Source organism: Triticum urartu, chromosome 7A (assembly GCF_056163025.1).
Source record: "Triticum urartu cultivar PI428250 chromosome 7A, HENAU_Tu73, whole genome shotgun sequence".
NCBI classification, from domain to species: Eukaryota; Viridiplantae; Streptophyta; class Magnoliopsida; order Poales; family Poaceae; genus Triticum; species Triticum urartu.
In genome coordinates, this window is record NC_141879.1 from 141,229,462 (window position 1) to 141,301,550 (window position 72,089).

Sequence of the window (72,089 nt, forward strand, 5' to 3'; positions counted from 1 at the left end):
TCTTAGCCCTTGCCGCAAGTACTCGAGATGGGGCGACGGGGTCACATCTTTCGTGAGTCTCTGCTTGTTACCGCGCGTTACTAATCCACTACGATTTGGATATTTGATCCGAGGGGCCTCTAGCCTGATAGCACTAACCATCACGTGGGCATAGTATGGGCGTTCTGCGTCGTATGCATCAGCCGAAGCTTAATCGACATCAGCGACTGAGCGGCGCGCGCCGGGTTGGACTGCGTGAGCTCCTTCCTTGTTGAAGGAGGTAGCTAGGTCTACTCACCGGCCGCGTACGCAACGTGCAGTTCCCGGGGAGATGGCCCATTGATACGTCTCCAACGTATCTATAGTTTTTGATTGCTCCATGCTATATTATCTACTGTTTTAGGCAATATTGGGCTTCATTTTCCACTTTTATATTATTTTTGGGACTAACCTATTAACCGGAGGCCCAGCCCAGATTTGCTGTTTTATGCCTATTTCAGTGTTTCGAGGAAAAAGAAATATCAAACGGAGTCGAAATGGAATGAAATCAACTGGAGAAGTTATTTTTGCAAGGAAACCTACCGGATAGACTTGGACCCTACGTCAGAAGATGAAGGAGGAGCTCACGAGGGTAGGGGCGCGCCCCCCTGCTCGTGGCCCCCCCTTCGGTCCACCGACGTACCTCTTTCACCCATATATACCCACGTAACCTAAAACTTCCAGAACGGAGATTAGATCGGGAGTTCCGCCGCCAGAAGCCTCCGGAGCCACCGAAAACCAATCTAGACCTGTTACGGCACCCTGCCGGAGGGGGCAATCCTTCTCCGGTGGCCATCTTCATCATCCCGGTGCTCTCCATGACGAGGAGGGAGTAGTTTTCCCTCGGGGCTGAGGGTATGTACCAGTAGCTATGTGTTTGATCTCTCTCTCTCTCTCATGTTCTTGAGATGGTACGATCTTGATGTATCGCGAGTTTTGCTATTATATTTGGATCCTATGATGTTTCCTCCCCCCTCTACTCTCTTGTAATGAATTGAGTTTCCCCTTTGAAGTAATCTTATCGGATTGAGTCTTTAAAGATTTGAGAACACTTGATGTATGTCTTGCCGTGGATATCTGTGGTGACAATGGGATGTCACGTGATTCACTTGATGTATGTTTTGGTGATCAACTTGCGGGTTCCGCCCATGAACCCATGCATAGGGGTTGGCACACGTTTTCATCGTGATTCTCTGGTAGAACTTTGGGGCACTCTTTGAGGTCCTATGTGTTGGTTGAATAGATGAATTTGAGATTGTGTGATGCATATCGTATAATCATACCCACGGATACTTGAGGTGACATTGGAGTATCTAGGTGACATTAGGGTTTTGGTTGATTTGTGTCTTAAGGTGTTATTCTAGTACGAACTCTAGGGCTGTTTGTGACACTTATAGGAATAGCCCAACGGATTGATTGGAAAGAATAACTTTGAGGTGGTTTCGTACCCTACCATAATCTCTTCGTTCGTTCTCCGCTATTAGTGACTTTGGAGTGACTCTTTGTTGCATGTTGAGGGATAGTTATGTGATCCAATTATGTTAGTATTGTTGAGGGAACTTACACTAGCGAAAGTATGAACCCTAGGCCTTGTTTCCTAGCATTGCAATACCGTTTACGCTCACTTTTATCATTAGTTACCTTGCTGTTTTTATATTTTCAGATTACAAATACCTTTGATGCCATGTTTTTATCCGAAGCAGTATCCATCCTTTTAATTTAAATAATAGAAAAGAAAAAATAAAAGGGGACCCCCCCCCTCAGCCTAGCTGGGCCTCTAGCCAGCCAGTCGGCCCACCCCGCACTTCCCCTTGCCAATATGGCCCTATCCCCCGAAACCCTAAACCGCAAACCACTCCCCCCCCCACACACATTTCTCTCGCTCCTCCCCCTCCCCCCCCCCCCCGATCAGATCTAGATCGGGGGCAGTTGCCTCAGCCCCATGGATCGAGTGATGTGACCCCGTCCTTCCCGAGTCTTTTTCCTTACTCCACCTCTTAAATCTCGGGACGAGATTTCTTGTAGTGGAGGAGATTTGTAACACCCCGAGAATCATGCTACAGTAATCTCCCTCTAAGGGTGGCCATGTCATCATGATTACTATGCAAATTGCCACTTGTCCAAATCAAAGTCAAATTCAAATTTAAATCGCTAGTGACATTTTTATTTCTTCGAACCGTGAAACTAAAATGTTCACCTTATCCTATAAATTTCCCTGATCACTCTCATGTTGAAACCAACCTCTTCAGAATGCCCATGGGAATTAATTCAGTGCTCCAGCAGTATTTAAATTGACCCTTTTCAATTTTTAAAAATGCTTGAACAATTCCTTTGGCCCTGAAACTTTTTAGGCAACTCCCCAACGTTGTGCCTGCATTTTTTGCTAAGTTTCACTTTCAACAAAAAAATCATTTGATGCCATGTTTTTATCCGAAGTAGTAGCCATCCTTTTAATTTAAATAATAGAAAAGAAAAATTAAAAGGGGAGCCCCCCCCCCGGCCTAGCTGGGCTTCTAGCCAGCCAGTCGGCCACCCCGCACTTAGCCTTGCCAATATGGCCCTATCCCCCGAAACCCTAAATCGCAACCCACTGCCCCCCTCCCCCACATTTCTCTCGCTCCTCCCCCTCCCTCCCCTCCCGATTAGATCTAGATCGGGGGCAGTTGCCTCAGCCCCGTGGAACGCCGCCCCCTGTCTCCTCCCCGACGCCTCCCCCCCCCCACTCGACTGGACCGGGGAGTGGCCCGACCCCGCATGACTCTGCGCCTCCGACGCCGGCGCCCATCCCCGACGCCGCCTCGTGGTCGCCGTGCTCCGCCACCTCGTCGACGCCGGCGCCCTCGACATCGTCGGACCGCCCCCGCACTCCCCGAGCCCACTGCCGCCCCCTACGCTCCGCTGTGAGCCCTACCATGTTCCCCCCTTCCCCCTCGTCTTCGTCGTCATAGGTGGCCGCGCGCGCCATTGGCCAGCATGGCCGCGCCCGGCCTCGCCAGGTCGCGACCGCCTCGGCCGTGCGCGTTGCCCCATGCCCGACCCCACCTCCATGCGCGCCGCCCCAGCACGCCGCAGGCGCCGCCCGCCTGCTGCCGCTGCTGCCCCTCGCTGCTCGCTCCAGCCGCCCTCCCTCCGCCTTGCTACTACTGCTACGGACGGCGCCCGACGGCGCCCCGCGAGTCGCGGCTGCCCCTGCGCCACGGCCGCCCCTCCCCGCTCCTCCACCTGCTCACCCCCTACGTCGCCTCCCCTTGTCGCGGCCGGCCGGCGAGCTGCGCCGCCGACCAGGCGCCCCGCGAGTCGAGGCTGCCCCTGCGCCACGGCCGCCCCTCCCCGCTCCTCCACCTGCTCACCCCCTACGTCGCCTCCCCTTGTCGCGGCCGGCCGGCGAGCCGCGCCGCCGACCAGGCGCCCCGCGCACACACGCCCATGCCCCATTCGGGCGAGCGCCCCCGCCCACGCCCGTTACCACGCGCCCACCCCGGTCGGCCTCCTGGGCCACTGCCGGGTGGGGCCTGATGCCCCTGGGCCACTGACGTAGGGGCCCCACACCCCTAAAACAAAAAAAAGGAAATTAAAATGAATTAATAAAATTATTAATTAGTTAATTAGTAAATTAATTAAGTTAATTAATCATGTTTAAATTAGTCTGATTAATTCATTAATTTAATTAAACAGTAATTAATTAGCTAAACCCTAATTAAACTATACAGTGTATGACATGCGAGACCCACACGTAGTTGACCTAGTCAACTGCACAGTTGACTGCTGACATTAGCATGATGTCATGCTGATGTAATCATTTACTATTCTGGATAATGTTGAAATAAATAATTAAATTCTAGAAATTAATAAAAACTTTAGAAAATCATATTTAAATAAACAGTAGGTCGGATCGAAAAACTTTATACATGAAAGTTGCTCAGAACGACGAGACGAACCCGAATACACTACCCACATACCTGTCAGATGCCTCTAACTATCTGAACATGGAACTTTCCCCCTCTGGTCATCTGTCTGACACAGGTCCGGAACCAGGAAAACATTCCCGGTTGTTTTCCCCCTTCACCTTTATCGTGTAGCCATACGTTAGGTCACACCCGGCACATCTTATTGCCATGTTATGCTTTGTGGTGCTATGTTGCTTTATATTTACTATTTCTTCCCCCTCTTCTCTCCGGTAGACCCCGAGACCGATGTTGCCCCTATGATCGACTACGTCACCGACGACCCCTCCTTCTCGTCTGAGTAACCAGGCAAGCAAACCCCCCTTGAGCATTCTAATATCGCCCATTTCTTTCCCTCTCATGCTTGCATTAGAACTGCTACAGCTTTTTGTATGATCTGATATGTCTCTGTCGTATCTACTTTTCCAAACACTTTTGCCCTTGTTTTGGACTCTAACTTGTATGATTTGAATGGAACTAACCCGGACTGACGATGTTTTCAGCAGAATTGCCATGATGTTGTTTTATGTGCAGAAAACAAAAGTTCTCGGAATGACCTGAAACTCCACGGAATATCTTACAATAAATAATAAAACATCCTCGCCAAAGATGAAGACCAGGGGGCCCACACCCTTGCCATGAGGGTGGGGGCGCCCTCCCCCCCTAGGGCGCGCCCCCCTACCTCGTGGGCCCCTGGAGACCTCCCGACTCCAACTCCAACTCTATATAACTGCTTTCGGGGAGAGAAAAATAGGAGAGAAGAAATCATCGCGTTTTATGATACGAAGCCGCCACCAAGCCCTAAAACCTCTCGGGAGGGCTGATCTGGAGTCCGTTCGGGGCTCCGGAGAGGGGCATTCGTCGCCATCGTCATCATCAACCATCCTCCATCACCAATTTCATGATGCTCACCGCCGTGTGTGAGTAATTCCATCATAGGCTTGTTGGACGGTGATGGGTTGGATGAGATTTATCATGTAATCGAGTTAGTTTTGTTAGGGTTTGATCCCTAGTATCCACTATGTTCTGAGATTGATGTTGTTGTGACTTTGCTATGCTTAATGCTTGTCACTAGGGCCCGAGTGCCATGATTCCAGATCTGAACCTATTATGTTTTCGTCAATATATGAGAGTTCTAGATCATATCTTGCAAGTCTATAGTCACCTATTATGTGTTATGATCCATTAACCCCGAAGTGACAATAATCGGGATACTTACCGGTGATGACCGTAGTTTGAGGACTTCATGTATTCACTATGTGCTAATGCTTTGTTCCGTTCTCTATTAAAAGGAGGCCTTAATATCCCTTAGTTTCCATTAGGACCCCGCCGCCACGGGAGGGTAGGACAAAAGATGTCATGCAAGTTCTTTTCCATAAGCACGTATGACTATATTCGGAATACATGCCTACATTACATTGATGAATTGGAGCTAGTTCTGTGTCACTCTATGTTATGACTGTTACATGATGAACCGCATCCGGCATAATTATCCATATTGATCCAATGCCTATGAGCTTTCCATATACTCGTTTACGCTTATTTACTTTCCCGTTGCTATTGTTACAATCACTATACAATACCAAAAACATTACTTTGCTTTCATTACTCTTTTGTTACCGTTACCATCACTATCATATTACTTTGCTACTAAACACTTTGCTGTAGATACTAAGTTTCCAGGTGTGGTTGAATTGACAACTCAGCTGCTAATATTTGAGAATATTCTTTGGCTCCCCTTGTGTCGAATCAATAAATTTGGGTTGAATACTCTACCCTCGAAAGCTATTGCGATCCCCTATACTTGTGGGTTATCATGATCCTACTCTGATGCATAGCCTGTTGTTACCTGCTTTCATATCTTACCTGCTTCTCCTAAATTGCTTAGTATAGGTTGGTTAGAGATCCATCAGTGACCCCCACCGTGTCCCAAGTTGCCCCGCTTTCTGTTCGATGACTCGATCAACGTGATCAACGTCTAGGCCCCGACACCGCACATCACCCCCCTAGTTGTATGGCTCTGCAGAGTTACCATCGAGTGTCGAGGGTGGAACCTCTTACATCACTCCTGATGAGATCTCTATAGTGTAGCTATACGGTCGAGGTCATCGAGGGTGATTTCCTCCTCAACCACTTCTGTTACGGCTCCATCGTGCAACCCCTCAAGTGTGAACCTCGAGGGTGGATCCTCTTACGTTCACCTTGATGATAACATCGAGTGGAATTCACCGGGGGTGATTCCTCGGGTTTTCCCCTTGGTGTTAGACACACAGTTACTACGGTTACAATGACTTTATACTAAACCATATTACTAAAGATGGGTCGGCCCTGAGGGGTGCCCGCGCGAGCTTATTAACGAGTGATGTGGAGTCGGGTAGACCTGGACGGTGCCCGCGAGATACTTACGAGGCGTGGCCGGGCATTATTATCCCTTGCCGCAAGTACTCGAGACGGGGCGACGGGGTCACATCTTTCGTGAGTCTCTGCTTGTTGCCGCGCGTTACTAATCCACTATGATTTGGATATTTGATCCGAGGGGCCTCTGGCCTGCTAGCACTAACCATCACGTGGGCATAGTATGGGCGTTCTGCGTCGTATGCATCAGCCGAAGCTTAATCGATGTCAGCGACTGAGCGGCATGCGCCAGGTTGGACTGCGTAAGCTCCTGCCTTGTTGAAGGAGGTACCTAGGTCTGCTCACCAGCCGCGTATGCAACGTGCAGGAGTTCCCGGGGAGATGGCCCATGACCCCTGGGGCATAGGCTTAGTCCGGTGTGCTGACCTCTCTATTAAGCCTAGGTCGGGTTGCGGCGTATTGTTTGGCCGAGGCCGGGCATGACCCGGGAAAGTGTGTCCGGACGGAGTTAATCGAGAGTGATGGGTAAGTTGGTGCACCCCTGCAGGGAAGAAAACATCTACCGATAGCCTGTCCTACGGTAACGGACACTTGGAGTTGTATCCCGATCGATACAACTAGAACTGGGTACTTGTAATGAGAAATGGATTGTGATGAGAAATGGATAGTATGGCTCTAGGATTGCTTTCTCGCTAGGAGTCGAGAAAGGATCTCTGGCCGAGGTTGATAACACTACTACTACTTTACATTATGTTGATCTGTACTCTTCTATATTCTGCAAGATGCTTGAAGATGCTAGTCTTTGATAGGCTAGGCTTTTCCCTTCTCTTCTGGCATTCTGTAGTTTAGTCCACAGATACAGCCCATTTCCTTTGATACAGATGCATACTTAGTTTAGATCTGATGTAAGTCTTGCGAGTACTTTGGATGAGTACTCACGGTTGCTTTGCTACCTATTTTTCCCCCATACCCGATTGTTGCGACCAGTTGACGGATCCCAGGAGCCAGACGACACCACTGATGATTACTACTACCCCGAGGGTGCCTACTACAACGTGACGGCCGCTGACTACTTGGAATAGTTAGGAGGCTCCCAGGAAGGAGGCCTTGCCTTTTCGATCGTTGTTGCTTTTGTGCTAGCCTTCTTAAGGCAAACTTGTTTAACTTATGTCTGTACTCAGATATTGATGCTTCCGTTGACTCTTGTGTATTCGAGCCCTTGAGGCCCCTGGCTTGTAATATAAAGCTTGTATTATTTTAATTTGTGTCTAGAGTTGTGTTGTGATATCTTCCCGTGAGTCCTTGATCTTGATTGTACACATTTGCGTGTATGATTAGTGTACGATTGAATCGAGGGTGTCACAACACCTAGCCGAACAAAGCGGAACGTAGGAGGCAAGCGCAGGAGCCGGGCAACCCAACTATTGACTGAAGACACAATTCGAAATTGATGCATATAAAGCAATATCCGAGAACATTTTACCAAGGACTCCTCGGAGAACCTTGGCTTTTGGTGGGTTCGGCTCAAGTCGCAGCGCCCCGTTGATATTGTCGATGCTTAAAAAGTGTCCGGCAGTGTACTGTGGGTTTAATGCTCAAACCCAACACCGAGGTGCAGGTCGGCAGGAAAAATGCCGAACTATGGGTGGAAAATGATTTCCCAAGCTGGATTATTACGCAGGATACCTCGGTCAAGAGGATGTCCCGCCTCATAAAAGGAAAATGCACAAATAGATCAAAAGTGTCATAAGCTTAAAAAACAAAAAACTTATGCGGAAACTTTACGTCCGAACTAAACCAAGTTTTTTTGTGCCAATCCGAAAATTGGTCTTAAAATTAGTTTGTGCTTCTGTCGTACTTTAACATGACACATCCGATCTCAAGACTTCGAGTGGGTCAGCCTTCGGCTTCAACCTCCTATCCTTAAGGCGGGGTGCTTCTTAGGCCAGTTTAGCGAACTAAGCTCGAGCGGCTTTAGAGAGAAACCAGACTATCTGGCTATTGACCACATACTCGAGTCGAGGAAGGAGTGATAGAAAAAGACTTTGCAATGAACAAGAGGAAAACACATTTATTATAAAATGGCTCATATAAATTTTAAGAGCCCCCAGTTAACATGGGTAAAGGGAGTTTCTTTTAACAAACAACTCACGCGAGCATGGTCGAACCGAACTCAAATAAAAAATTTAAAAACTTTGAGCATGAAAGCGACTTAGCTGATTAATGTGTTCGGGGTTGATGACACGGGTCGAAGTCCCAGCCCCCAAGCCAATCCCGAGGTGTCCGAGCGAAGAGCTCGGCTTGATGAAGTAGCGACATAGCACGACCAATGTGGCGAGGTGGAACCCCCAGGTCGACCGAGGCGACGGGGCAGGCCGGCAGTATGACGCCGAAGTCCCCAGTGTGGCATAATGAAGTGATGACGAAGCCCCCGGTCCAGCCGAGGTGCCGTAGTTCATCGGTACGCCAAGGTGACAGGGCGGCCTAGTCTGAACCAATCGCCTGCACACATAAAATAGTGCAAGACAGAAATAATAACAATAATATGCTTTAAAAAATTCTTCTACTTAATTAATTTAAGTGAAGTAAATAATTAAAGAAATATGGCCTGAATGCCGAGGTGACGGAGTAGGTCGGTAAGGTGATGTTGCAGCTACCATGCCAGCCGATGTGTCGAAGCTGGTCGGCCGATGACACCGAAGTCATCGGAGCATGTTGATGAAGAAATAGCGGAGCCCCCGGTCCAGCCGAGGTGTCGAAGCCTCTGTGTTAGCCGATGAGTCGAAGTAGGTCGGTGTGATGGACATCGGCTTGAAGAAGCAACAGTGCGTCCATGCCGATGCAGGTCATAACTCGTGACATGGTCAATGCCGGCTTGATGAAGTGACCGTGCAGCGATGCCGGTGTGCCCGCTCCGTGTAATCCGTGGGGCAGCGAAGTTGGTGATGATTTATCCTTCGCGGTGCCGAACTCTTGTTCAGCTCACCGAGATGATGATCCGAAGAAGTTGAGCTTGGCTCAACAAAGTGACGACGTGTCTAGCGCAGGTCGGCGGCCGTGGTGCAATGTTTCGGACTGGTTTGACACCAGCGTGCTAGTGAAGAGTACCTTAGAGAAAGCTTAAAATTTTATGGGCCCGTGTTAAGAACAACGTACAATACCCTAGAAGAAAATTCCTTTAAAAAGATTGTCCAATATCACGTTCATAAAGAAACATGAATTCGGGTCGGATCCGTATTCGCGCAGAAAACAGATCAGAAAATTGGTCCACCCATCGGAAGGTTCCCGGAGTTTGAACCGTCGGATCGAGCTGAAATTTTGAGGGGTGGTAGATATGGGCATTACACAGCAGATGAACGGTTAGATCTTCCAACGGACCTCCGAGCTGGGCTCTAGAGACCACGCCCTAAACTCGTCCAGATTTGACAGGGCTCCGGTATATTGTAGATTGCCGGAGATTCCTCCATTGGAACACAAAGAAATTTTTCATGGTTGTTGTAGACTTAATTCCGCACAATTACACCGAAGCAATCATTAAAACGACACTCGAGGAGGCGGTGGTGGTGGATACAAGTTCGCTGTCCAAAAAAATAGCACGGTCGGTCAAGGGCAATGTTGACCTTGAGCCCCCGGGCTCCATGGATGATTCCTCCATGATCTTGGGAGAGATCGAATTTGATGTTGATGAAGGTCATCGTCCGAACATGATGATCTGACGCGGAGTACAGTTCTCGGTCGAGCCAAGGTGACCAGTCGAGCCGGTGACAAAGATGTCGATGTCGTAGTTAGTCTGCAGACGAGCCATTGATCCTTCGTTGATCTCACAGCGGAACTCTCAATGAAAGCACCATTGTCGGTGTCAAAACTGGCAGATCTCGAGGTAGGGGGTCTCGAGCTGTGGATTCTCGGATCAATGGTAACAGGAACGAAAGAGATGATGTTTTACCCAGATTTGGGCCCTCTTGATGGAGGTAAAACCCTACGTCCTGCTCTTGTTTATATTGATGGAGTATCAAGTACAAAGTTGATCTACCTCGAGATCATATGTTGTGGTCTAAAACCTAAGGGTATGATGAATAATGTCACAATGATCTATCGACTAACCTGACCTCGACTTATATAATGTACCGGAGGCCTAGGATAATAAGAGTCATAGTCGAATACATTGGTGGAGAGGAGTCCTTGTCTTGATCATCAAGTCTTGCAGAATATTCCCTGTATGCAGCATGGGCTGCCTGAAGTGGCCCATGAGTAAACCGCCATGGGGGTCCTCGGCCCGATCCACCTGGTCGGGAGACGACGTGGTGACTACCCCCTAGTCCAGGACACCGTCAGCAGTTGTAATACGCCCGGGTCTATGGAGTGTTGTTGATCTAGCACCGCTCCAAGCAGGTTGGCGCTGTAAGAATCCACCATGCCTGTGATCTCCTCATGTCCCCTTGCAATCGAAGCACCATTCGTCACTGTGCAAATCATATTCTTTCGCTGTCTGTGGCATGCACTCTGATGAAAAAGCCTTGTGTTCACATCTCCGTCCTTGGGGTATAGGATACGTGATCTTTGACGTGCAATTGATTGCTCCAATGAGCTCAGCCCAAGTAGCTTGTGCTTCAGCTTCTTACGTAGCTCTCTCTCCTGGTCTGTTAGGCCCCGACTTTCAATTGTCTTATCCAAGCGAAAAATGACCTCAAGTGCAATTGCAATCTATAGCTTGACATTGCCGATCCACCAATCCCTCCATTTTTTAGACTTTTAGCCATGGCCCTTAGTTTGTTGTCCAGAACTGTGAATGGGTTTCCGTTGCTCAGAACAGATCCCCAAGCCTCCACCACCGTTTGCATGAATCCATATGCCCTGGTCTATAAGGCTTCAAAGTTGAACCACTTTTCCATGCATAATTCGGCGTTCGTATCCAACAAAATGGGCAGTGGTCTGATATGGCAGAGCCGACCGCTGTGAGGTAGCACCTGGGGTATATGTCCTCCCAAGATGATGTGCAGAATATGTGATCCACCTTCTCCAATGTTGCCCTTGCCCTCCCATTAGAACAAGTGTACCTCCAACCGTTGAGATATAGCTCCTTCAGTTCCAAGATATTGAGCTTTACACGGAAGCGAGTCAACATTCTAAATAAGAAGCTAGCTCTACTTCATGTTATATGATCAACTCACCCAACACAATTTTCCAGAAATGTGCCATGCAACTAAATAGATGAATCACACAATGGATAAAGCAATGGAAGCAACATTAGCTCATCTTGTCCTGCATTCTAGGGTTTGTTTGGATTGAGGCCCACCTCGCCCTACCCAAATTTTGGCATGACCAAGCAAAGGACATGAGAAAAACATTGGCTACTATACATTGTTTAGTTTGTAGGCAAATGGTTTGTGGCCAAATGGTAGGCTACAATTTGGTTTGTGGCCAAATGGTAGGCTACAATTTGGTTTGTAGCCAAATGACTCGCCAAACATTTGGCAATTCATGTTGGATAATGTTTGTTTTGCCTTCAAATTCAAAATGTAGTCCGTGACCAACCAATTAAACACTATGTAGTGTACTCAATTATAATTTTGTGAATGGACTAAAATTAACTACAATACACACTAGGACTCAATAATAAGATTCAAAGTGGAATGATGTTTCAGATTGACACAGTTCACACAAATTATTATATACTATGCCCATTCATGAGCTGAAATTAAACTGAAGTCCACATTCTAATTAATCATTTGCCTCAACATGCTCATAGAGCCAAGAGAAGAACAAGTATAGATAGAACCATCTACCTCAACATGTCCGTCGGGAAGAATGTATAATGTATAATTATATAAGCTATCAAGATGGATGACTATGGACATAAAGGGAGAACAATGATACTCCTAATGAGCAATGATATACAACAATACATAGGTTGGTAAAAACACGATGGTGAATTAAAAATCTTTTTGGTGAATTAGTAAAAAAAGGACAGAGAACTTCAAGGAATCAGATGCATGTGAACTTCAAAACATAGACTAAGGGGGGCACGAGTGAGAAATTACAACACAGGAAAGGGGATTGGTGTAGGGTTGAGGAGGCTTCAGATGTTGAGTTTTTTTTTGCGGGGGTAAAAATGGTGTATTACTCAACAACAAAGAACTTTATCCCTACACAAACTAGGGATATTGTCTGGTCTGGATTGGATCCAAACAACAGCGTGCTCACCCGTCCGACCAAAGTTAGCAAGAACATGGCTAGTTTATTTTGCTCCCTAGAAATATGAGTAAACACACACTCTCTTTCACCCATGAGGCTCTTCACCTCCATCACGACCATGGGGTACATCGGTATGTCCAGTGCATTGGAGTTTATCAGTTGTACCGCTTGTAGGCTATCACATTCAACAATAATTGGCAAGGTGGTCCACTGATGAGCGAGAGCCCTTCCATGCATCCACCCAACTCGGCATGAAGAGCATTAGGGCAGGACCATAGCGACCTGCACGCCGAAAAAATGATGATTCCGTGTGCTTGGTCACTGCTTGGCCACTGGGCTGCCATGGACGTTAGTTCGTGTGCTGCAGGTGGCGGCGGCGGTGGGCCGTGGCCGCTGCTTGGTGTGTTGCGGGTGGCGGCGGTGGAGGGTCATGGCCACGTGCGTGGTAGCAGCAGCGACGGCCGCGGGGTCGGAGGAGGCAGCCATGGCGGCCCGGTGGCGGTGACGGTGGCAGAAAGGAGATCGAGCTGTCAGTGAGGCAGCGGGAACCTTCCGGATGACGGTTGAGCCTTCACGCGGCTGCTTTTGGATTTGCTCACAAGTGATGAAAAAATTGCATCACTTGGTGCCCTATTTTACATAAAATACTCGAGTATTTTTTTTGCATCTACATTATCTATTGGAGCATCATTTTTATCCCTTGGTGATGTAAAAATCTTATATTTTTGTATCTATAATATCTAACGAAGATGCTCTATGATTATTAGCTTCTTATTTGGCGCAACTCAGTCAACAACGACAAGCCGACAAGGAATGTCTAGAAGCATTGGCCGCTGCCGGAGTGGTGTAGATCGATGCTGAAACACCGTCATCCCACCTCCCGCAAACTCTCATCTAGGTTTTCCTTGCCTCTCGCCAGCATTACCGCCGGTCCGTCTCGTCTCCTATGGTCCTTGGTGTTGGGGAACGCAGTAATTTCAAAAAAAATCCTACGCACACGCAAGATCTATCATGGTGATGCATAGCAATGAGAGGGGAAGAGTGATGTCCATGTACCCTCGTAGACCGTAAACGGAAGCGTTATGACAACGCGGTTGATGTAGCCGTACGTCTTTACGATCCGACCGATCCTAGTACCGAAAGTATGGCACCTCCGTGATCTGCACACGTTCGGCTCGGTGATGTCCCACGAACTCTCGATCCAGTTCAGTGTCGGGGGAGAGCTTCGTCAGCACGACGGCGTGATGACGGTGATGATGAAGCTACCGGCGCAGGGCTTCGCCTAAGCACTACGATGATATGACCGAGGTGGATTATGGTGGAGGGGGCACCGCACACGGCTAAGGGATCAATGATCAACTTGTGTGTCCTTAGGGTTCCCCTGCCCCCGTATATAAAGGAGCAAGGGGAGGCCGGCCGACCCTTGGTGGCGCACGAAGGAGGGGAGGAGTCCTCCCCCTAGTAGTGTTGGAAATATGCCCTAGAGGCAATAATAAAATGGTTATTATTATATTTCTTTGTTCATGATAATTGTCTATTGTTCATGCTATAATTGTGTTATCCGGAAATCGTAATACATGTGTGAATACATAGACCACAACACGTCCCTAGTGAGCCTCTAGTTGACTAGATCGTTGATCAAAAGATAGCCATGATTCCTGACTATGGACATTGGATGTCATTGATAATGGGATCACATCATTAGGAGAATGATGTGATGGACAAGACCCAATCCTAAGCATAGCTCAAATATCGTGTAGTTCGTTTGCTGTAGCTTTTCCGAATGTCAAGTATCATTTCCTTAGACCATGAGATTGTGCAACTCCCGGATACCGTAGGAGTGCCTTGGGTGCGCCAAACGTCACAACGTAACTGGGTGACTATAAAGGTACACTACAGGTATCTCCGAAAGTGTCTGTTGGGTTGGCACGAATCGAGACTGGGATTTGTCACTCCGTATGACGGAGAGGTATCTCTGGGCCCACACAGTAATGCATCATCATAATGAGCTCAGTGTGACCAAGTGGTTGATCACGGGATCATGCATTACGGCACAAGTAAAGTGACTTGCCGGTAACGACATTGAACGAGGTATTGGGATACCGACGATCGAGTCTCGGGCAAGTAGCGTACCGATTGACAAAGGGAATTGTATACGGATTGATTGAATCCTCGACATCGTGGTTCATCCGATGAGATCATCATGGAGCATGTGGGAGCCAACATGGGTATCCAGATCCCGGTGTTGGTTATTGACCGGAGAGGCATCTCGGTCATGTCTGCATGTCTCCCAAACCCGTAGGGTCTACACACTTAAGGTTCGGTGACGCTAGGGTTGTAGAGATATTAGTATGCAGTAACCCGAAAGTTGTTCGGAGTCCCGGATGAGATCTCGGACGTCACGAGGAGTTCCGGAATGGTCCGGAGGTAAAGATTTATATATAGGAAGTCCAGTTTCAGCCATCGGGAAGGTTTTGGGGGTCGCCGGTATTGTACCGGGACCATCGGAAGGGTCCCGGGGGTCCACCGGGTGGGGCCACCTATCCCGGAGGGCCCCATGGGCTGAATAGGGAGGGGAACCAGCCCCTGGTGGGCTGGTGCGCCCCCCCCTTGGGCCTCCCCTGCGCCTAGGGTTGGGAAACCCTAGGGGTGGGGGAGCCTCCCACTTGGCTTGGGGGGGAAGCCACCCCTTGGCCGCCGCCCCCTTGGAGATTCATCTCCTAGGGCCGGCACCCCCCAAGGCCCCTATATAAAGAGGGGGGAGGGCAGCCGCACCCTTTCTCTTGGCGCCTTGCTCTCCCTCCGTAACACCTCTCCTCCCCGCTTGCGCTTGGCGAAGCCCTGCCGGGATCCTGCTGCATCCACCACCACGCCGTCGTGCTGCTGGATCTTCATCAACCTCTCCTTCCCCCTTGCTAGATCAAGAAGGAGGAGACGTCTTCTCAACCGTACGTGTGTTGAACGCGGAGGTGTCGTCCGTTCGGCGCTAGGTCATCGGTGATTTGGATTACGACGAGTACGACTCCATCAACCCCGTTCTCCTGAACGCTTCCGCGCGCGATCTACAAGGGTATGTAGATGCACTCCTTTCCCACTCGTTGCTAGATGACTCCATAGATTGATCTTGGTGATGCATAGAAAATTTTAAAATTCTGCTACGTTCCCCAACAGTGGCATCATGAGCTAGTTCTATGCGTAGTTTCTATGCACGAGTAGAACACAAAGCAGTTGTGGGCGTCGATATTGTCAATTATCTTACCGTTACTAGTCTTATCTTTATTCGGCGGCATTGTGGGATGAAGCGGCCCGGACCGACCTTACACGTACGCTTATGTGAGACTGGTTCCACCGACTGACATGCACTAGTTGCATAAGGTGGCTGGCGGGTGTCTGTCTCTCCCACTTTAGTTGGATCGGATTCGATGAACAGGGTCCTTATGAAGGGTAAATAGAAATTGGCAATTCACGTTGTGGTTTTGGCGTAGGTAAGAAACATTCTTGCTAGAAACCTATAGCGGCCACGTAAAAACTTGCAACAACAATTAGAGGACGTCTAACTTGTTTTTGCAGCAAGTGTTTTGTGATGTGATATGGCCAAAGGTTGTGATGAATGATATATGTGATGTATGAGATGATCATCTTCTTGTAATAGGAATCACGACTTGCATGTCAATGAGTATGACAACCGGCAGGAGCCATAGGAGTTGTCTTTATTTATTTATGACCTGCGTGTCAACATAAACGTCATGTAATTACTTTAATTTATTGCTAAAGCGTTAGCCATAGTAGTAGAAGTAATAGATGACGAGACAACTTCAAGAAGACACGATGATGGAGATCATGATGATGGAGATCATGGTGTCATGCCGGTGACAACGATGATCATGGAGCCCCGAAGATGGAGATCAAAAGGAGCAAATGATATTGGCCATATCATGTCACTATTTGATTGCATGTGATGTTTATCATGTTTTACATCTTATTTGCTTAGAACGACGGTAGCTTAAATAAGATGATCCCTCGTAATAATTTCAAGAAAGTGTTCCCCCTAACTGTGCACCGTTGCGAAGGTTCGTTGTTTCGAAGCACCACGTGATGATCGGGTGTGATAGATTCTAACGTTCGAATACAACGGGTGTAAGCCAGATTTACACACGCAATACACTTAGGTTGACTTGACGAGCCTAGCATGTACAGACATGGCCTCGGAACACAGAAGACCGAAAGGTCGAGCATGAGTCGTATAGAAGATACGATCAACATGAAGATGTTCACCGATGTTGACTAGTCTGTCTCACGTGATGATCGGACACGGCCTAGTTGACTCGGATCATGTTTCACTTAGATGACTAGAGGGATGTCTATCTGAGTGGGAGTTCATTGAATAATTTGATTAGATGAACTTAATTATCATGAACTTAGTCTAAAATCTTTACAATATGTCTTGTAGATCAAATGGCCCACGTTGTCCTCAACTTCAACGCGTTCCTAGAGAAAACCAAGCTGAAAGATGATGGCAGCAACTATACGAACTGGGTGCGGAACCTGAGGATCATCCTCATAGCTGCCAAGAAAGATTATGTCCTAGAAGCACCGCTAGGTGACGCACCCATCCCAGAGAACCAAGACGTTATGAACGCTTGGCAGTCACGTGCTGATGATTACTCCCTCGTTCAATGCGGCATGCTTTACAGCTTAGAACCGGGGCTCCAAAAGCGTTTTGGGAGACACGGAGCATATGAGATGTTCGAAGAGCTGAAAATGGTTTTCCAAGCTCATGCCCGGGTCGAGAGATATGAAGTCTCCGACAAGTTCTTCAGCTGTAAGATGGAGGAAAATAATTCTGTCAATGAGCACATACTCAAAATGTCTGGGTTGCATAACCGCTTGACTCAGCTGGGAGTTAATCTCCTGGATGACGCGGTCATTAACAGAATCCTTCAGTCGCTTCCACCGAGCTACAAGAGCTTTGTGATGAACTTCAATATGCAGGGGATGGAAAAGACCATTCCTGAGGTATATCCAATGTTGAAATCAGCAGAGGTGGAAATCAAAAAGGAACATCAAGTGTTGATGGTGAATAAAACCACTAAGTTCAAGAAAGGCAAGGGTAAGAAGAACTTCAAGAAGGACGGCAAGGGAGTTGCCGCGCCCGGTAAGCAAGCTGCCGGGAAGAAGCCAAAGAATGGACCCAAGCCCGAGACTGAGTGTTTTTATTGCAAGGGAAGTGGTCACTGGAAGTGGAACTGCCCCAAATACTTAGCGGACAAGAAGGCCGGCAACACTAAAGGTATATGTGATATACATGTAATTGATGTGTACCTTACCAGTACTCGTAGTAGCTCCTGGGTATTTGATACCGGTGCGGTTGCTCACATTTGTAACTCAAAGCGGGAGCTGCGGAATAAGCGGAGACTGGCAAAGGACGAGGTGACGATGCGCGTCGGGAATGGTTCCAAGGTCGATGTGATCACCGTCGGCACGCTGCCTCTACATTTACCTACGGGATTAGTTTTAAACCTCAATAATTGTTATTTAGTGCAGCTTTGAGCATGAACATTGTATCAGGATCTCGTTTAATTCGAGATGGCTACTCATTTAAATCCGAGAATAATGGTTGTTCTATTCATATGAGAGATATGTTTTATGGTCATGCTCCGTTGGTGAATGGTTTATTCTTAATGAATCTCGAGCGTAATGTTACACATATTCATAGTGTGAATACCAAAAGATGTAAGGTTGATAATGATAGTCCCACATACTTGTGGCACTGCCGCCTTGGTCACATAGGTGTGGGAGGGGAAGTAGCCCCTGGTGGGCTGGTGCGCCCCCCCCTTGGGCCTCCCCTGCGCCTAGGGTTGGGAAACCCTAGGGGTGGGGGCGCCCCCCACTTGGCTTGGGGGGGAAGCCACCCCTTGGCCGCCGCCCCCTTGGAGATTCATCTCCTAGGGCCGCCCCCCCCAAGGCCCCTATATAAAGAGGGGGGGAGGGCAGCCGCACCCTTGCTCTTGGCGCCTCCCTCTCCCTCCGTAACACCTCTCCTCCCCGCTTGCGCTTGGCGAAGCCCTGCCGGGATCCTGCTACATCCACCACCACGCCGTCGTGCTGCTGGATCTTCATCAACCTCTCCTTCCCCCTTGCTGGATCAAGAAGGAGGAGATGTCTTCTCAACCGTACGTGTGTTGAACACGGAGGTGCCGTCCGTTCGGCACTAGGTCATCGGTGATTTGGATCACGACGAGTACGACTCCATCAACCCCGTTCTCTTGAACGCTTCCGCGCGCGATCTACAAGGGTATGTAGATGCACTCCTTTCCCCCTCATTGCTAGATGACTCCATAGATTGATCTTGGTGATGCGTAGAAAATTTTAAAATTCTGCTACGTTCCCCAACAAGTAGGAGTAGGACTCCCCCTTTCCTAGTCCAACTAGGAGGAGGAAGGGGGAAGGAGGGAGAGGGAGAGAGGGAGGGAAAGAGGGGGCGCCGCCTCCCCTCCTTGTCCAATTCGGACTCCCAATGGGGGTGCGTGGCCATCCCTAAGGCCCCCTCCTCTCTCTCTCTCACAAGGCCCATGTTGGCACATTAGATCCCCCGGGGGTTCCGATAACCCCCCGGCACTCCGATAATTATCCGGTGACCCCCGGAACTCATCCGGTGTCCGAATATAGTCATCCAATATATCAATCTTTATGTCTCGGCCATTTTGAGACTCCTCGTCATGTACGTGATCATATCCGGGACTCCAAACTACCTTGGGTACATCAAAACACATAAACTCATAATACCGATCATCACCGAACGTTAAGCGTGCGGACCCTATGGGTTCGAGAACTATGTAGACATGATCGAGACACGTCTCCGATCAATAACCAATAGCGGAACCTGGATGTTCATATTGGCTCCCACATATTCTACAAAGATCTTTATTGGTCAAACCGCATAACGATATATGTTGTTCCCTTTGTCATCGGTATGTTACTTGCCCGAGATTCGATCGTCGGTATCTCAATACGTAGTTCAATCTCGTTACCGACAAGTCTCTTTACTCGTTCCATAATGTATCATCCCGTAACTAACTCATTAATCACATTGCTTGCAAGGCTTATAGTGATGTGCATTACCGAGAGGGCCCAGAGATACCTCTCTGATACTCGGAGTGACAAATCCTAATCTCGATCTATGCCAACTCAACAAACACCATCGGAGACACCTGTAGAGCATCTTTATAGTCACCCAGTTACGTTGTGACGTTTGATAGCACACTAAGTGTTCCTCCGGTATTCGGGAGTTGCATGATCTCATAGTCATAGGAACATGTATAAGTTATGGAGGAAGCAATAGCAACAAACTAAACGATCATCATGCTAAATTAACGGATGGGTCAAGTCAATCACATCATTCTCTAATGATGTGATCCCGTTAATCAAATGACAACTCTTGTCTATGGTCAGGAAACATAACCATCATTGATTCAATGAGCTAGTCAAGTAGAGGCATACTAGTGACACTCTGTTTGTCTATGTATTCACACATGTACTAAGTTTTTGGTTAATACAATTCTAGCATGAAAAATAAACATTTATCATGATATAAGGAAATATAGATAACAAGTTTATTATTGCCTCTAGGGCATATTTCCTTCAGTCTCCCACTTGCACTAGAGTCAATAATCTAGATTACATTGTAATGATTCTAACAGCCATGGAGTCTTAGTGTTGATCATGTTTTGCTCGTGAGAGAGGCTTAGTCAACGGGTCTGCAACATTCAGATCCGTATGTAGCTTGCAAATCTCTGTGTCTCCCTCCTTGACTTGATCGTGGATGGAATTGAAGCGTCTCTTGATGTGTTTGGTTCTCTTGTGAAATCTGGATTCCTTTGCCAAGGCAATTGCACCAGTATTGTCACAAAAGATTTTCATTGGACCCGATGCACTAGGTATGACACCTAGATCGAATATGAACTCTTTCATATAGACTCCTTCATTTGCTGCTTCCGAAGCAGCTATGTACTCCGCTTCACACGTAGATCCCGCCACGACGCTCTTCTTGGAACTGCACCAACTGACAGCTCCACCATTTAATAAAAACATGTGTCCAGTTTGTGACTTAGAGTCATCTGGATCAGTGTCAAAGCTTGCATCGACGTAACCGTTTACGACGAGCTCTTTGTCACCTCCATATACGAGAAACATATCCTTAGTCCTTTTCAGGCATTTCAGGATGTTCTTGACCACTGTCAAGTGATCCACTCCTAGATTACTTTGGACCTCCCTGCTAAACTAATAGCAAGGCACACATCAGGTGTGGTACACATCATTGCATACATGATAGAACCTATGGCTGAAGCATAGGGAATGACTTTCATTTTCTCTCTATCTTCTGTAGTGGTCGGGCATTGAGTCTGACTCAACTTCACACCTTGTAACACAGGCAAGAACCCTTTCTTTGCCTGGTCCATTTTGAACTTCTTCAAAACTTTATCAAGGTATGTGCTTTGTGAAAGTCCAGTTAAGTGTCTTGATCTATCTCTATAGATCTTGATGCCCAATATATAAGCAGCTTCACAGAGGTCTTTCATTGAAAAATTCTTACTCAAGTATCCTTTTATGCTATTCAGAAATTTAGTACCATTTCCGATTAACAATATGTCATCTACATATAATATCAGAAATGCTACAGAGCTCCCACTCACTTTCTTGTAAATACATGCTTCTCCAAAAGTCTGTATAAAACCATATGCTTTGATCACACTATCAAAGCGTATATTCCAACTCCGAGAGGCCTGCACCAATCCATAAATGGATCGCTGGAGCTTGCACACTTTGTTAGCACCTTTTGGATTGACAAAACCTTCTGGTTGCATCATATACAACTCTTCTTTAAGATATCCATTAAGGAATGCAGTTTTGACATCCATTTGCCAAATTTCATAATCATAAAATGCGGCAATTGCTAACACGATTTGGACGGACTTAAGCATCGCTACGGGTGAGAAGGTCTCATCGTAGTCAACTCCTTGAACTTGTCAAAAACCTTTTGCAACAAGTCGAGCTTTGTAGACAGTAACATTACCGTCAGCGTCAGCCTTCTTCTTGAAGATCCATTTATTCTCTATGGCCTACCGATCATCGGGCAAGTCAACCAAAGTCCACACTTTGTTCTCATACATGGATCCCATCTCAGATTTCATGGCCTCAATCCATTTTTCGGAATCTGGGCTCATCATCACTTCCTCATAGTTCATAGGTTCGTCATGGTCAAGTAACATGACCTCCAGAACAGGATTACCGTACCACTCTGGTGCGGATCTTACTCTGGTTGACCTACAAGGTTCGGTAGTAACTTGATCTAAAGTTTCATGATCATCATCATTAGCTTCCTCACTTACTGGTGTAGGAATCACTGGAACTGATTTCAGTGATGAACTACTTTCCAATAAGGGAGTAGGTACAATTACCTCATCAAGTTCTACTTTCCTCCCACTCACTTCTTTCGAGAGAAACTCCTTCTCTAGAAAGGATCCATTCTTAGCAATGAATATCTTGCCTTCGGATCTGTGATAGAAGGTGTACCCAACAGTCTCCTTTGGGTATCCTATGAAGACACATTTCTCCAATTTGGGTTCGAGCTTATCAGGCTGAAGCTTTTTCACATAAGCATCGCAGCCCCAAACTTTCAGAAACGACAACTTTGGTTTCTTGCCAAACCACAGTTCATAAGGCATCGTCTTAACGGATTTCGATGGTGCCCTATTTAACGTGAATGCGGCTGTCTCTAAAGCATAATCCCAAAATGATAGCGGTATAAATCTGTAAGAGACATCATAGATCGCACCATATCTAGTAAAGTGTGATTACGACATTCGACACACCATTACGCTGTGGTGTTCCGGGTGGAGTGAATTGCGAAACTATTCCGCATTGTTTCAAATAAAGACCAAACTCGTAACTCAAATATTCTCCTCCACGATCAGATCGTAGAAACTTTATTTTCTTGTTACGATGATTTTCCACTTCACTCTAAAATTCTTTGAACTTTTCAGATGTTTCAGACTTATGTTTCATTAAGTAGATATACCATATCTGCTCAAATCATCTGTGAAGGTTAGAAAATAACGATATCCGTCGCGAGCCTCAATGTTCATTGGACCACATACATTAGTATGTATGATTTCCAATAACTCTGTTGCTCGCTCCATTGTTCTGGAGAACGGAGTTTTAGTCATCTTGCCCATGAGGCATGGTTCGCAAGTACCAAGTGATTCCAGCAGTCCATCAGAATGGAGTTTCTTCATGCGCTTTACACCAATATGAGCCAAACGGCAGTGCCACAAATAAGTTGCATTATCATTATCAACTCTGCATCTTTTGGCTTCAATATTATGAATATGTGTATCACTACTATAAAGATTTAGTAAAAATAGACCACTCATCAAGGGTGCATGACCATAAAAGATATTACTCATATAAATAGAACAACCATTATTCTCTGATTTAAATGAATAACCGTCTCGCATCAAACAAGATCCAGATATAATGTTCATGCTCAACACTGGCACCAAATAACAATTATTTTGGTCTAAAACTAATCCCAAAGGTAGATGTAGAGGTAGCGTGCCGACGACGATCACATCGACTTTGGAACCATTTCCCACACGCATCGTCACCTCGTCCTTAGCCAATCTTTGCTTAATCCGTAGCCCATGTTTCGAGTTGCAAATGTTAGTAACTGAACCAGTATCAAATACCCAGGCACTACTGCGAGCATTAGTAAGGTACACATCAATAACATGTATATCAAATATACCTTTCAATTTGCCATCCTTCTTGTCCGCCAAATGCTTGGGGCAGTTCCGCTTCCAGTGACCAGTCCCTTTGCAGTAGAAGCACTCAGTTTCAGGCTTAGGTCCAGACTTGGGTTTCTTCACTTGAGCAGCAACTGGCTTGTTGTTCTTCTTGAAGTTTCCCTTCTTCCATTTACCCTTTTTCTTGAAACTAGTGGTCTTGTTGACCATCAACACTTGATGCTCCTTCTTGATTTCTACCTCCGCAACCTTTAGCATTGCGAAGAGCTCAGGAATAGTCTTATCCATCCCTTGCATATTATAGTTCATCACGAAGCTCTTGTAGCTTGGTGGCAATGATTGAAGAACTCTGTCAATGACACTATCATCAGGAAGATTAACTCCCAGCTGAGTCAAGTGGTTGTGGTACCCAGACATTCTGAGTATATGTTCACTGACAGAACCATTCTCCTCCATTTTGCAGCTGTAGAACTTATTGGAGACTTCATATCTCTCAATCCGAGCATTTGCTTGAAATATTAACTTCAACTTCTGGAACATATCATATGCTCCATGACGTTCAAAACGGCGTTGAAGTCCCGGTTCTAAGCCGTAAAGCATGGCACACTGAACTATCGAGTAGTCATCAGCTTTGCTCTGCCAGGTGTTCACAACATCTGGCGTTGCTCCTGCAACGGGTTTGTCACCTAGCGGTGCTTCCTGGACGTAATTCTTCTGTGCATCAATGAGGATAATCCTCAAGTTACGGACCCAGTCCGTGTAGTTGCTACCATCATCTTTCAACTTAGCTTTCTCTAGGAACGCATTAAAATTCAACAGAACAACAACACGGGCCATCTATCTACAATAGCATAGACATGCAAAATACTATCAAGTACTAAGTTCATGATAAATTAAAGTTCAATTAATCGAATTACTTAAGAACTCCCACTTAGATAGACATCCCTCTAATCATCTAAGTAATCATGTGACCCATATCAACTAAACCATGTCCGATCATCACATGAGATAGAGTAGTTTTCAATGGTGAACATCACTATGTTGAACATATCTACTATATGATTCACGCTCGACCTTTCGGTCTCAGTGTTCCGAGGCCATATCTGCATATGCTAGGCTCGTCAAGTTTAACCTGAGTATTCTGCGTGTGCAAAACTGGCTTGCACCCATTGTATGTGAACGTAGAGCTTATCACACCCGATCATCACGTGGTGTCTCGGTGGGACGAACTGTAGCAACGGTGCATACTCGGGGAGAACACTTATACCTTGAAATTTAGTGAGAGATCATCTTATAATGCTACCGTCGAACTAAGCAAAATAAGATGGATAAAGGATAAACATCACATGCAATCAATATAAGTGATATGATATGGCCATCATCATCTTGAGCCTTTGATCTCCATCTCCAAAGCACCGTCATGATCACCATCGTCACCGGATTGACACATTGATCTCCATCGAAGCATCGTTGTCGTCTCGCCAACTATTGCTTCTACGACTATCGCTACCGCTTAGTGATAAAGTGAAGCAATTACATGGCGATTGCATTTTACAATAAAGCGACAACCATATGGCTCCTGCCAGTTGCCGATAACTCTGTTACAAAACATGATCATCTCATACAATAAAATTTAGGATCATGTCTTGACCATATCACATCACAACATGCCCTGCAAAAACAAGCTAGACGTCCTCTACTTTGTTGTTGCAAGTTTTACGTGGCTGCTACGGGCTGAGCAAGAACCGTTCTTACCTACGCATCAAAAACCACAACACGGTATAGTGATTTCTTTTTTATCTTCAGAAAGAACCATGTTCATTGAATCCGATTCAACTCAAATTGGAGAAACTGACACCCACCAGCCACCTGTGTGTGAAGCACATCAGTAGAACCAGTTTCGCGTAAGCGTACGCGTAATGTTGGTCTGGGCTGCTTCATCCAACAATACCGCCAAATCAAGAATCAACTAGTGACGGCAAGCAATATGTATATACCCACCCCCACAACTCATTTGTTTCTACTCGTGCATATAACATCTACGCATAGACCTGGCTCGGATGCCACTGTTGGGGAACGCAGTAATTTCAAAAAAAATCCTACGCACACGCAAGATCTATCATGGTGATGCACAACAACGAGAGGGGAGAGTGTTGTCTACGTACCCTTGTAGACCATAAGCGGAGGCGTTATCACAGCGCGGTTGATGTAGTCGTACGTCTTCACGATTGATTAATCCTAGTACCGAAAATACGACACCTCCGCGATCTGCACACGTTCGGCTCGGTGACGTCCCACGAACTCTTGATCTAGCTCAGTGTCGAGGGAGAGCTTCGTCAGCACGACGGCGTGATGACGGTGATGATGAAGCTACCAGCGCAGGGCTTCGCCTAAGCACTACGACGATATGACCGAGGTGGATTATGGTGGAGGGGGGCACCGCACACGGCTAAGGGATCAATGATCAACTTGTGTGTCCTTAGGGTGCCCCCCTTCCCCCGTATATAAAGGAGCAAGGGGGAGGCCGTCCAGCCCTTGGTGGCATGCCAAGGAGGGGAGGAGTCCTCCTCCTAGTAGGAGTAGGACTCCCCCTTTCCTATTCCAACTAGGAGGAGGAAGGGGGAAGGAAGGAGAGGGAGAGAGGGAGGGAAAGAGGGGGCGCCGCCTCCCCTCCTTGTCCAATTCGGACTCCCAGGGGGGCGCGCAGCCAGCCCTATGGCCCCCTCATCTCTCTCTCACAAGGCCCATGTTGGCCCATTAGATCCCCCGGGGATTCCGATAACCCCCGGCACTCTGATAATTATCCGGTGACCATCGGAACTCATCCCGTGTCCGAATATAGTCATCCAATATATCAATCTTTATGTCTCGGCCATTTCGAGACTCCTCGTCATGTACGTGATCATATCCGAGACTCCAAACTACCTTGGGTACATCAAAACACATAAACTCATAATACCGATCATCACCGAACGTTAAGCGTGCGGACCCTATGGGTTCGAGAACTATGTAGACATGATCGAGACACGTCTCCGATCAATAACCAATAGCGGAACCTGGATGTTCATATTGGCTCCCACATATTCTACAAAGATCTTTATTGGTCAAACCGCATAACGATATATGTTGTTCCCTTTGTCATCGGTATGTTACTTGCCCGAGATTCGATCGTCGGTATCTCAATACGTAGTTCAATCTCATTACCGGCAAGTCTCTTTACTCGTTCCATAATGTATCATCCCGTAACTAACTCATTAGTCACATTGCTTGCAAGGCTTATAGTGATGTGCATTACCGAGAGGGCCCAGAGATACCTCTCTGATACTCGGAGTGACAAATCCTAATCTCGATCTATGCCAACTCAACAAACACCATCGGAGACACCTGTAGAGCATCTTTATAGTCACCCAGTTACGTTGTGACGTTTGATAGCACACTAAGTGTTCCTCCGGTATTCGGGAGTTGCATGATCTCATAGTCATAGGAACATGTATAAGTTATGGAGAAAGCAATAGCAACAAACTAAACGATCATCGTGCTAAGCTAACGGATGGGTCAAGTCAATCACATCATTCTCTAATGATGTGATCTCATTAATCAAATGACAACTGTTGTCTATGGTCAGGAAACATAACCATCATTGATTCAACGAGCTAGTCAAGTAGAGGCATACTAGTGACACTCTGTTTGTCTATGTATTCACACATGTACTAAGTTTCCGGTTAATACAATTCTAGCATGAATAATAAACATTTATCATGATATAAGGAAATATAAATAACAACTTTATTATTGCCTCTAGGGCATATTTCCTTCACTTGGACCATGGAGGCGTGGTGGATCCTAGCCCTTGCCAATGGGAGGCTCCATTTTTAGGTGTCTTTTTGAGTTTTGTTAAGATTTGTGCCATGCTCAAGAAGACGAGGCGGTGGCGAGTTCTTAAAGATGGAATAATGTTCTCCTCGCTTAGCCTCCGTCCCGGTGATGCTTCAAGCGTCGTCGAAGGGAGTGTGGAGGTGTGTCTCCGAAGGATCTCATGGGATCCGGTTAGCACTTGTCTTTGGTAGATCCGCCTGGATTCGGTCTTCAATCATCTACGTCTGTGTGTCTACAGGTTGGATCCTTTCGATCTGCGATTCTGTTCATCGGCGACGGTTGTTGTTCTGGTGCGTTGGTCGTAAGGTGCCTTAGCACGACGAATTTCCGACTGTTTACTACAACATTGGTTGCCTGGCTCCAACGAGGGAGGGGTGATGACGGTGGCGCGCCCCGCAGAATGATTTGCAGTTGAGAAGGAACTAGAGCCCGAAGTTCTCACTACCTAGGGAACATAGAGTTTTTTGGGAGCCTCTATTTGTGAGGTACCTGAAAAAAATGGTTCGTCAGTCATTAATAGATCTAGTATTGTTCATCTTCTTCCTCCCTCCTCTCTTCTCCCCCCCCCCCCCCACGCCCCTATCTTGCCCCGCTCCAACCGACGGCATCCACCACTCGCGGTCGGCAGGCTCTACCGCCGTTGTTGTCCACCGTCCCGGTCCTCCCTCTAAGCCCCACACTAGTGAACAACTCCAACGACCCCCCTGCACCCCCGCACCTGTAAGATAGACAGCGGTGTTGCTTCTTTCTGGCGAACCTGCACCCCCATATCCCTAAGATAGACAGTGGGGCCACTTCTCCAGCGAGGTTGCTTCTTCTCCGGCAAGGTCTGGACTTCCATCTCTCTCGCCTATCGAAGTTCTATTCAAAAACCTCGTACGAGGCACCTGAAGTTCAGCAAAACTGGAGTTCTTTAGGATTTGCATCCGCTGTATGTACAGATGATGTAATTTTGACCAACAATGGGACTGCATTCGCATACCTTTACATTCAGGAAAAAAATGGATTCCAGTTTCCCCATTTCCTTTGCGATATCAGCGTATTGGTTTTCCCCATTCCATCTGCAATATCAGTGAATTGTGTTTCTGTTACCTTTTGTTAAAATAATGACCTCCTTAGGCATTGATGAAATTATAAGTTCATCTCAATGGCAGCTGATGCAATTACCATGGAGGCGATGGCTATGAGAGATGGACTATCATTTGCCAATTCTTTGGGATTTAACCGAATTGAAGCAGAGCCAGATTCTCTCCAAGTAATCAACTTTTGTACTGGTCATACACGATGGTGGGATGAAGCCGCAGCATTATTTGCAGAGTGTGTGGATATAAGCACTACAATTGGGAAGGTCATATTTAAATATTTTTTTCGTTCTTGTAATCAAGCAGCTCATGTGCTAGCTAACTACAGTTATTATAATAAGTCTACTTTAAGTTGGTTAGACGAGCCACCTGACTTTGTGGTTGATAAACTCATAGACGATGTAAATGTCTTTTAGTTTAATAAAGCTAGCCATAATGGCCTTTCCTTAAAAAAAAATTGACCTCCTTAGGCCTTAAGTTGTCATGCTAGCCCATAGGTTTGTTTAAAAGTAAGGAAAAATAGTCTTAGCCTTTTTTTAATATTTTTCTTTGTTGTGAACATATGCAAGCACCCAGTAACTGAAATTGTGTGCCGCCTCTTTTTTTAATAGAAGCATAGTTACCTGCCCCCTCTGTCCGTTTTTTGATACTACATTAGTGTCAAAAAAACGTCCTAGATTACAAGTGTAGTGTCAAAAGAAGTCCTACATTACAAGGCAGAGTGAGTATATATTTAGCTCGCATATGGTATTACAAAACTCCAACATTTATATGTGGAACGGACAATGTTAGCATGGATAATAGTCACTAGATGTACGATATCTATACACCTTGTATTCTAAAACAAAGGGACTTTTTAGCACGCGTATGGCATTACTAAACTTGTTCTAAAAGGAAACCTACAAGCCATGTAAATTAGTTTCACAAGACGGCTTGCGCCACCCAAAATTACATTCGCTATACGGTAATTTACTCCTCTCAAAAGAAAAAGAAAAAAGTTTGGCGAGACTAGGCTTTGCACCCCACAAAAGAATTCTCTTGGAACACAATCTTACAAACAACGGTCATCCCACCATCTAGTTTAAGTTAAGAAAGCTACCGCTTCCCTACCCATGATGTATACACCGACCGCACCACATGCACATACCCTACTTGACACAAATCTGCATTTAACATGATGAATAATCGGTGGCCATGGAGTTACAAAGACATGATTCGTTGAGCATCCATGGCTATGCGTTGTTGTAACATTAGACTTGTGAATGCAGACAGACAATGTCTGGAAGGCAGAATGCTTCCTATGGAAGGATTCAGGCAAATTCAAGCCTCTTTTCTGGCTATCCTGTGAAACAGTAAAAAGTGGTGTTAGATATGGTCTTTTCAGCATGGTCAGATGACACAGGAGATTTCATTGTGTTAAAAAAGAACATGTGAGATTTCCAGACCTGAAGCAATAGATTCCAAGAGCATCCTTGATTTCATGACAAACCGAAATGGCGAGATGCATGTAAAGACCCACTGTTACAAATAAACAAGACATGAGATGGTTGGACATTTATATATGTCACTTAGGTTGCAAGAAAGAGGCAAAGCGATTCAGCTGAGACGGACATCTCAAACTAAATGTTGGGGTGCGGTACTTCACCTGAGGTTGCACAATACAGAAGAATAACCAAAAGCTCATCAACCAAAGGAGTCCTGTCAATAAAAATGATGCATCGCTTAGCTTAACTGCACAAAGGTACAGTTCCAATTTAGCAATACTAGGCGCGCAAGCATAAAGAAACTTACCCGTCGTTAATCTTTGCGGTGAGAGCATTTGCGATAGCAAAAGGAAGAAACACCAGAGCCTGAAATAAGAGATACTTAGCCATTATTTTGAATTATTCTTACACTTCGTATGTAGCAGAGCGAAAACATGCACTACACAACATAGACATACCATGCACATTCCTGTTTTTAGACCTTTGGGCTCGTCACACAAATGAGCAAGTATCATCCTTCCCTGTCCACGCATGGCAAGTTCATTTATATTATGGAAAAATAGTAGCAATTCCAGAAAAAATTAAGAATGATCATAGTTCAGTTTATCTGCTATGCATGCCACTTTCAAGTCAATTGATAAAACCCATTAGATGCAATAGCAGAAATAACATGGAGGAACTGAATGCCTTTAGATGCTTATTCAGAAAATGGAGTGCCACTGCATGCAGCACAGAACATGAGTTCAATCTGCGAGTCTATGTTAGTTGTAAGGTGATTTGCTTGCCCATGTGTCATATCCAAGTCATTATGTGCTTTTGCCATGAATTCCATATGTCCAGGTGGATAACAGAACTATCCAGTTTCCCAGAGATAACTCGACTTACACACCGTCTGTCAACATTTCTGAGTTTATAATCTCAAATCACAGAATCGGAGTCTTGAAAGCAATAAGTTTTAGATTAAGTGACACTAGATCATATCTACACGAATCAATAATAATAAAAAATATGTTAAAATCAGAATTATACCGAAAGCAATAAGCTTCAGATTAAGTGATACTAGATCATATCTACACGAATCAATAATTTACAAAAAATTACATTGAAATCAGAATTATACCTTACCTTCTTATTGAAATCAATGGTTAGAAGATGTAGCAACAGATTACATTTGAACATTTGCAGTTTGTTTGATGTACAAAGTTATATAGTTTGAACATTTGCAGATGTAGCAACAGAACGCTAATAAGGTTGCACTAGGTGGCAGATGCTGAAGGTGTGTAGTCTACTTCCAGTAGCAACCGGAACTACCAAGATAACAGCACTAGGACAATCATTTCGTCTGGATGTTTGATGCTTGGTCAGTTCAGAGTTAAATCCATGACAAGTGAAGAAAAAGGTATCGCCTGCTCTTTGGAAGGCAGTCGATCTTGTTGTGCACTGGATCAACATCTAGAAGTAAAGAAGACATCCAACATGCAAATAATATGACGCTTGTGAACCCTAACATTTTTTCCTTCTTTTCGCAATGCATAATTATACATGCAACATACTGTGTTTTAGAAGGAAAAGTAGACAGACACCGTGCGATTTAGCAGGAAGCCAGGAACCAATATCATAAATATGAAAGCACATTATTCAATATTACAAACTACTCAGCAAGTCAGGGTCAAGGAACCCAACAACAAAAAAGGAACTTACAACCAAATATCCAAAAGCAGAACCAGTTCCAATCACAAGCAGATGTGGCTGGTTCTTCATGATATCTGAAGGAGAGAGATAACACCTACACAACAAGATAAATAAAACTAGTGTTACATTCAGAGAGTTATATTTCGTATGATAAACAATGAATAGACTTTCTGATCCCATACCAGACAGCAACTCCAGCTAACAGCGCAATAAATGGAAGGAGCTGCAGCCCAAATGTAAAATACAAGCATTAGAATGTGCATGGAATGTAAGAAGATAAACAAGGTTTCAGCCTTCCAGGTTGAATTGAATATTTAAATAAATAAATAATCACATGGAACTTGAACTGTTCGAATGCAGAATATTTGTAAGAGCTGCACCTGTCCAAGATAAAATAATAGCTACAAAATTAAACCCAACAGCTAAGACCCGACTTTGCCATTTTAGATGTCCTAGTTATAAGCTTTGGGGCGAACTAGGTGTTTATACAACATTATGCATTTGTAATTTTGTTGTCCAAAGACATACAAGCTTTTGTGTATATTTTATCTATAAAATTTCATCGTCAGCGCCTCTCCTACAGTTTCCGGTAAAAAATACAAGCTTGATGATAACAAAGAGTATTCATATGCACATATACGCAAACTCAAAACTATACATATCAAATATTCAAATCATTGCTTGCCTCTTGAAGTTCAAATGGATGGACGGACTAGAGTTTTCAAAAGCACTCTAGTCCAGGAATATACAGCCTAAAAGATTACAAGCTTTTAAGTATTGTACATACAGGAAATTCCAAAAACTTACCATTGCTAATGCTAATTCCATGCTCCCTTTCCGTGCATCAACTACTTTTTGGACATTACCAATACTGCATGACAGGAGAATCAGTCATGTGTAAGCAAGAAATATCAGTAAGACATATGCAGCACATGATTATTGGCTTATTGCATTGGAAAGTGTTTAGTGGACATGCAGTAAATGCCACAAACAAATCACTTGCAAGGGAACTGGTTCGTGAAACATGAAGATTCAAATATTTGCAAGCAATTTCATAGAAGTTTTGGGTATTAAACACAGAGAAGAACTGCATGACAGGCATAGGAATCAGTCATATGTAACTTCATGTCATGGAGCCATGAAAAAAGTTACTCGAAAAATAAAATACAAAGGAATTTAAACTCACTTGGATCCAACTGTTGGGATTACAGCAAACATGATCATCAGAATCAGCACGATAACATATAAGGGGATTTCTGATACAAGTTAAAGCAACAAATCAGAAACAGTTTCTATTAATAGTCACGTGGAGTACTTGTGTGCTACTATGTTGGCAAAACTGGTAGCCGATGTAAGTTGTAACTCGCACTCCAGCAGAAAAGGAGTAAAGTAAATTGCACATACCTATGCCAGCAGTCATTATCGAAATAGAGGATAATACACAAAATGAACAGAAAAGGCATTCGCAGTTCCTAAAGTAACATACCTGGAACAAACGGAAGTGGAACCAAACTAATAAGAGGGAGGGATTTTCGAAAATCTTGCACCCACCATTCAGCACCTAAATTGGGGAGTAGAATTGCTTATCTTAGAAGAATGTAAAAAAAAACTAAAGAAACAAAAAGCTATTTGAATATCAAGTCTTGCTTAGGTAAATTACCAGTAAAAAAGGTAAAAAGGTGGGAGACATAGATCAGCATCAGGCCTTCCGTTGGTCCATTTATTACAGGAAGAATAAGAGTATTTGTGAAGTAGCTGGCAGCATGAGAAATACAACCGTCAATAAGAGCTTCCAAGAAATTAATGCATTACCAAATGTGAAAAACCAAACATAAAGACAGCAGTATGAGAGTTCTGGAAGCAAATGTTGAGCTGACCCCTAAGTTTCTTATGTGAAATCAGTGGTCAGTAGAAGATTCTACAGAAATAGAAGAAATACTATGATAAAGGAAGTGATAAGCAAATGGATGCATGTAATGTGCCAATCTGTTACTCAACTATGACAAAAATTACCTATGAGGTGCCAGTTACACTGGTGTAAGGTCAACACAAGGAGAAAGCAGAGTCTAATATCAGAAACATTATGAGCTAGTTGCTCAAAACTCTGGGCTAGATAACCATGCTTTTATGGTAAAAAAAAACCTTTCTGAAATGAATAGATGAGGTTTACCCACATGTAACTCATACATTCGGTTGGCATACACATAAGTTCACACAGAAAAAAAAATCAGTAGTATCATCCCACTAAATCAATCTTCATGCCGCACCAAAAGCTGCAGCATGCAGGGGTCTAAACTCATTATTACAGAAAGAAGAATGCAAGATTACAATTGAAATGACATTTTTTTTAACATTTCGGACAAAGAGCATCTTGCTTTGCAGATATCTGGAATATGCTCAGAGAAATTGAATTCTAAAAGCCTTACTGTTCCCATGTTGCCAGATAAAATGGGACAGCAGCAACCACCCAATAACAGAATGTCAACCTTCCACACATCAAGGTGCTTCCAAGGGCCAAGGCTTCAAACTAACCACAGTATAAGGACGAGCCCAGTCAAGATAAATAAGACAAATATATCTTTAGTGAAAGACGAGGACAAGGTGAAGGCCTCGAATAAAAAAAATCCTTACAGCGCAGGCAAGGGCGTCACATCCTGCCAAATGAAAATTTTGAATAGTGTAAGATTGAGATGTTGAGAGAGAGCGAGAGAGAGTCAGAGAGGGCAGGAAAAAAATACCATGATCAAAAAGTTCTCCTAGAGGACTTGATGAGCTGGTGCGCCTTGCTTGTTTACCATCAACGGCATCAAAAGTCTAGCATGCACAATACAATATAGTTGATTAATTCAAACCAGTGAACTAGATGACATGATAATTTCCCGTTTGCTTTGTGTATGTGTTTTTAATAGTTACATCAGTCAGATAAATTATTCTCAGTTTGCAATCTCATGAGTTTGCAATCTCATTCTCAGTTTGCAATCTCATTCTCAGTTTCACACACCTGGTACAAGAAGAGAAGTATTCCATGGGCAAGATGGACCCACCGAGGGGGAGCTGTGTCAAGGTGGGGTGAATAAATCTGTGAAATTAGAGTCATAAGTGGAAAACAAGACATAACATAAAACGTGGAATGCATCATAAGGTGACAACGTCGAGATATTAACAGCAACATACTACCTCCATAAACAAATGTAAGACATTTTAGGTCACTATTTTAGCAGCTCTCCGAAATAAGAAGAAAATAAATTAAGAAAGACACTCACATAGCTAAGCAGCGAAGATGTAAGTAGAAACATAAATCCCATGAGTGTGATCTGAAAATTTGGAAAGGATCACCACAGACTGCTCCAAATGAAATGAACCCAAGGAAGAATTGACAATTTACTGATCAATCTCTTACCATGTTTGGTCTATACGTTGGTGATACATGCAAATGTGGAAAATTATAAATTAGTTCAAGAGCTCTGATGAAAAGAACAAAAATTGAAAGAAAAAAAACTGTTTGCACAAGACTACAAATCTATTTCCTTCAATTATAGAATGTTGATATGTAGCACCAAGAAAGTGCAAGATCTCAGTTCTCTGACCATCCTAACAATGTAGAGACTGTGGCAGCAGAGAAGTATGTGTGTTAACGAGTACCCTTACAGCCAGGACCTAGACAACAGATCTTCAGTGAGGCAGATCAGTGGAGGTTGGCAGGCTCCAAGGAGCTCCAAGCATTGTCCTGCATGCCCCTCGCCCTTGTGGCCACATCTCTAGTCACACTTACCTCCATAGTTTTGTGCCTTTTTCGTTCTTTGTTTTTTCAAGATTTTTTGCCTTTTTCTCGTGGTGGTTGTGTAGCTTTTGCGCCATTTGGGTGTTCGCCTTCTAATATGAAAGACGAGTATTTTGATGCGTGCTCGGGAGAAAAAAAAATAAGTGTAAGATCGATCCTGCTAGTTATTAATCTGTAAGATGAAAACAGGAATATCAAGTTTGATTGTTCTGTCACCCGTTGTTCAAGCCCAATCACTTGGCCATTGGTCATCTAAGTTAATCAAAAAATCATAGTATAATTTACAGATAATGAGGTAAAGAGATGTCACACTCTACACTAGGCAGGCATGTAACCCCACACTTCCTTTGTTCAGAGCAACTGTAATGACAAACCACTGACTTCTGATGACCTGACAAGTTAAAGTAGTAATGTACAAACAAATTGTCAATCCTTGCAGTTTTAAGGAGTTTGTGAAGGCTTGAGTCATATTAGCCTGCATCTCGTTGAGTTACTGTGTTTAAAGCAATTGGCATGCAAATCACTGCCCACTGACAGCCTGATGAGTCAGAGTAATACACAATCAAATTGCCAATCCAAACAGTTAGGGAGTTTGAGATACCCTCAAGGCTTCAGTCATATTAACCTGCCTCTCATTAAGTTAAGTCCCCACCTCTCTTCAAACGTTCCTTCAAAGCAGGCTTACGATGCGGTCACCCCCGTTCCCCAACCCACAATTCGACCCTCTTGGGCGCATCTACTCTCCAACCACTGACTAAACCTCATCCATCTACTCTAACCAGTGAGTAGAGCGGGGGGGGGGGGGGGGGGGGGGGGGGGCGGGGGACTCACGGCATCCAGAGCGGGAAGAGGGTGACGCAGCGGCTCCAGAAGGGCTGCAGCACGTACTTGGCCACCACCGAGTGGTCCTGGCCGCTGTACCTGTAGCGCTTCAGCGTCTCCACGCCGTGCGCGCCGATGTACCCCATCTCCGGCCCGGCGGCGGCGGACGGGGGGGCGGAGGGGTTTGGGAGGGCTCTGGATGGAAGGCTCGAGAGGGGCGCTGGATCGCGATGCGATGCGGCGTGAACCAGTTGGTGGGCTTGGCGAGGCGAGGCGAGATCGGTGAGGCGGAGAGGGAAGCTGGGGATCCGATGGCGTGGCGTGGTGGGATATTCGAGTCGACCCAACACAACGACACGCCGTCAGGTCGGCCAGGGGCCCCACCACTTTTGAGTGTAACGCACAGTTTTTTTTCTTTTTGCAAAGGCGCGGAGCCTTTTCGGGTTCAGGGGTGGCCGCCACCTGTCCCTCCGGTCTTTTATTGCTGGCCTTTTCGTTCCAGGGAGAAGCACCCGTCAGAAATTCAAACCCTTTTCTCTTCAGCTACGGTTTTCTTAAGAAAATTGCTTTCTCCGATGTTGATGTGCACCTACCAAGCGAAAGATGCGGATACGCGTGTCCGATGCCAAAACCTTCTGAAAACTGTACACGTTAGATCATGTCTCGATGCTTGTTCCCCTATGGCAAAGTGATGGAACCCGGACATGTGAGAGTGGGACATGGTGAAGGGAAATGGTACACAATAGATCATGTGGACGTGCTGCTTTTAGCACAGGATATCATGTTTTCTTTGTGGTTCCCATACAACAGCATTTATGTAAACAAGATGACATGTGTTTCTTGGCCACACAGTTGTGCTATGCTCGGTATGATTGTATCTCCCTAAAGAATCTGCTACTCTATTATGACTACGATAAAACTTTTGTGGAATAAACACCTAGTTTTCTCTCATGTACTTGATGCAAAAAAAATGATGCATCTATGAAGATCGATAGGGCCATGGATGAATCTGATTGCACGACAACTGGAAACACAGTGTGTCGCATGGTCAAGGCCATGCACAGCAACTGACATAGCATGTATCTCGGCTTCCAGTGCGTCATTGCAGTAGAACAAGAATCTATAAGGAACCAAGATGATCGTCCCATCATGGTGTCGTAGTATCATACCGGTCACCGTCATACCATCACTTCCCGAGAATGCCGCATCTACTAACGGTGTAACCTGGTCTCTAGGAGGTGGGATTCATGACAAGGGACTTGTTGCACTCGTCGGTTTTGGTCATTCTGGTTCCAACACAAGCGGCATTTTACCCTTTACAATGTGCTCAGTCGAGTAAGCTATATGGAAAATACAATGACCCCTTGTGCCCTTCGTGCAAAAACCAAATGCAACCGAGAAGGAAGTTGAACTGTTTATTAGTATTATCACTATCCAAAAAATGGAATTGGATTGAAATATGTTTGTATGGGAAATGTTAATAGCCCTACCCGATTTTCGAAGAAGGTGCGTCTAGTACACTCGATCGAGTTTGATAGATATATCAAGTTTAACAGACTTGTCGACACCGAGTTTGTTGCTCTCACAAACTTAAAGTCGCCCTCGGGCTTGAGGGCGAATAACGTTTGAGCCGCTGTTCCTAGTGAGTCTATGCCGAGAGGGTGCAACACTGCATGCGGTTCCACACGCATGTACTCATCATGAAGAGATAATTCGTCATCCTCTTCTTCATTTACATCCAAACGCCATTGACATATCAAATTGACAGGCATGGGTAAACGCCAGACGACGTTTCAGATAGTTTGCTAGGTGTGAAGCGGAGGCGTGCTGAGTCGGCGTCAATAAACAGACATAACGAGTAGAATAGTGTCTCGAATGAGCTACAAAGGGAACATGGATGCTACCGCGAGACCAACAATCACTAGACAAAACTAAAGGCAACTCGTAATTGACTACACTCAGCGACAAAGCAACCGCAAAGTTTAAAAAACATTGGCATTGAAGCCAACTTTTCTTGCCCGGCATAGAGACAACATTACATGGTCAATATGACTTACTCTATCATCCCCTCATACTTGCAATACAACTCTACTCTGAAAAGCACACACACAAACTTCTTTGAAGAATCTCCATGGGCGGATCTAACTCCCAACTATGTTGATTCTCGCATGATGTCATAGAGGTTCGTGTGCGTGTAATGCATCCTAAGCATCACTAGAACAATTTGATTCCCCTCACGTGCAACCGATCATCTCACCTGTACCACCTGACTATGAGTCCGGTTGAACTTGACGAAGATGTCAAGGAAGCTCATGGGGCTACCTTCTTGTTTAAAGAGAAAACCCCATTAGCACTCCCATGTGCACCTTTGCATACAATGCCAGCACCTTGAAATGCCAAACGCGTTCGCTTTTGTCCCGATGATACGATCTATCACTATAAAATTGGCAAAGAGTTTCTTGAGAACATCGTCCAGTAGGGTGACGGGCCGCCGATAGTGAAGGCCGACTATCTAACCTCGTCATCCAAGCATGGGACATGAGTTGCAACCAAGTAACTTGGTAAAGCAGCTGGATAAGCAGGAATAAGAAGGAAAAAAATCCGGATACGTGTACAATTTAGCACACACCTGACATGCTACGCTCAATCGCACGCATCTCCTTAGCAACCTCCCTTCGTTTGGCAGACTCAACGACGACCACTTGCAGTTCCTGAATCGTGATGGTGTTCCTTAAGGGCACAACATGCAACACATATGCTTAGCACAAATAATAGTGTCGAATTCCCAACCGATTAACAATTCTTTTGTTGCATGATGGTGTCAGATAAGGCGTCAGCATGAAATCATGCATCGAGCGCCTGGCCCTTTTTCTCCCCACGGGAAGTGCTTGGGTTGTTTAGTTAGCACATGCAATTAACGTATGCATTGCAAACTAGGGCACTTCCGCACTTAGATGCATTTTGATTTTATGGTGTTTTTTCTTCTATCACCACAATGTCTGACATTATGGATGCTTTAAGACTGTTAGATGGAAGCGTTCCTACTCCTCGATGAGGAGTCGCGTTGGTTTATATTGATATGAGACAGAACAGCCCCTGTCGTGGCTTACAAGGCAATACCAATCGATCTAGATTCGGTTGTTACAAAGAAGAGGAGATAAGCTACGAGAGAGAGAGGATAGAGTTTGTTGAGATTACAATAGGTAGTTCTATCTCTATTTCTAACACCCTCCCTTAATCTCAACTATCCTATATTAAGATTCCTCTTGAACTCCTCAAATGGTTTAATTGACAATGCCTTGGTGAAGCCATCTGCTACCTGATCTTTGAAGGGAATAAATCTGATGTCCAATTTCTTTTCTGCAACCCTTTCTCTCACAAAATGAAAATCAACTTCAATGTGTTTAGTTCTTCCATGGAACACTGGGTTAGCAGAGAGATAGGTGGCTCCCAAATTATCACACCATAAACATGAAATGCGGCGTTGCTTAACACTCAACTCATTAAGTAATGATTCCACCCAAATGATCTCAGCAGTTGCATTGGCTAGTGACTTATATTAAGCCTCTGTACTTGATCTTGACATTGTAGCCTGTTTCCTGGCACTCCGAGAAACAAGGTTAGGACCAAAGAATATTGCAAATCCTCCAGTTGACCTCTTGTCATCACTGCATCCTGCCCAGTCAGCATCAGAAAAGGCACTAACAAGAGTGGAGCTGGATCGTTTAAACTGGAGTCCTAGGCTTACAGTGTATTTTATATACCGTACAATTCTTTTAACAGTTGTCCAGTGTACAGTAGTAGGTGCATGTAGATACTGACAAACCTTGTTAACAGCAAATGATATATCTGGTCTTGTCAGTGTTAAGTACTGTAAGGCACCCACAGCACTCCTGTACCTTGTGATCTCTTCTTCCTTTAGAGGCTCCCCTTCAAAGGCTGACAATTTTTCTGAAGAGGACAATGGTGTAGGTGAAGGCTTACAATCCTTCATCCTCATGCGGGTTAGAAGCTCAGTAGCATATTTTTCCTGATTCATTACTATGCCATCTGGAATCTTTTTCACCTCAGTGCCCAGGAAGAAGTGTAGATCACCAAGATCTTTCAAGGCAAACTCTGAACTTAAATCATGAAGTAGAGCATTAGTAGCACTTGATGAAGAACTGGCAACTATAATATCATCAACATATATCAAAACAAATATGACTGTGGTTGCCTTATTGTAGATGAAGAGTGATGTGTCAGCTTTAGATGCAACAAAACCAAGGCACCTTAGCTGAGAGCTTAGCCTTCAATACCACGCTCTTGGTGCCTGTTTTAGGCCATAAAGAGCCTTATCAAGCTTACACACATAGTGGGGTGTTTTCTTGTTTTCATACCCAGGTGGTTGTCGCATGTAAACCTCCTCTTCCAGAACACCATGCAAAAACGCGTTCTGCACGTCTAGCTGTCTCAAGCTCCATCCCCTGGAAACAGCAATAGCTAACACAAGCCTAATGGTTGCAGCTTTAACAACGGGACTAAATGTGTCCTCATAATCCAGCCCATAACGCTGTTTAAAACCTTTTGCGACTAGACGTGCCTTGTACCTGTCAATCGAACCATCTGCCTTTTCTTGATTCTATATACCCACTTACAGTCAATAACATTTTTACCTCACTGCTCAGGTACAAGGTGCCATGTTTTATTTTTCATGAGTGCAGAGTACTCTTCATCCATTGCATTTTCCACCTTGAATCTCCAAGTGCATCTTCCAATCTAGTTGGCTCTCCTGCAACACATAACATGCCATAGCGTATAGTACCATCTGTTCTAATTTTTGGATTTTTTATACCTTTTTGAAGACGAGTTGTGACACGCGAGGCTGGCACCGACTGTAGCTGAGCAGATGACCGCGCCACAGAAGATCCAGATGATGCAGATTCTCTGGATCCACTTTGCGTAGCTGATCCAGACCCTGATTATGTAGCCTCTGGTGTGTTCGCCCTGGACTCTGGTGCCGCAGCCCCGCGCGATGCAGAAGATCCCGTGGCTATCGCTGTCGCCTGATCCGCACGCGTGGGCAGCCGCAATCCCAAGCCGATCGTGCGAGATCCCGAGCCGACCGTCTCAGGCTGGAGACCGGTCGTGGTGGGCCACCCGCACGTGGGTCGCTGAGCCGGCCCACTACCTGGCGACGTGGCGTGCTGGCACTGGCCTCTGGTGGGCGCGTGATCCAGGGTTGATCGCTGTGCGTGATCCAAGGACGCCTGACGCTGCGGTGTTGCAGGTTGCTCCGGATCAACCTCGTAGTCTGCGCATGCCTCTTCTTCCTCCAACACATGCAATATGGGGCCATTTTGTGCCAAATCTTGATCATTTTGAGCACCATTTTCTCCTGTGTTTTCTCCATGACCCTGCACGGGAATAGATGCACCACTAGAACTGATCGAAGTGTCATATTGGTCAGTACAATCGTCGCCCCCTTGCTCAAAATTCCAAAGGTTTGGGGGAAGAAGAAGGATTTCTTTCTTAAGAATGGCTCCAGCGTTAGGATGAAGAGATGCAAAGGGGAAAATGGACTGATCGGAAACAACATCACGGGATATATAAACTCTGCCAGTAGAGACATCTAGGCATTTTACTCCTTTGTGAATGGGACTATACCCCAAGAAAACACACCGTTTGGAACGGAAAGCAAGCTTGCGCGAGTTGTATGGCCGTAGGTTAGGCCAGCATGCACAACCAAAGACACGCAGAGACTTGTAATCTGGACTAGTGCCAAAGAGACGTGTGATAGGGGTCTCAAATTTGATGAATTTGCTAGGGAGCAAGTTGATGAGATATGTGGAAGTTAAGAATGCTTCATCCCAGAATTTTAGTGGCATAGATGCATCTGCGAGTAGAGCTAGGCCTACTTCAACAACATGACGATGTTTTCTTTCTGCAAAACCATTCTGCTAGTGCGCATGTGGACATGCAACATGATGAGAAATACCAAGTTGCTGGAAGAAGGAATTCAGTTTCCTGTATTCACCTCCCCAGTCGGTTTGCATGGCAATGATCTTAGTGTCTAGTTTTCTTTCAACAAGATTTTTAAAGTTTGTGAAAACTTGAAACACTTCAGACCGTTTCTTAAGAAGATAGTGTTGGGGAACGTAGTAATTTCAAAAAAATTCCTACGCACACGCAAGATCATGGTGATGCATAGCAACGAGAGGGGAGAGTGTGATCTACGTACCCTTGTAGACCGACAGCGGAAGCGTTAGCAGAACGCGGTTGATGTAGTCGTACGTCTTCACGGCCCGACCGATCAAGCACCGAAACTACGGCACCTCCGAGTTTTAGCACAGGTTCAGCTCAATGACGATCCCCGGACTCCGATCCAGCAAAGTGTCGGGGAAGAGTTCCGTCAGCACGACGGCGTGGTGACGATCTTGATGTACTACCGTCACAGGGCTTCACCTAAGCACCGCTACAATATTATCGAGGATTATGGTGGAAGGGGGCACCGCACACGGCTAAGAATATGATCACGTGGATCAACTTGTGTGTCTATGGGGTGCCCCTGCCCCCGTATATAAAGGAGCAAGGGGGAGGCCGGCCGGCCCTTGTGGGCGCGCCAAGGAGGAGTAGGATTCCTACTCCTAGTTGGAGTAGGTTTCCACCTTTCCTAGTCCAACTAGGAGAAGGGGGGGAAAGGGGGGAAGAGGGGAAGGAAGGGAGAGAGGGGCCGCGCCCCAAACCCCTTGTCCAATTCGGACTGGGCTTGGGAGGGGCGCGCGCCACCTCCTGGTCCTTTCCACTAAGGCCCATTAAGGCCCATTGCTTCTTCCTCGTATTCCCGTAACTCCCCGGTACCTCCGAAAATACCCGAATCACTCGGAACCTTTCCGATGTCCGAATATAGTCGTCCAATATATCGATCTTTACATCTCGACCATTTTGAGACTCCTCGTCATGTCCCCGATCTCATCCGGGACTCCGAACTCCTTCAGTACATCAAAACTCATAAACTCATAATATAACTGTCATCGAAACCTTAAGCGTGCGGACCCTACGGGTTCGAGAACAATGTAGACATGACCGAGACACGTCTCCGGTCAATAACCAATAGCGGAACCTGGATGCTCATATTGGCTCCCACATATTCTACGAAGATCTTTATCGGTCAGACCGCATAACAACATACGTTGTTCCCTTTGTCATCGGTATGTTACTTGCCCGAGATTCGATCGTCGGTATTTTAATACTTAGTTCAATCTCGTTACCGGCAAGTCTCTTTACTCGTTCCGTAATACATCATCTCACAACTAACTCATTAGTTGCAATGCTTGCAAGGCTTATGTGATGTGCATTACCGAGAGGGCCCAGAGATACCTCTCCGACAATCGGAGTGACAAATCCTAATCTCGAAATACGCCAACCCAACATGTACCTTTGGAGACACCTGTAGATCTCCTTTATAATCACCCAGTTACGTTGTGACGTTTGGTAGCACACAAAGTGTTCCTCCGGCAAACGGGAGTTGCATAATCTCATAGTCATAGGAACATGTATAAGTCATGAAGAGAGCAATAGCAACATACTAAACGGTCGAGTGCTAAGCTAATGGAATGGGTCATGCCAATCACATCATTCTCCTAATGATGTGATCCCATTAATCAAATAACAACTCTTTTGTTTATGGTTAGGAAACATAACCATCTTCGATTAACGAGCTAGTCAAGTAGAGGCATACTAGTGACACTCTGTTTGTCTATGTATTCACACATGTATTATGTTTCCGGTTAATACAATTCTAGCATGAATAATAAACATTTATCATGATATAAGGAAATAAATAATAACTTTATTATTGCCTCTAGGGCATATTTCCTTCAGATAGATCCATGTAAACTTGCTATCATCATCAATAAAGCTTACATAGTATGAGTATCTACCGACCGAAGTAGGAGCTGGCCCCTAAACATCTGAGAAAACTAGTTGTAAGGGTGCAGTAGATATGCTAGTAGATACAGTGTATGGAAGTTGATGGCTTTTAGCCTGTTGACACGGATCACAAACCGACTCACTAATCTCATGAGAGAAGGGAAGTTTATTCTTGCTAAGAACAAATCTAACAATGACTGATGAAGGATGACCTAATCTACTATGCCACTTGGATGATGAAGGCTTGACAGCGACAAACAGTTGTTTATTCGATGATGATGACGAAGATATAAGTGGGTAGAGACCTCCCACGCACTTGCCCCTAAGCAGGATTCTCCTCGTGTCCAAGTCCTTTACCAAAAAGAAATAAGGGTAAAATTCAATAAGGACACGATTATCTAAAGTAAATCGATGAACAGAGAGAGGATTTTATGAGGCTTCAGGGACATGAAGAACTTTGTCTAGATGCAAGGTTTTTTTAGGGGTTTTAACGATTGAATGACCAATGTGAGCAACTTTCATACCAGAACCGCTCGCGGTGCGCACTTGATCATGTCCATGGTACTTCTCCTTGAACATCAACTTGTCCAGCTCGCCGGTGATGTGATGTGAAGCACCGGTATCTGCATACAAGTTCGTGTCGACACCATAGGAGTTGGTCACCATGTTTGCACTCTTCTCCTCGGGCTCATCTTCATCATACCTATGCCAGCAATCACGAGCACCTCCTGGGTGATGTTTGTAGTAGATTTGACACTCTGGATAGTCATGTTCCTGCTGCTGCCGTTGTTGTTGTGGGCTACCGCGGCCACCTCTGCCGCCGCCGTGGCCACCAGATGGAGTCGGGGAAGGACGCCTGCCTCGGCCGCGGCCCCTGCTGTAGCCGCGCCCACGCCCCCTGTAGGCCAAGTTTGCAGAGGTTTTGAAACCCCCATCAGGGCCATCCCCGAGCATCTCGACTCGCTGGTCGAACGTCGCGATCTGAGCGAATAGGTCGTCAACTGTGATCTGATTCTTGATTGCGACAATAGCTGCCACAACAAGATCATAGTCTCTGTCAAGGCCGGCGAGGACACAATCCATCATCTCTGGATCCGAGACGGGGCGTCCTGCCGCTGCGAGTTCGTCCCCCAGATTCTTCATCTTGGAGATGTAGGCGCTGCTGGACATGGAACCCTTCTTCGTGTTGGTGATTGCAATTCGCCGATTGGTGATGCGAGACTGGGACTGCGATGAGAACAAGGTGGTGATGGTAGTCCAGAGATCAAAGGTTGTCTCCTTGCTCGCAACTTGGGCGAGGATCTCCATTGACAGAGAGTTTAGAAGATGACTCAGAACCTGTTGATCCTTTGATATCCACTGTGCATACAGCGGATTGGGCTCCGTGGTGACGGTTTTGTCCGTCTGCTCTCGCTGCACCGTCTTCGGTGGTGCGGCATCTGACCCGTTCAGGAGGCCGGTGACCTGCGCTCCTCGCAGGCCCGGCATGACCTGTGCCTTCCACAGGATGTAGTTGGTTTTGGTAAGTTTCTCGGATGGTAGGGCTCCAAGGTTGAGGGTAACGGTGGATGAGGACGACATGGCAATGGCGAGGGTGATCAGGAAGAAGGCTTCTGGCTAGATTGATGGGAAGAGGATGGCTCTGTATACCATGTTAGATGGAAGCGTTCCTACTCCTCGATGAGGAGCCGCGTTGGTTTATATTGATATGAGACAGAACAGCCCCTGTTGTGGCTTACAAGGCAATACCGATCGATCTAGATTCGGTTGTTACAAAGAAGAGGAGATAAGCTACGAGAGAGAGAGAGAGAGAGAGAGAGAGGATAGAGTTTGTTGAGATTACAATAGGTAGTTCTATCTCTATTTCTAACAAAGACAGTCGGTCTACCGAAGATAAGTTGCATCCAACAACAAGGATGACCAGAGGGCAGGTCACATATTGATAGTGAAAACTTGAGAGGCCTCCTAACTCCTAAGGAAATCTCCAATGTGTGGGCTAGTGCTACACGCCGGGGTAGATTTTTTTTGCGTCGATCGCTACACTTTTTCTTCGTAAAAACGTTTTACACACTCATAATGAAGCATCTAGACGATATAAAATACAATAACATCAGATCTTTGCATAGTTATGATGCATACACACAATCAACACAAATGCACACTCAAAAGGATCACACTAGCAAAATAGAAAGCCATAGAAGCCCAGACAAAAACAATAAGGAAAAAAAAGGCAACATTGATTCTCGTCGAGTAGTAATAACCACCGAAAATGATATCAGCATGTATGTCCTAGACGTGTGAGTCACTCGGTGTTCCAGGGAGATTTTTATTATTAGAAAGGAAGAATCGGAACCAAGTAGCTGCTAGATCGCGTTTAGTGTTAGAGACAGACACTATAAAGGCCCTGTTTGGTTCAACTTTTATCGACGGATTTTGCTGCCGCGCAGCAGAATCTGAACCAAAGGGCGAATCCAGCAGAATCCGATTCCAGAAATCCGCTGCCAAAATCTGAACCAAAAGCGGAAGCAGCCCATGACGTGTTTTCCAAAATCTGATTCCGCTGCGGGCCAAAATCTGAAAAAGCTGTATCAACTGGTTTGCCAAATGACCTACATCTTTTTCACATCAGATTTTCCATAGTTGTTTTTCCACAGCAGATTTTTCACAGCTGCTTTTAGAAATCCACAGCCGAACCAAACAGGACCAAAGTCATTTAAGAAACAATTACTCCCTTCGATCCAAATTAATTGCCGCAGCTCTAGTTACTCCCTTCGATCCAAATTGGATCGAAGGGAGTCTTAAGTTATATTACTCCATCCCATAACACAAGAATGTTTTGCAAGCTCAGTTTTAGCTTGCAAAACGATCTTGTATTATAGGACGGAGGGAGTATTTTCTTAAGGGGTCTGTGTAAGTGCTTAGCATGGCCGGGCCGGGAGAATATCAAACCGAGACCAACATTCAGAGAAAACTTCATGGAAACCACGTTTGAAAGTTAAAAAAATCTGAAAAATACGGGATATTAAGAGGGTGATATTTTATTGATACACAAAATTTCAAGTTAAAACACAGTACGAGAAGTGAGCCATGAAAAAAAATCAGCCCCGAATAGTGATGTTTTTGTTCAGCATTATTCAATGCTAATTTTATTATTTTCATAGCTCACATCATGTAATGTTTTTGTACTTGACTAGTAAGATGCCCGCGCTACGCTACGGATCAAATAAGATTAGGTGGATTTAAGTTATAGTCAGGAACCAATATGTTGTTATAGACAATAACAAATGTATTAAAACATTTCACATGGCAATAGAACATCACCCTCTTAACATCTCTTACTTTTTGAAAAAAAATCGAAACTTCGAAACATTTTTTGCATGTGGTTTTCACTGGTTTCCACCAAATGTTGGTTTTCATATGATATTCTCCCAGCCGGCCCGGTCACTGCACAAGCCGGTTTTACCCTTTTTTAAAAAATTTGGGTAGTTTCCGGAAATGAAATATTTTTTACAAAACGTAATATTGTTTGATTTATTTTTTAAAATTTATGAACATTTTTAAAAAATTGTAAAATTTTGAATTTATTTAAAAAATTCTAAACATTTTCTGAATCAGTGAACTATTTTTGAAAAATAAACTTTTTTTGGATTACGACATTATTTGAAAATATGAACATTAAAAAAATCAAAAACAGGAACATTTATTTAATTCCCTACTTATTTAAAAAAATGTTAATATTTTTGGAAATTCCTGGAAAAAATTGAATACACTAAAAATTGAAAACATTAATTTGAAATCACAAACAATTTTAGAATTTACGAACATTTTAAAAGGAACTTTGTGAAAAAAAACATAAAAGCCAAAGAAAACAAATAAAAGAAACAGAGGAAAAATAAAATAAAGAACCAGTAAAAACCGAAGCTGAATCTTTTCAATGGTTCCCACAATCGGTGAAGAGTAAACTAAATGGGCCGACCCATTGGATTGTCACTTGGCTCCTGTTGTGCGGTTCATTGGCTATTTTTTCTTTTTTCTTTTGAGAACGATTCAGTGGCTATTTTAACGCGAAGTGAAGAGAGGAACTATGATCACGAGTTAATCAGGGCAATCTTTTTGGTGGATGTTTTAGACATTATAACTGGACGTTTAGAACAAATCTAGCGGAGTCGTCGTATTGGCAACTTTTATAGTCATATGTAGCGTGTTTCATATATATCATACATGCTATTGAAGTGGTGCACAAACTCAGATCCATCAAGTAGGCAGCCTCCATAATCATGGGACTCGCTCGTGAACGAGACATTTTCCCCAACCTTCGTGCCATCCCAAGTGATGTGGGGGGCTCATGTAGCTTTCTTCGTGTCACATGCAACTGGCATACGGAGCACACTCCAAAAGGTAGACTCGAGACGTCAAATATAACGACTGAGAGGCCATGTTTGGAGAACGGCAGAACGCCTCATAACTTATGGCGATCCCAAGGCATACAACGACTCTGTTATAGTGTGTGTTTTCAGACTCGCCATATTAATGGTTTTTATGGCAATTAACCCAATATGATGACTCTGCTAGAGTCATGTACGGGGTGGGACACCCCATGTCTTTTTTTGGTTTTTTGTTTTTTCTCTTTACGTTCTTTTTTTGTTTTATTCTTCTTTAAAGTAATTCAAGATTTCAAAAAAGTTCTGGACTTCCAATTTTTTTGGAATTTTGAGAAAAATGTCCGAGAAATCATATATGGCGAGTCTGTTAAAAAATGTTCATCGATCCAAAAAATCACGAGTTTCAAAACATGTTCACAATTTTAGAAAAGCGAATTTGTAAAAAATTGCATGAAATCTAAAAATGTTCACAATTGCATAAAGTGTTCACAAATTTGATTTGTTTTCATGATTTCAAAAAAATAAACACAAATTGTAAAAAATCCTGATATCCAAAAATATTCACGATAAAAAATGTCACTAATTTAAAAGATAATTGGTAAATGAAAAGGAAATATGGAAAATAAAATCCAAACAAAAATCAAAAATAAAATGAAAAATGAAAATAAAATTAAAATTGAAAAGAACATATAAAAAGGAAAAGTAAAAAACAAAAAGAAAAAAGAAAAATAAGAAACAGAAAAGAAAAAGAACAAAAGTTAAAGGAAAGAAAAAACCAAGAGAAGAAGGAATAAACCGGTTCAGGGAAGATTCCTCCCAAAACCGTGGGATAAAAACCAGTATGGACCGGCTCAGGTGTACGCGCCAGGTTGCTTTTTGGTGACCTACGCGCCCATGGGGGCCGATTTTGGTGTTTTGACTCTTTTACGAAAGTTGAGCCAGATTTGACCCTAGTTCAGATTTTTTTTGGATCCGGCCCTTTTTCCACCACCGGGGTCGATGGCGGTAGGGTATATCAGCCTACCGCCAAGGACCCTGATGGTAGGCAACTTATCTACGTCAGTGTAGTGCAGCTCTACCATCAAATAGGCTGTCAGTAGCCTATGCAATCCTACCGCCGAGGTGCCCGACGGTAGTGTGCAGTATTTGATACTTGATATTTTTTATTACGATAAGGCATGCACCTCTACCGCCAAGGGCCTTGGCGGTAGATTATTATACCCTATCGTCATTAACCTCGGCGGTAGGAAAAGGGTCACATCTCAAAAAAAATCCGAACCAGAGTCAGATCTCGCTCAACTTTCGCAAAAGGATCAAAACATCCCAATAGGACTGGCTGGGCCGGCCGCTACAGTAACGGTCGCTACGTTTCTTTTCCGGCCGTTGTTTCTTCTAGTTGGGCCGAGCCAGGTAGGGACGTCCGATCGACCTTTTGACGCACTGAGCGTCACATAGCAGCTCCCCTTCTCGCCCTCATCGGAAAAAAAGTGCTTCTCTGTTCTGCCTCTTCTCTTCGCCGGTTAAAGAGAACCCGACTTGGAATCTTGTAGGACTCCGAGGCATCGTTGAGGTCCTATTCGGAACTTGGATCGACATCTCATCGTGATAAATAGTAAGTCCCAATCGACTCCCAAACGCGTTCCGCTATCCGCCCGAGACAGAAATCCACGATCACAACGCCTCCGCCGCCGGCCGCCGGAGATCACGAGAGACAGACATGGGGTTACCGACGCACGACGCTTCGACCGACACCGTCACCGCTTCCCCCGCCGCCGGCCCCGCCGAGGACACTTCGACGGACGCTTCTGGCGCGCCGAGCCGCCTGTACCGCGCGTTCAGTCGCGCCCGCGATGTGCTGGCACCCGTATACCAGACGCTTAGGTTCGTCGGCAGCGTTGCCCAACTTGTCGTCGGCGTGATGGAAATTGCTCGGGACGTGCGCTATGTCGCAAATTGTGCAAGAGGCGCTCTCTACCGCGGACGCGGTGGCGACCCTCCCGCTGAAGGTGGTCATGCTCTGGAGTCAGGACCGCAGCGGCAGGCTCCCGTCGACGGTGACGGTGACGGTGCTTCAGTCAAGTAAGCAGCTGGCCAGATCGTGTATAGCTGTCCTCGATCCATGCCGCTAAGCTATAGGGTAGTGATAATATTCTGCGGTATTTGGGACTCTGGCTACTCCACTGTTCTGCATTATTAGAAGGCTAAATATATCAGTTTGTCTAATTCACATCTAGATGTTTTTTAAGGATGTCATATCTAAACTCCCATAAATAACACAACAACATGGAATAAAAAAAACATGAAGCAAAAAAATAAAATAAACCACAAACACAGTGGATACAAGGTTAGATGTGACATAATTATGTCACATCTAGATGCGTTCTAGACAGACCCTAAATATATTTACTGTAAGTTTGAGTTATTTGATGAGGCGTCGTCTTCTCTCCGACTCTCCGTAGTACCTTCACGTTCGTATGTCTTAGTGATTATTATGTATTCCATGCATAGAACATTGTGCTATAATACTCTATAGTATAATGTTAAGATGTTTATGGTCATTTGAAGATGAATTAGCTGTCCCTATAGTTTGTTTGGCTTTGCTCTTCGAAAGGCTTGGCTAGCCCAAGGATGTTTTTTTGTTTGCTCTTCTTCTTTTGGGCTGTAAGCTTCGCGACATCCTGAAGCTTCTTGTGTGATACAAATACAAAGTAACACGATTTTTGTTGATTGTTCGAGGAAAGAATGTGTTACTCCCTCCAATCCAAATACTAAAATCACGACACTTATTTTGGATCAGAGGGAGTACATGTTTATTTCATACTGTCTCTTATGTCTTTATTACTGTGAGTTATACCTCCAACAAACAAAAAAACAATATTTGAAGGACATCATCTTGAATTTCATTCTCTGAAAAGGATTGAGCCAAGGAGGAAAGTTGCGAGACTTGGTGAGGTAAGATGTCATTGATGTCGAAGTTCCTGGTAGTGTCCAGGGCTAGGCCAATTTCCATCGCTCCCGCGGGCAATGTGGGGAACCCTAGCCGCCGGCCGAGCCCCCGCCTCCCTCCTGCCTCCCGGGCAGCCGGTGGCGCGGATCTATCACCTCCTCGCTCGCTCAGAGCTGACGCGGGTCGGTGTCATTGGGTTGTGTCGAGGTACAACAATCTTGGGGACCAACAAGGCCCCTTGGTGGTTCGGCTGTGAGAATCGCAGTACACAAAGAGCAGACCTGGCAATCAAGCATGCAAGATTTACCCAGGTTCGAGCCGCCGTGAGGTGCAAAGCCCTACTCTTGCTTTGGTGGATTATATGTGAAAAAATGCCCAAGTTACAAGAGAGCTCGGAAGTGCAGCTACGTAGTGCAATTGGGCAGGGTGTCGACCTTTGTAAAGGTTGCCATGTGCCTCCTTTTATAGATGAAAGGGGCTACCAAAGTGGCAAAGTGGTAAATACAGAGGCAAATAGTGGCTACGGTACTATCATACATGAATATGATGGATTAAGACAAAAGCAATAAATGCTCTGTTAGGTGTCACACTGAGGAAAGATGTTGGCAAGGCCGTCCATCTCCACCTGTATCGCTCAACCAACTACCTTTTATTCCATCAACACGCCTCTAGGACGGGTGTCAGTAAAGTTTTTCTTCAGTTACGGTGTTGCCATGTGCCTCGACAAGCTTCACTTAACTGTCTGCCCGCTCGATACCTGTCAGCAGACTCTTGTCAGCTACCACGGTGGAGCGGTGGAGAGAAACTTGCCGGCTCGGGCCCTTGCCACTGCGTAGCCTAACCAATGCCTTGCTTGCTGGCCACTTGAATCTTCGGTACTCCGTTAGTACTTCTCTATGACCGACCTGGAAGTCTTCTTCATGGTTTTTATTACCAAGTCTTGAGGGTTGATAAGGGTCATCCTCCGATAAGCCCTTGTCGTCGGGGAGGCTGCAACTTTCTTTGCATTAGTCAGGGTATAAACACACATGTTTAATAACCGACAGGAGCCTCCGGCCCTGGGCCACACACACGCGCGACGCATTGTTGTGCTAGGCCCAAAAACATGCACATAGACACGTGGCTGAAGATAACTGTCCGTAATGATCACTTTTACTGCATGCCCATGATGGCGCATTTAATACGGACGTGAGAGTGGTGGAGCGAAACGGCTCTTCCTGGCCGTGCGCCTGAAAAAATGTTGTCACGCCGCGCAGTAGAGAGCCAGCCCCCGCGTCTTCCCTGTAAAATGGAATCTGCAGGGACGGTGCTCATCTACTCCGCCTTCTTCGCCCACAATCCATCTTACGCGCGCATCTTCTTCCTCGCGAGAACAGAGCTCTCCGCCACCGCCCCGCCCCGCTCATGCTCTTTGTCGAAACCACCTCCTCCCAGCCGCAATGGCGCCGAAGAAGGCTAGGCAAGACGCAGAGGCGAAGAAGGCCGCCACAATCAAGATGCTAAGGGAAAACGTCGTCTTCCCGCTGGTGCTGACAGTCGATGATCTAGTCAATAGATATGCATATGTGTGGGCAAGGAAGACAAAGGACCGTGAAGCCACGGAGGTGCTTCTAGGAACCGTCTCCCTCGGCCCCGATAAGTACCACTTCTTTTTTGGGTATTTCTATTGCGGGTTGTGTTCCCCCTTCTCAGATTTCTTTGATGAAATCATGAGGTCATATGCATTTAGGCTGCTTGATTTTGCTCCCAACACCATTACTTGCATGTTACTGTTTGCGCACTTCTGCGAGAATTTTGTGGGATTAGTACCCAATGTGCCCTTCTTCCTTGATGGAAAACGCCCTCTCCGGCAGTGTCACATGGATTCCAAGGACGGGGATGAAGAAGCACTACCTTGACGACAAACTGCACATCAAGTGGAATGAATTGAGGGAAGATTAGTGTTCGATCAAGGAAGAGAACTTCCCGGCATACTGTGCTCCCAGAGACAAGAAGATCGAGAGGAACTAACGCCGGAGCGACATGGGTCCTAATGAAGACAAACTTGGCATTGCTTTGGACAGAATAGTGATGCTCAAGACCCTTGGATTGACTATTGAGATGGTTGGTGCAGATTTCATCAGGCGTCGGGTTGCTCCTCTTCAGCAGAGAGGTGGCCAACGAGGTTGGGAGTATGGAAACCCCGCCGACATGCTGTGGCTACACCCAAGCCTACACAACAATTTGACTGTCATGGAGCACTACTGGCTCATTTACCAGCTTTTCAACAAAGGCTGCAACTTCACCTTGCCGGAAGGAGTCATCCCTTTGTGCAACAATACCGCCAAGGACTCCATCTTGGCAATGATGTCGGCGTGCAATGCCAAGTGTGCCCTAGTAGATTGGAGAGTACCCGCCGAGGTCGAAGTGAATGAATGGTCTTTCAATTTGGCCGAAAGGACGCATAGAGAGGAGAAAGACATGATCTACCCTACCAAGGACAATGAAGTTGAGTTCATTGCCTTGAGGGTGGAAGAAGCAAGAAGGGCAACTCGCTCCCGTGGCGTATTTAGTGACGCCGACGAGTGTGAGGTTGAAGAAGAACATGCCAAAGAGCATGGAGGTGGAGAAGAGCATGTCGAAGAGGAGGAGGAAGAAGAGCCCCCTGCTCCTCCTGCTCAAACTGCTTTGAAGAAGCCAGTCAGGAAGAAGACAACGCGTGTCGAGCCGGCAAGCGACGAGCTTGTCGGCATAGAAGTAGCTGCCAAAGCTTCCCAGCCACAACCTTCTCGGTGGCAACCACCCCTTCACACAAATTCCCGATAACCTACTCCATCAGCCGCGGAGCAGGTGCTACCTCTTGAGCACTGGGTTGGTTTTCCCTTGAAGAGGAAAGGGTGATGCAGCAAAGTAGCGTAAGTATTTCCCACATTTTTTGAGAACCAAGGTATCAATCCAGTAGGAGGCCACGCACGAGTCCCTCGCACCTACACAAACAAATAAAATCCTCGCAACCAACGTAATAAATGGGTTGTCAATCCCTTCACGGTCACTTACGAAAGTGAGATCTGATAGATATGATAAGATAATATTTTTGGTATTTTTATGATAAAGATGCAAAGTAAATAAAGAAAAATAAAAACGGTGCAAGAAATAGCTTGTTGATGGAAGATTAATATGATAGAAAATAGACCCGGGGGCCATAGGTTTCACTAGTGGCTTCTCTCGAGAGCATAAGTATTACGGTGGGTAAACAAATTACTGTTGAGAAATTGATAAAATTGAGCATAGCTATGAGAATATCTAGGTATGGCCATGTATATAGGCATCACGCCCGAAACAAGTAGACCGACTCCTGCCTGCATCTACTAATATTACTCCGCACATCGACCGCGCGCTGTCCAGCATGCATCTAGAGTATTAAGTTCAAAAGAATAGAGTAACGCTTTAAGCAAGATGACATGATGAAGAGGGATAAACTCATGCAATATGATATAAACCCCATCTTGTTATCCTCGATGGCAACAATACAATACGTGCCTTGCTGCCCCTACTATCACTGGGAAAGGACACCGCAAGATTGAACCCAAAGCTAAGCACTTCTCCCATTGCAAGAAAGATCAATCTAGTAGGCCAAACCAAACTGACAATTCGAAGAGACTTGCAAAGATAACCAATCATACATAAAAGAATTTAGAGAAGATTCAAATTTTGTTCATAGATAAACTTGATCATAAACCCACAATTCATCGGTCTCAACAAACACACCGCAAAAGAAGATTACATCAAATAGATCTCCACAAGTCAGGCGCACCCTGGGCCCTCGTGGTCACCCCGTAAGGCAGTTGATGCCCTTCTTTCGCCGCAAGAAAGCCAATATTCGGATAGAGATCGTGTTAAAATTTCAGCCCAATCGGAGTTACGGATCTCTGGGAATTTAAGAAATGGTGAAAGGCCAGAATCAAGAACGCAGAAACAGAGAGAGACAGAGAGATAGATCCAATCTCGGAGGGGCTCTCGCCCTTCCCATGCCATGGAGACCAAGGACCAGAGGGGAAACCCGTCTCCCATCTAGGGAGAAGGTCAAGGAAGAAGAAGAAGAAGAAGGGGGGCTCTCTCCCCCTCTCTCCCGGTGGCGCCGGAACACCGCCGGGGCCATCATCATCACCGCTGGGGCCATCATCATCACCACGATCTACACCAACAACTTCACCGCCATCATCACCAACTCTTCCCTCCTCTATGCAGCGGTGTAACCCCTCTTTTACCCGCTGTAATCTCTACTTAAACATGGTGCTCAACGCTATATATTATTTCCCAATGATGTATGGCTATCGTATGATGTTTGAGTAGATCCGTTTTGTCCTATGGGTTAATTGATGATCGTGATTGGTTTGAGTTGCATGTTTTATTATTGGTGCTGTCCTATGGTGCTCTCCGTGTCACGCAAGCGTGAGGGATTCCCGCTGTAGGGTGTTGCAATACGTTCATGATTCGCTTATAGTGGGTTGTTTGAGTGACAGAAGCATAAACCCGAGTAAGGGGGTTGTTGCGTATGGGATAAAGAGGACTTGATGCTTTAATGCCATGGTTGGATTTTACCTTAATGATCTTTTGTAGTTGCGGATGCTTGCTAGAGTTCCAATCATAAGTGCATATGATCCAAGAAGATAAAGTATGTTAGCTTATGCCTCTCCCTCAAATAAAATTGCAATAATGATTACCGGTCTAGTTATCGATTGCCTAGAGACAAATAACTTTCTTGTGTGACAAAAAGATCTGTACTAAAACTAACTTAGTTGTGTCTTCATCTAAACAGCCCCTACTTTTTATTTACGTGCTCTTTATTATCTTGCAAACCTATCCAACAACACCTACAAAGTACTTCTAGTTTCATACTTGTTCTAGGTAAAGCGAACGTTAAGCGTGCGTAGAGTTGTATCGGTGGTCGATAGAACTTGAGGGAATATTTGTTCTGCCTTTAGCTCCTCGTTGGGTTCGACACTCTTACTTATCGAAAGAGGCTACAATTGATCCCCTATACTTGTGGGTTATCAAGACCTTTTTCTGGCGCCGTTGCCGGAGAGCAATATGTAGGATCGAAAGTATGTCTTGAGGGGGGGGGATGATTAGACTACTTGACCAAATAAAAATCTAGCCTTTTCCCAATTTTAGTTCTTGGCAGATTTTAGCAACTTTGGATAAGTCAAGCAATCTTTTACACAATTCAAGCAAGCATGCAAAGAGTCTATGAGCAGCGGAAAGTAAAGCATGCAACTTGTAAGAATGTAAAGGGAAGGGTTTGGAGAATTCAAACGCAATTGGAGACACATATGTTTTTGTCGTGGTTCCGATAGGTGGTGCTGTCGTACATCCACGTTGATGGAGACTTTCAACCCACAGAGGGTAACGGTTGCGCGAGTCCACGGAGGGCTCCACCCACGAAGGGTCCACGAAGAAGCAACCTTGTCTATCCCATCATGGCCATCGCCCACGAAGGACTTGCCTCACTAGCGGTAGATCTTCACGAAGTAGGCGATCTCCTTTCCCTTACAAACTCCTTGGTTCAACTCCACAATCTTTGTCGGAGACTCCCAAGTGACACCTAGCCAATCTAGGAGACACCACTCTCTAAGAAGTAACAAATGGTGTGTTGATGATGAACTCCTTGCTCTTGTGCTTCAAATGATCGTCTCCCCAACACTCAACTCTCTCTCACAGGATATGGATTTGGTGGAAAGAAGATTTGAGTGGACAGCAACTTGGGGAAGGCTAGAGATCAAGATTCATATGGTGTGAATGGAATATCTTGGCCTCAACACATGAGTAGGTGGTTCTCTCTCAGAAAATGTGTATTGGAAGTGTAGATATGTTCTGATGGCTCTCTCCATGGATGAAGAGTGGGTGGAGGGGTATATATAGCCTCCACACAAAAACTAACCGTTACACACAATTTACCAATCTCGGTGAGACCGAATTGAGAAACTCGGTCGGATCGATTTAGCAAACCTAGTGACCGTTAGGATTTTCGGTGGGACTGAGATGCAACTCGGTAGGACCGATATGGTTAGGGTTAGGGCATAACGTAATCTCGGTGTGACCGATTACACAAACTCGATGGGACCGATTTTGGTAATAAGCTAACCAGAGAGTTGGTCAGGTAAACTCGGTGGGACCGATCGCTCATTTCGGTGGGACCGAAATGTTACAAAAGGGAAACAGAGAGTTTACATTGCAATCTCGGTGGGACCGATCGCTCATTTCGGTAGGACCGAAACGTTACGAAGGGAAACAGAGAGATTACAACCCCATCTCGGTGTGACCGAGATCCCTATCGGTGGGACCGATTTGCCTAGGGTTTGTGGCAGTGGCTATGACATCTGAACTCGGTGGCGCCGGATAGAAAGAATCGGTGGGGCCGAGTTTGACTTTTGGTTTAGGTCATATGTGGATGTGGGAAGGTAGTTGAGGGTTTTGGAGCATATCACTAAGCACTATGAAGCAAGAACCTCATCAAGCAACACCTCATCCCTCCTTGATAGTATTGGCTTTTCCTATAGACTCAATGTGATCTTGGATCACTAAAATATGAAATGTGGAGTCTTGAGCTTTGATCTTGAGCCAATATTTTTGTCCTTAGTATTTTGAGAGGTCCACTTTCCTCATCCATGCCATGCCATTCATTGAGCTTTTCCTGAAATATTAATCTTGGAATAGCATTAGCTCAATGAGCTATATGTTGTTAGGAATTACCAAAACCACCTAGGGATAGTTGCACTTTCAGTCTCCCCCTTTTTGGTAATTGATGACAACATACAGATCAAAGCTTCGACAAATGATAATAAGAGTGAAAAACATTGTCGCTTTGAGAAGTATGTGAAAAGCAAGAGCTCCCCCTAAATTTGTGCATAGTTTATGATTTGCTTTGGACTGCAAATGCACAAAGAATTAGGCTCATGGGTTACTCTTCCACGTCACACACATCTTGGTGGAGCGCTCAAAATGATAATAATTAAATACATGCACTCATCACCAAGCAAAGTGAATGATCATATAGGGATAAAAGGATAATGTCATCCAACAAGCATTAATGTAGCATATGATCAAACACGCATGATCATCCAAGTATCACGCAGACAGAAAGTATCTCAAACAAGAAAATAAAGTTCAACCACCAAAGCAAGAGAGAATAAAAAGCAACGCTCTCTCTCGAAGCCTATGATCTATACATTTTTCTCCCCCTTTGGCAACAAGTTACCAAAAAGTTCCTAGAAAATGCATAGCACTAAATCGTCTCTCAGGCTTGGTCTTTAGGTGGTGGTGTCTGGATAAATCCAAGAACGAAGGCTTCAGTCGAAGTAGATGGAGTTGATGGAGTAGGTGCTGGAGCGGGTGGCACTGAAGCTGTAGCTGGTGCAGATGAAGTGGCTCTGGTGTCTGGAACTGGCACTGCAGCTGACCTCTGAGCTCTAGGCACTCTGGCAAATGCATCAGTGGTTGTCTTGCCCTTCCTCTCCTACATATCATCCTGAAGTTGCTCCACAACAGACTAGATCTCAGTTACCTTCACATCCAAGTCATAGAACTTTTGCTCCACGATCCTCTCCAGGCTCTCCTGGTTTTGAGTCAGGGTGGCCAGTCCCTTCTCAATCCTCAGAGTGGAGGCAATCAAGTAGCCAAGCTGATCTTGCTTGCTCTTCAGAAGATACTGAGATGCTTCTTCAGTAGTTGGCATCCTTGCAGCCTTTTCAGCACTTGCCTTCTCCTTCTTGGCTTGTGCGTGCATAGAAGATGGTTCATTTTCATCCATCACCACAGTGTTGTCCTCAAATTTTGGGTAGATGGGCAGGTGTTCCTTGTCCAGCAAATATGTGCCAGTGCCCATCTTGGAGTTAATCACCTCCTGGATCTGTGGGGCATACCCACAACTCCTCTTCTGGTCAGCAGCTGTCCTCTTGATAGTTTCAACTATAAGACTCATGACCTTGAACTTTTGTGGGACATCAAAGATGTGAAGCAAATTAATTACATGGCCTCTAATCATCTTGTGATCACCTGACTTTGGCAAGAGATTGTGCCTGAGGATCCAGTTGATAGTTGGCAAGCCTGACAGAAGGTAATGTATAGATCCAAACTTATGTGTCTCAAGAGCAGCATCTAGGATCTCCTTGTACATGTGTGCCATGGAGTTGTGATCCTTATTCTTCTTGGCATAGACATCCAAGTCATCTTCACTCTCTTCTGGAGCATTGATCAACTTCGCCCATTCTGCAACTGTTGACTGGTACCTCGTACCTTCAGACATCCAGACAATCCTTCCATCTGGGTAGAAGTGAGCTGTGGAGTAGAACTGCATGATAAGCTCATCATTCCATTTTGTGAGCTTCTGAGCCACAAACTCATCAACTCCACAAGCCTTGAAACTGTCATACACACCTAGATAATGTTCATCATTCTCCTTGATGTAGTCCCAGTCGACCCATCTCATGTCACACACTATTGGTTTCTTGTCAAGCAAGATGGTCTCATAGAAGTCCCGCTGTTCCTCTGTATGTAACCTGTAGTCCACAACAGTCCTTCTCCTGGTGGCATATGGATCAGACTCTCTCCATAGCCTCAATACTGAGTCCTTCCTGACTTTCATGTTCTCTGCAACTGGATGAGCATCATTGTGATCTGGAATTTTTGGCATTAACTTCCTCAAAACATGTGACTCATCTTCTTCTTCTTCTTCCATTTCAGCTTCAGGCACTGGGGCCTTGTTATTCTCCTCAGCAAGGATGTTCCTGGTGCTCCTCTTTGGTTTTGGATTTGGAGCTGGAGCAGCAGCCTTAGGAGCAATCTTAGGCTTAGATGGAATAGCCCCTGCCCTGATGGCATCACCCATAAGCTTCTGAGCTTTGGGTGCTGGTGCAGCATCTTCTTCCTCTTCCTCTTCCTCTTCAGAATCTCTCATGATTGAGGATCTCCCAAACACTCTAGCAATGGTCTTCTTGACCCTCTCTTTCCTCTTCTTCTCTGCCACAACCTGCTCTTTGGGTGTAGATCCCAAAGTCTCTTGAGTAGATGCTCTGGCCTTAGACATTGAAATTCTCTTGGCAGGAACCTTTTGCTTCATGCCTGGCTTGGTGGCAGCAGCTGTGCCATATTCCTTCTTCAGGACTTCCCTCTTCGAGGTGGTTTCTTCTTCCTCAGCCACATAGTCCTCATCCTCTGACTCTGAGATTCTTTTCTTGCTGGCCCTGGTGGCAGCCTTGGGTAAGTTGCTTGGGGTGCTCCTGCTACCCTCATCAGAGCTGCTAAGGGACTAGTGCCCTCACTCAAGTGAACCTGCTCCTCTGACTTGTTCTGGCTGTCACTCTGATCAGACATATTGCAAATACTGACAGCAGACCCTGTGAATAGATATAGATGAGATAGAGTGGATGAGCATCACAAAATGCAGAGGTTTTTTTTGCAAAAGAATGAGTCAAAAACTTAGTTTTAGTTTTCCACAGAAAGCATTTCGGATCAACCGATTTGTAAACTCGGTGATACCGAAGCAGCTGTTGGAACCTAAACTAGTGAACTCGGTCAGACCGAGTCACAGTTCGGTGGCACCGAGACTGCTAGGGTTTCACAAAGTCCTGAACTCGGTCACACCGATTTGCAATTCTCGGTCAGACCGAGAATCACATGTGCAATGGCCTGAGCCGAATCGGTGGTACTGAGTTCCATAACTCGGTGGGTCCGAGATGGTTTTGGCGGAAACCTAACCCTAAATTCTCAATTCACGACTAAACTACGGAGTGTTTTCGGTAGATAGAATGATCTCAATCGTGGCAAGATACATGGCAAACACAATATGCTAGGAATCAGATAAGGATAGCACAGTGATCGAGTTCATACCCTAGTTCGGCGATGAACTCGCTACGGCGGCAATGGCGGGGATGATTCCCGTTGACGGCGGCGGAGACCAGCGGCAGGAGGCGGCTGGCGACGAGGAGGACGATCCGGAGACCCTAGAGGCAGAGCGGGCTAAGCGCGGGCGAAAGAGTTCGGAGAAAATTTCCAAAATTTTGCCCGTGGGTATATATAGCCCGACCCTATCGGTGTGACCGAGTGGAACAACTTGGTGGCACCGAGATGCATAACTGCAAGCAGTTGCTGCAACTTGGTGTGACCGAAAAGTTCAAATCGGTTGCACCGAGATTGAAAACCTAGACCGACTTAGTGATCTCGATATGACCGAAATGGGTGAACCGGTCAGACCGAAACGCACAAAGAAGTTTTGGAAGTTTAAGTATATGGCGAATCGGGGACTCCGAGTGCTCCTCACACAGAGTGGTCCGAATCTGACTTGATCAAATTTTGTGATGCAGCATGAATAGAGTTTGAGACGAGAAAAGCATAGATAGCTAGAGAAGGTTCTTAGGCATTCTTGTCCATCCACTTGGCCAAAAGAAAAGGAAACCAATCAATCAAAACTACAAGTGGATGTCCTCGAATGAGTAAATTATGCAACCAACAAGCTCACACAATAAAATGACAAATGAAATATGTGGCAAAGCATGCACAAATAATTCTAGCATCTATCAAGCAATTGGCGATGACTAGGTCATCCATATATGAGTATATTGACTTAGGAGTCAAATGAGAACATTTGATCATAGGTCATACTAATCGTTTAAGCACAAGTGGGGTTACCACTTTTACATAAAGCATTGTTGTGTTCACACCATTAGAGTTTAACTCAATTTTTAGAGTAAAGCTCCCCTAGATGTGAGATCCCCCCTAAGAGGGATAAACTAACCTTGGGTTTTGTCGATGATGACTTCATGTAGATGTTGAAGATGTGGATGTTCAATGTTGATGTAGAGCATTTGGAGCTATCCTTTGGAGTGAGTTGCACTTTCAATACCTACACGGGTTAGTCCCACAAGGAACAAACAAGGATATCCATAGACATAGAGTGATGCACACATAAGATGATGTCTATGAAAGCTTTAGGTTACCTTGTCCCTTGTCTTACCAACAAGAGGGTTTGTGACTCCTTGAACTAGTGCAAGATGTGGAAGTTGATTGCACTTGTTCTTGCCAAAATGATAAGAGTGAAGTATGTTGGCGGAGTCACCCTCAAGAACTCTCTAGTTCTTCTTCTTCTGGATCCACACCATCTTGATGGGAATCCTCGGAGTTGTAGTTGTACTTAATGAAGTGGAACTTGATGTAGTCTTGGGAACCCACTTGACCAAGGCCTTAGGAGCTTCTTCAAATGCATCAATTTCCTCTTGAAGCTTGTCCTTGCCTTTTTGCTTGTGGTCTTGTGGTGGAAGATCATCTTGAGCTTGTGTCCCTTGGAAAGAAGTAGGATCATACTTCTCTTGTTGAGGAACAAACTTCGTCTTCGGGTATTGATCTTCTTCCCACTCAACTCCATTGGCATTGAACTTCCGTTCAAAACCAATACCTTGATTCCTCCAGTGCCTTCCTTGCTTGCGAACAATTTCCTCGAATTGCTTACTCCCGGCAAGGCTCTTGTAAACACCTTTCTCTATAATTCCCTTCAATGAGCTATTTTCTTGCTCAAGTGTAACTTGGCTAATAGAATCATTAGTGGAATCAAGAGAACTACTAGAAGCAACAATATTGGATTTAGCATGATTATTGTTACTACTAGAGGAAGAATATTTCTTGTTCTTGTTACTAGACTTGACTTGAGGCATGTAAGTGGATAAGAGTAAACGCTTGGCAATGTAAGAAGAACTTTTCTTGCGAAGATCAACATTGATTGCCTTTAAGAACTCATGCTCTTGCTCAAGATTGAGCTTCTCAAAACGTAATTTCTCATGAGTCCTTAAAAGTTCTCGATGATCTCCTAAGATAGTTTCATGAGCTAGCTTAAGAGTGTTTAGTTCTTTAGTTAGAGACTCAATCTTCTCCTTATCATTGTCATTCGTTTCATCATAGTATTCATCACTATAGTTGTCAACAAGTAAATCATCATCACCTAACAAGTCATCTTTCATCACTATTGAAATCAACATACTCGGGGTGTGATACCTTTGGACCTTTGGCCATGAAGCATCTTCCAATTCCTTCATTTGGTGAATCAAATATGTCATAGGAGTTGGTTGACACAAGTGCTAGACCGGCAACACCTTCATCTTGAGTATATTCGGAGTCGGAGTGATAGCTTCTCTCGGAGTCATTGTCGGAGTCGGAGCCGGATACCCATTCACCAACATGAGCTTGATGTCTTCGTTTTGTGTAGCTCCTTGATGACTTGTCCTTCCTTTCCGAATCCTTGCTTCTCCGAGAGGGTCTTCGTTCATATCGATCATCCCTACTCCTTCTCTCCCTTGATGGTGATTCTTCTCTTCTACTTCTTCTTTTGGGAGAATCTTCTCTTCTCTTGTGGGGAGCCGTACACTCATTGGAGTAGTGTCCGGGTCTTCCACAATTGTAGCAGTTTTGCTCTCGACTAGAAGATCTTTTGTCATTGTAGGACCTTGACTTGGAACTTCTCTCTTTGCTTCTATTCTTGTAGAACTTGTTGAAGTTCTTCACCATTAAGCTCAATTCATCATTGAAGGTTTGTTTCTCACTTGATGATGTGGGGGCTTCACATGAGGCCTTGTAAGCACCACTCGACTTGTTATGGATCTCCTCCTTATCCTTGAGTGACATCTCATGAGCAACAATTCTTCCAATGACTTCCGTTGGCTTGAGATCTTTGTAATTTGGCATCATTTGGATCACTGTGCATACGGTATCATATTTTCCATTTCAGCGACACCTTCACCATCCTTAATTTTGAACTTGTCAAGTTGACTTTGGAGCACATCCAACTTGGATTCCTTGACAGAGTCGGTACCTTCGTGCATATCAATCAAAGTATCCCAAATTTCCTTTGCATTCTCAAGATGGCTGATTTTGTTGAATTCTACGGGGCACAATCCGTTGAAGAGGATATCACAAGCTTGGGCATTGTATTGTAGCATCTTCAACTCATCCGCGGTAGCTTCATGATTCGGTTCTCTCCCATCAAAGAATTCACCTTGAAAGCCAACACACACAATAGCCCAAACGGCGGGGTTATGTCCAAGAATATGCATTTTCATCTTATGCTTCCAACTAGCAAAATTAGTACCATCAAAGTAAGGACCTCTACGGTGATAATTTCCCTCGCTAGAAGCCATACTCTCCTAGGTTGTGAAACCAAGGCTATGACCACCAAAAGCTATGGAAATCAAAGCAAATGGAGACCAGAGCTCTGATACCACTTGTAGGATCGAAAGTATGTCTAGAGGGGGGGTGATTAGACTACTTGACCAAATAAAAATCTAGCCTTTTCCCAATTTTAGTTCTTGGCAGATTTTAGCAACTTTGGATAAGTCAAGCAATCTTTTACACAATTCAAGCAAGCATGCAAAGAGACTATGAGCAGCGGAAAGTAAAGCATGCAACTGGCAAGAATGTAAAGGGAAGGGTTTGGAGAATTCAAACGCAATTGGAGACACAGATGTTTTTGTCGTGGTTCCGATAGGTGGTGCTATCGTACATCCACGTTGATGGAGACTTCAACCCACGGAGGGTAACGATTGCGCGAGTCCACGGAGGACTCCACCCACGAAGGGTCCATGAAGAAGCAACCTTGTCTATCCCATCATGGCCATCGCCCACGAAGGACTTGCCTCACTAGCGGTAGATCTTCACGAAGTAGGCGATCTCCTTGCCCTTACAAACTCCTTGGTTCAACTCCATAATCTTTGTCAGAGGCTCCCAAGTGACACCTAACTAATCTAGGAGACACCACTCTCCAAGAAGTAACAAATGGTGTGTTGATGATGAACTCCTTGCTCTTGTGCTTCAAATGATAGTCTCCCCAACACTCAACTCTCTCTCACAGGATATGGATTTGGTGGACAGAATATTTGAGTGGAAAGCAACTTGGCGAAGGCTAGAGATCAAGATTCATATGGTGTGAATGGAATATCTTGGCCTCAACACATGAGTAGGTGGTTCTCTCTCAGAAAATGTGTATTGGAAGTGTAGATATGTTCTGATGGATCTCTCCACAAATGAAGAGTGGGTGGAGGGGTATATATAGCCTCCACACAAAAACTAACCGTTACACACAATTTACCAATCTCGCTGAGACCGAATTGAGAAACTCGGTCGGACCGATTTAGCAAACCTAGTGACCGTTAGGATTTTCGGTGGGACTGAGATGCAACTTGGTAGGACCGATATGGTTAGGGTTAGGGCATAACGTAATCTCGGTGTGACCGATTACACAAACTCGGTGGGACCGATTTTGTGTTCTGATGGATCTCTCCATGAATGAAGAGTGGGTGGAGGGGTATATATAGCCTCCACACAAAAACTAACCGTTACACACAATTTACCAATCTCGCTGAGACCGAATTGAGAAACTCGATCGGACCGATTTAGAAAACCTAGTGACCGTTAGGATTTTCGGTGGGACTGAGATGCAACTCGGTAGGACCGATATGGTTAGGGTTAGGGCATAACATAATCTCGGTGTGACCGATTACACAAACTCGGTGGGACCGATTTTGGTAATAAGCTAACCAGAGAGTTGGTCAGGTAAACTCGGTGGGACCGATCGCTCATTTCGGTGGGACCGAAATGTTACAAAAGGGAAACAGAGAGTTTACATTGCAATCTCGGTGGGACTGATCGCTCATCTCGGTAGGACCGAAACGTTACGAAGGGAAACAGAGAGATTACAACCCCATCTCGGTGTGACCGAGATCCCTATCGGTGGGACCGATTTGCCTAGGGTTTGTGGCAGTGGCTATGACATCTGAACTCGGTGGTGCCAGATAGAAAGAATCGGTGGGCCCGAGTTTGACTTTTGGTTTAGGTCATATGTGGATGTGGGAAGGTAGTTGAGGGTTTTTGGAGCATATCACTAAGCACTATGAAGCAAGAACCTCATCCCTCCTTGATAGTATTGGCTTTTCCTATAGACTCAATGTGATCTTGGATCACTAAAATATGAAATGTAGAGTCTTGAGCTTTGAGCTTGAGCCAATCTTTTTGTCCTTAGTATTTTGAGGGGTCCACTTTCCTCATCCATGCCATGCCATTCATTGAGCTTTTCCTGAAATATTAATCTTGGAATAGCATTAGCTCAATGAGCTATATGTTGTTAGGAATTACCAAAACCACCTAGGGATAGTTGCACTTTCACAATAGCGTGGGGTGAATATTCTTGTGTGTGCTTGTTTGCTTTATTACTAAGTAATTTTTATTTGCTGTTCTAAGTTGTTCTCTATCTTTAGTTATGGATATGGAACACGAAATACCAAAAAAATAGGTTTACTTGCTACTCATGGAGACGGGGAACCTCCTAAAACCCTCGATGCTCATTATGTGAAAGATATTATGTACTACTTTGATAATCTTGAGAAAACCCCGTTCAACTTTATAATGGGAGTAACATTGGATCAACATGAATACTTTAGGGATTATCGCTTGACTCAAAAAGGGAAACTATTATGGGATCAAATTTATATGTTGCATTGGTATGCTCGGCAACTATGCTTGAGATATGATTATACTTGTTGCTCTAGGATGAAGGCTCCACACCTTCCCTTTTCATGTGAATTTAATGATGATGAAACCTTGACTTCTTATTCTAATGGTATATATGATTATTATGATGTGGAACGAATAGAAGAATTCGTTGCTTTTATGAGTGCTTATGAAATTGAATCTTTGTTTAAAGAGTTTGAAGATTTTGATGATTCAATTTATTAGCTATCCTAAAATATTGCTATGAGAATTATAAATACAATTATGATATTGATGAATTTATTGAGAAAGTCTCCGCTATCCGAGAAGAGACTAATATTTTGCGGGAGTCTATGGAAGAAGAAATTGATGAAACTATGAGCTCATTGGATGAAAAAGATGACGAGGAGAGCGAAGAACAAAAGGAGGAAGAGCGGATTAGCTACCCGTGCTCACCTTCTAATGAGAGTAACTCTTCAACTGATACATTGTTTAATTTCCCTTCGTGCTTACCGGAGGATGATTGTTATGATACCGTTGATTCTTTCGAAATATCCCTTTTTAATGATGCTTGCTATGCTTGTGGCCAAGATGCCAATATGAATTATGCTTATTGAGATGAACTTGCTATAGTTCCTTATGTTAAACATGAAATTGTTGCTATTGCACCCACGCATGATAGTCCTATTATCTTTTTGAATTCTCCCGACTACACTATATCGGAGATGTTTGTCCTTATTAAGGATTATATTGATGGGTTGCGTTTTACAACTACACATGATGATTTTGATAGATATAATATGCATGTGCTTGCTGCTCCTACTTGCAATTATTATGAGAGAGGAACTACATCTCCACCTCTCCATGTCTCCAATATGATAAAATTGCAAGAAACTTCTTATACTATGCATTGGCCTTTACTATGTGTGCATGAATTGTTCTTTTATGACATGCCGATGCATAGGAAGAGAGTTAGACTTCGTTGTTGCATGATATATTTTACTTTGTGCTCACTACTAAATCACAAATCATTGTTAATTAAAATTGTCTTTGATATACCTTGAGATCCGGGTGGATTCATTACTTGAGCACCTTATGCCTAGCTTAATGGCTTTAAAGAAAGCGCTGCCAGGGAGACAACCCGGAAGTTTTAGAGAGTCATTTATTTCTGTTGAGTGCTTTTATATAGTTTAAAAACAAAAAAAATAAAGAGGGGAACCCAAAACTTTTCAAAAAGGAAAGTGAAAGTGAGAGAGACAAGCATTGTTGAAGTGGGGGAGCTCCTTGAACTTCGTTCATGCTCACGGAAACTTTGTGAATCTTGATTACATAAACTTTTCAACAAACATAATTATCCCCTTGTACAATTACATTGTATTATAAAAGTAATGTGCCAAGATTTGCCTTCAGGATGTTTACATTGCTTGTTGGTTTGTGCGGTGCATAACAGAAACTTTGGCTGTAGTGCGCGATTTTACATTTTTTTACTGGAACGTCAAACGGTTATGAAATTTTTTTGCACTGTATTTCTATACAAATTGTTTATTTTTTCTAATTTTTTTTTCAGAATTTTGTAATCACCAGAAGTATGGTGAATGTTCAGATGATTATAGACTGTCATGTTTAAGACAGATTCTGTTTTTGATGCATAGTTTGCTTGTTTTGATGAAACTATCGATTTCTATTAGTGGATTAAGCCATGGAAAAGTTATATTACAGTAGCTACAATGAAAAAACAAAATATGAATTGGTTTGCAACAGTACTTAGAGTAGTGATTTGCTTTATTATACTAACGGATCTTACCGAACTTTCTGTTAAGTTTTGTGTGATTGAAGTTTTCAAGTTTTGGGAGAGATCACGATGGATGAAGGAATAAGGAGTGGCAAGAGCCTAAGCTTGGGGATACCCGAGGCACCCCAAGGTAATATTCAAGGACTCCCAAGCAACCAAGCTTGGGGATGCCCCGGAAGGCATCCCCTCTTTCTTCTAACGATCATCGGTAATTTCACTTGGAGCTATATTTTTATTCGTCACATGATATGCGTAAATCTTGGAGCGCCTTTTCCATTTAGTTTTCACTTTTCTTTTATGCACCATACTGGTATGAGATAGTCCTTGGTTGATTTATAGAATGCTCATTGCACTTCACTTATATCTTTTGAGTATGGCTTTATAGAATGCTTCATGTGCTTCACTTATATCATTTGAAGTTTGGATTGCCTGTTTCTCTTCACATAGAAAACCGCCATTTGTAGAGTGATCTTTTGCTTCACTTATATTTGTTAGAGTGTGGGCATATCTTTTGTAGAAAGAATTAAACTCTCTTGCTTCACTTATATCTATTTAGAGAGATGACAGGAACTGGTCATTCACATGGTTAGTCATAAAATCCTACATAAAACTTGTAGATCACCGAATATGATATGTTTGATTCCTTTCAATAGTTTTGCAATATAAAGATGGTGATATTAGAGTGATGCCAGTGGGTAGTTGTGGATTGTAGAAATACTTGTGTTGAATTTTGTGATTCTCGTGGCATGCATGTATGGTGAACCGTTATGTAGCGAAGTTGGAGCATGAGGTATTTATTGATTGTCTTCCTTATGAGTGGCGGTCAGGGACGAGCGATGGTCTTTTCCTACCAATCTATCCCCCTAGGAGCATGCGTGTAGTACTTTGTTTCAATGACTAATAGATTTTTACAATAAGTATGTGAGTTCTTTATGACTAATGTTGAGTCCATGGATTATACGCACTCTCACCCTTCCATCATTGCTAGCCTCTTCGGTACCGTGCATTGCCCTTTCTCACCTCGAGAGTTGGTGCAAACTTCACCGGTGCAACCAAACCCCATGATAGGATATGCTCTATCACACATAAGCCTCCTTATATCTTCCTCAAAACAGCCACCGTACCTACCTATTATGGCATTTCCATAGCCATTCCGAGATATATTGCCATGCAACTTCCATCATCATCATATACATGACTTGAGCATTTATTGTCATATTGCTTTGCATGATCGTAATATAGCTAGCATGATGTTTTCATGGCTTGTCCGTTTTTTATGTCATTGCTATGCTAGATCATTGCACATCCCGGTACACCGCCGGAGGCATTCATATAGAGTCATATCTTTGTTCTAGTATCGAGTTGTTATATTGAGTTGTAAGTAAATAAAAGTGTGATGATCATCATTATTAGAGCATTGCCCCATGAAAAAAAGAGAGAGAGGCCAAAGAATCCTAAATACAAAAAGGGGGCCAAAGAAGCCTGCCAAAAAAAGGAAAAAAGGGGCAATGTTACTATCCTTTTACCACACTTGTGCTTCAAAGTAGCACCATGTTCTTCATATAGAGAGTCTCTTGAGTTATCACTTTTATATACTAGTGGGAATTTTCATTATAGAACTTGGCTTGTATATTCCAATGATGGGCTTCCTCAAATGCCCTAGGTCTTCATGAGCAAGCAAGTTGGATGCACACCCACTTAGTTTTCAATTTGAGCTTTCATACACTTATAGCTCTTAGTGCATCTGTTGCATGGCAATCCCTACTCCTCGCATTGACATCAATTGATGGGCATCTCCATAGCCCATTGATTAGCCGCGTCGATGTGAGACTTTCTTCCTTTTTGTCTTCTCCACACAACCTCCACCATCATATTCTATTCCACCTATAGTGCTATGTCCATGGCTCACACTCATGTATTGAGTGAAAGTTGAAAAGGTTTGAGAACGTCAAAAGTATGAAACAATTGCTTGGCTTGTCATCAGGGTTGTGCATGATTTGAATGCTTTCTGTGGTGAAGATGGAGCATAGCCAGACCATATAATTTTGTAGGGATAACTTTCTTTGGCCATGTTATTTTGAGAAGACATGATTGCTTTATTAGTATGCTTGAAGTATTATTGTCTTAATGTCAAATGATAGACTATTGCTTTGAATCACTCGTGTCTTAATATTCATGCCATGATTAGATTACATGATCAAGATTATGCTAGGTAGCATTCCACATCAAAAATTATCTTTTTTATCATTTACCTACTCGAGGACGAGCATGAATTAAGCTTGGGGATGCTAATACGTCTCCGTCGTATCTATAATTTTTTATTGTTCCATGCAATATTCTACAACTTTCATATACTTTTGGCAACTTTTTATACTATTTTTGGGACTAACATATTGATCCAGTGCCCAGTGTCAGTTCCTGTTTGTTGCATGTTTTTTGTTTCGCAGAAAATCCATATCAAATGGAGTCCAAACGGGATAAAAACTGACGGGGATTTTTTTGGAATATATGTGATTTTTGGGAAGAAGAATCAACGCGAGACGATGCCCGAGGGGGCCAGGAGGCAGGGGCACTCCCTAGGGGGTCAGGCGCACCCTGGGCCCTCGTGGCCACCCCGTAAGGCAGTTGATGCCCTTCTTTCACTGCAAGAAAGCCAATATCCGGATAGAGGTCGTGTTAAAATTCAGCCCAATCGGAGTTACGGATCTCCGGGAATTTAAGAAACGGTGAAAGGCCAGAATCAGGAACGCAGAAACACAAAGAGAGAGACAGAGAGATAGATCCAATATCGGAGGGGCTCTCGCCCCTCCCATGCCATGGAGACCAAGGACTAGAGGGGAAACCCTTCTCCCATCTAGGGAGAAGGTCAAGGAAGAAGAAGAAGAAGGGGGCTCTCTCCCCCTCTCTCCCGGTGGCGCCGGAACATCGTCGGGGCCATCATCATCATTGCGACCTACACCAACAACTTCACCGCCGTCATCACCAACTCTTCCCCCCTCTATGCAGCGGTGTAACCCCTCTTCGGTAGTGTCACATGGATTCCAAGGACGGGGATGAAGAAGCACTACCTTGACGGCAAACTGCACATCAAGTGGAATGAATCGAGGGAAGATTAGTGCTCGATCAAGGAAGAGAACTTCCCGGCATACTGCGCTCCGAAAGACAAGAAGATCGAGAGGAACTAACGCCGGAGCGACATGGGTCCTAACGACGACAAACTTGGCATTGCTCTGGACAGAATAGTGATGCTCAAGACCCTTGGATTGACTATTGAGATGGTTGGTGCAGATTTCATGACGCGTCAGGTCGCTCCTCTTCAGCAGAGAGGTGGCCGACGAGGTTGGGAGTATGGAAACACCGCCAACATGCTGTGGCCACACCTAAGCCTACACAACAATTTGAGTATCATGGAGCACTACTGGCTTATTTACCAGCTTTTCAACAAAGGCTGCAACTTCACCTTGCCGGAAGGAGTCATCCCTTTTTGCAACAATACCGC

At 44.7% G+C, this 72,089-nt stretch overlaps 2 protein-coding genes across 3 annotated transcripts; both read right to left on the reverse strand.

Moving 5' to 3' along the window:
• Positions 1–29,128: 29,128 nt before the first annotated feature.
• Positions 29,129–36,341, reverse strand: LOC125525457 (choline/ethanolaminephosphotransferase 1). 2 transcript variants are annotated; one of them, XM_048690462.2, is made up of 18 exons: positions 36,064–36,341; positions 34,852–34,861; positions 34,715–34,765; positions 34,453–34,530; positions 34,190–34,265; positions 34,083–34,105; positions 33,878–33,978; positions 33,112–33,206; positions 32,938–33,012; positions 32,638–32,707; positions 32,259–32,322; positions 31,634–31,674; positions 31,461–31,545; positions 30,218–30,280; positions 30,067–30,125; positions 29,921–29,973; positions 29,721–29,793; positions 29,129–29,617 (listed from the first exon to the last, which is right to left on the reverse strand). In XM_048690462.2, the coding sequence occupies exons 1-18, from the start codon at positions 36,198–36,200 to the stop codon at positions 29,596–29,598; spliced, it is 1,176 nt and encodes a 391-aa protein (XP_048546419.2). In that variant the 5' UTR covers positions 36,201–36,341; the 3' UTR covers positions 29,129–29,595. The 2 variants fall into 2 exon arrangements, with proteins under 2 accessions (XP_048546419.2, XP_048546418.2); XM_048690461.2 differs by lacking the exon at positions 34,852–34,861 and having other exon boundaries at positions 36,064–36,338.
• A 3,272-nt stretch (positions 36,342–39,613) lies between these two features.
• Positions 39,614–45,546, reverse strand: LOC147958618 (uncharacterized). The gene is made up of 5 exons (XM_087532221.1): positions 44,512–45,546; positions 41,225–41,450; positions 40,786–40,825; positions 40,434–40,520; positions 39,614–40,217 (listed from the first exon to the last, which is right to left on the reverse strand). The coding sequence occupies exons 1-5, from the start codon at positions 45,544–45,546 to the stop codon at positions 39,614–39,616; spliced, it is 1,992 nt and encodes a 663-aa protein (XP_087388347.1).
• Positions 45,547–72,089: the final 26,543 nt, after the last annotated feature.

What these genes read in the sequence shown, in the direction of transcription:
- LOC125525457 (XM_048690462.2), bottom strand. Translation starts at nt 36,200, where the DNA reads ATGGGGTACATCGGCGCGCACGGCGTGGAGACGCTGAAGCGCTACAGG. An exon ending in AGGAGAACTTTTTGATCATG is followed by an intron (nt 34,106 to 34,189) that starts GTATTTTTTTCC and finishes TTCATTTGGCAG; the next exon opens with GATGTGACGCCCTTGCCTGC. An exon ending in CTGCTTTTGGATATTTGGTT is followed by an intron (nt 30,281 to 31,460) that starts GTAAGTTCCTTT and finishes ATGCGTGGACAG; the next exon opens with GGAAGGATGATACTTGCTCA.
- LOC147958618 (XM_087532221.1), bottom strand. Translation starts at nt 45,546, where the DNA reads ATGTCGTCCTCATCCACCGTTACCCTCAACCTTGGAGCCCTACCATCC. An exon ending in CCAGCACGCCACGTCGCCAG is followed by an intron (nt 40,826 to 41,224) that starts GTAGTGGGCCGG and finishes TATGTGTTGCAG; the next exon opens with GAGAGCCAACTAGATTGGAA. An exon ending in GATGCACTTGGAGATTCAAG is followed by an intron (nt 40,521 to 40,785) that starts GTGGAAAATGCA and finishes TGCTGTTTCCAG; the next exon opens with GGGATGGAGCTTGAGACAGC.